Below are 60948 nucleotides of genomic sequence, written 5' to 3' on the forward strand. Positions count from 1 at the left end.
CCCTCGTGTCTTGCTTGGAAATAACCAATGAAAATTTGAGGCTTAGGATCAGATGCTGAGATTTGGCAACCCTATTTGTCATACCAGATTAATATTTTGTTTGATTCTTTTTAATGAAACCAAATACTTTCTGAGTGTAACAGTGTTACTCTGTTGGAGCAAAACAGTAGTGTCTACTTGCAAGCTTTAATAAGTTTTATTTGCCATAAAGCTTTGTAAACTGCAGCCCATTTCAACAGATTCATGAAGTGTTGTCTCAGCTGACAGATGATTACACACATTGTTGGATGGGAGCAGGTCATTAAGTGAGGTGAGAGGAAACTGAAATATTAAAAGTACAAACATCAACTGGTAATTAATCACGAATAGCTGGGTGATGGCATGGAATTCTTACCACAAATAAACTGATTAGTTCATATATTGTGAGGAAACAGGGAACAGGAAAAGGAAAGTTAAATTCTATTCTATTCTAGTAGTTACAAAAAAAAATTCTGCATTTCTGAAGGAAAACTCACCCTGCTTTTTCCTCCTGCAACTGCTTTGTTTTTTTCTTACCTTCCTTTTCATTTCCTCCTGTGAATCAGATGGCAGTCAGTCTCAATTACTTTTTGTGATTGTACCTTTTTGCTATCAATAAAAATAATTATGGCGAAAAGATCCAGTGATTGAGAAGGGTCATGCATGATATCATCATTATCATTATTTGAAAATTAGAATGCAAATTAGTAATGTAAACTGTGAACATACAGACATGCACATGTATATAAGCATAGATAAGCAGGTAAATATATGCATAGTGTAGAAAAATATTTGGCTAGTACATTGGCACAGAAACAGTAAAATGCCATCAATAAGCTTCTTTTTTGTGTGTCAGGAGCGACTTGAGAAACTGCAAGTTGCTTCTGGTGTGAGATAATTGACTGTCTGCAAAGACGTTGCCTAGGGGATGCCTGGATGTTTGATGTTTTACCATCCTTGTGGGAAGCTTCTCTCATGTCCCCGCATGGGGAGCTGGAGCTGACAGAGGGAGCTCAACCCACCCTCCCCAGATTTGAACCGCTGACCTATCAGTTAGCAGTTCTGCTAGCACAAGGGTTTAACCCACTGTGCCACCGGGGGCTCCATCAATAAGCTGGCATGGGGAGAATCCTATCGTTACAAATGTAACAGTGATTAAAGTCATATTTAAATATATGCCATTAGCCAATAAAAATTGTTTGCCTTCATATCTCCATTAATGGACTGGGATTTGTGAATATATACCCGTTCAGCTTTTTTTCTTTTCCATCTCCATTAAAAGTGTTCTGTTAATGAACTGTACCTTGGAGGTCTGGGATGGAATGACCAACAACGTTGAAATATTCTTCCACCGTTTTCTTGGTATTTCCATTTCTAATATCAGAATAAAAGTGATGATTTGTGGCGGGGGATGACAATTGCTTCTCCTGTAGTTCTGGATACTTCTAATCCTTCCAAGATGGGATCTTGGGAAATTGCTGTGCAAAAAAACCTTCACTGTGCTCACAGGTGACTTCACATACAGAAGCAAGCTCCAAAATGTGTTAATGCTTTGCCTAATTGTATATATATTTTTTTTAAAAAATATTTTGTTACTTTCAACGGCTCTCTTGTGTTTTTCTTTCTGTTCAGGTTTCATATTCCAGAAATGGGTCTATCAATATACTAAAATTTCTCCCAGACTTTGTTAGGGGTGTGAATAAATAACAATAACTGTAGGTAAATATGTTATTGGATGCACCAACTATTGCTAGGTATTTAACTTTTAGTTCCTTAGTCCTGTAATAGTAACTTTGTTCAGCTATATCTGCATATCTGAATTTGTTTCAGGTGTGTTCCATTCCATATTATATTGTTGTATTCTGTATTTCAACACACTGTACAGAGCTTAGAGAACTTTAGCTAATGGTGGTTTTAAAGTGCAACAAATATATAAATAACATAGGACACACTCTCTCTCTCATGCATAGGTAAAGGTAAAGGTTTCCCTTGATATTAAGTCTAGTTGGGTCCCACTCTGAGGGGTGGTGCTTGTCTCCTTTTCTAAGCTGAAGAGCTGGCATTGCCCGTAGGTCATGTGGCTGACATGACTTTGAAATGGAGCGCCATTAGCTTTCTGCCGAAGTAGTACCTATTGATCTATTCATATTTGCATGTTTTCAAACTGCCGGAGCTGGGGCTAATAACAGGAGCTCACTCCATCTCAAGGATTTGAACTGCTGACCTTCCAGTCAGCAAGTTCTGCAGATTAGTAGTTTAACCCACTGCACCATCACAACCCTTTGCATGCATACACAAAGATAAAAAAATAAGAATATTTCAGAAAATATTCTTGTTTAGAAATAAGACATTTTAAAATATATATATTTGTGTGTGAGATTTTTCCCCTTAAATTTTAAGGCTTAGATATTTGTCCCTTGCAAGGAATTGATGTTGACCATGATCAGAAGCTGAAATGTTTAAAAGAATATACATCAAGCACTAATTTTCTTACTAACAGTACTTCAACAGCATGACCGACCAGCATGATTTCCATTGTACAAACAGAGCCTGCAGTTCTCAAACCACTAATGAGCTATATAGCTTTTTGTGCTGACACAGCAATTTAAGGACTGAGCAATTTTACAGAAATTAAAGCGAAGGGAGTTTCTGCAGTTTGACAAAGAACGCTCTGAGCAAAGCTCACACCGATGCCCCCAAACCATGAATTCCCCCAGAGACAAGACTATATCCAGCCCTTTAGAATTATGATAGTCTAAAGGGCTGGATATAGTCTTGGAATATGGAAATAAGTGTATCTTTATCTCTCTCTTTCTCCCTCTTTACTTCACGGATGTGAACACATATAAGGAATTAGAGTATATCTACAATTAAGCAACATGGTGAGCACCACAAAATGTGACAGAAGCAGAGGTGACAGAAGGAGGGAAGTGATGTGACAATAAGCTTGAGAGCAATAGAGGAAAAATAAGTACAGTAGACTCTCGCTTATCCAACCAATGTTCTGTATTATCCAACGCAGTTTGCCTCCCGCCTGGATCCACAGCTGTTTCAATACATTCCAATATTTTGGTGCTAAATTCGTAAATACAGTAATTACTATATAACATTACCATGTATTGAATTGCTTTTTCTGTTGATTTGTTGTAAAACATTATGTTTTGGTGTTTAATTTGTAAAATCATAACATAATTTGATGTTTCATAGGCTTTTCCTTAATCCCTGCTTATTATCCAACATTTTTGCTTATCCAATGTTCTGCCGGCCCGTTTATGGTGGATAAGTGAAACTCTACTGTACAACTCTGCTTCATGCATGAGACCTTGGGGTTTCATGTTGAAATCTATGTTGAATCTTTCAGGGGTAATTTTAGAGATGGGAGAGGAAGGCTGCACATTACATAGGAGGAGAGATTATAAAATCACACAATCTTCTCCTCATAGCTAAACGCAATAAATACCATCCACCATTCCTCATAGGACATGGAATACTTTCTCCAGTTCTAGACACCAAAGTTTAAGAAATAGGTTGGGAAGCTGCAGTGTATCTAGAGGAGGGTGACAAAGAGAGCAAAGAGTTTCAAAAGCCATGCTTATGAGAATTTATTTAGGAGCAGTGGTTCTCAACCTGTGGGTTCCCAGGTGTTTTGGCCTACAACTCCCAGAAATCCCAGCCAGTTTACCAGCTGTCAGAATTTCTGGAGGTTGAAGGCCAAAATATGAGAAGACCCACAAGTTGAGAACCACTGCTCTATTGTCACTATCCTGTGGGATAGTGGCTATTCACATCATGATGGGTGACATTAAACAACTGCTGGCATAATGCAATTGTATAGTATGACTTGAAGGCATACAGCTACTCCTGTTAGTACAGGCATACCCAAGTTATGAACAAGATAGGTTATGTAGGTTATGTTCTTAAATTGAATTTAGTTGTAAGTTGGAACAGGTACATTTTTAAGTGTAACTCCAGCCAAATATATACATGCGTTCTGACAGTGGGCACAGCACCAGCATTGCTAATACAGAACAACATTACTAATAGGCAAAGGTAAAGGTTTCCCCTAACGTTAAGTCTAGTCATGTCTGACTCAGGGGGGGGGGGGGGGAATGCTCATCTCAATTTTTAAGCTGAAGAGCCAGCGTTGTCTGCAGACACTTCCATGACTGCATGGAATACCATTACCTTCCCACCAGAGCGGTGCCTATTGGTCTACTTACATTTGCATGTTTTTGAACTGCTAGGTTGGCAGAAGCTGGGCCTAACAGTGGGAGCTCACCCCGCTCCTCGGATTTGAAACACCAACCTTTCGGTCAGCAAGTTGTTGTTGTTATTATTATTATTATTATTATTATTATTATTATTATTATCTTTATTTGTACCCCGCTAACATCTCCCGAAGGACTCGATGTGGCTTACAAAGGCCAAGGCCTCAATAAAACAATAGCATAACAAATACACAACTTAAAGCAAATCAAAACGTTAAAGCAATAACAGAAACAACAAAAACAATACACCATAACACAATAAAACTAGGGCCGGGCCAAATGTAATGGGTACAGATTAAAAAGTGCTGGGTGTGACAGGTGGTATGTCGGATTTTAGGGTAAGTGCACTCTGATAAAGTGCTTCTGGGACTTCTGGGATATTGCTGGAGTTTTCCTATTCTGGAAAGGCACATCGGAACAGCCAGGTCTTCAAGCTCTTCCTAAAGACTGCCAACGTAGGGGCTTGTCTGATGTCTTTGGGGAGGGTGTTCCAAAGTCGGGGGGCTACCACAGAAAAGGCCCTGTCCCGCGTCCCCACCAAACGCGCCTGCGACGCAGGTGGAATAGTGAGGAAGGCCTCTCCGGATGAGCAAAGAAAATGCGTGGGTTCATAAATGGAGATGCCGTCACGCAGGTAGGCTGGTCCCAAACCGTTTAGGGCTTTGTAGATAAGCACCTGCACCTTGAATTGGGATTGGAAAATAAACGGCAGCCAATGGAGCTCCTTGAACAGGAGGGTTGACCTCTCTCTGTAGGGAGCACCAGTTAACATCCTGGCCGCTGCCCGATGGACCAGTTGAAATTTCCGAGCCGTTTTCAAGGGCAGCCCCACGTAGAGCGCATTACAGTAGTCCAATCTAGAGGTGACCAAGGCATGGACCACCCTGGCCAGATCAGCCTTTGCGAGGTACGGTCGCAGTTGGCGCACAAGTCTCAATTGTGCAAAAGCCCTCCTGGACACCGCCGACGCCTGAGCCTCAAGCGTAAGCCATGAATCCAAGAGGACTCCCAAACTGCGGACCTGTGGCTTCAGGGGGAGTGTAACCCCGTCCAACACAGGTTGCCACCCTATACCCCGATCCAGTTTTCGATCGACCAGGAGGACCTCTGTCTTGTCGGGATTGATCTTCAGCTTGTTCAACCTCATCCAGATAGCTACAGTGGCCAGGCACTCGTCCAGCATTCGAGGGGCCTCCTTGGAGTTAGGTGGAAATGAGTAGTAGAGTTGTGTGTCATCTGCATAGAGATGGCACTTAACTCCAAAACTTCGGATGACCTCTCCCAGCGGTTTCATGTAGATGTTAAAAAGCATGGGAGACAAAATAGAGCCTTGCGGAACCCCACAGGTCAAAGGCCAGGGGTCCGAGCAGGCATCTCCCAGCTTCACCATCTGGGATCGACCCTCCAGGAGGACCGTGCCCCCGAGACCCATCCCAGAGAGTCGACCCAGAAGGATACCATGATCGATGGTATCAAAAGCCGCTGAGATGTCCAAGAGAACCAACAGGGTCACACTCCCCCTGTCCAGCTCTCTACGGAGGTCATCCACCAAGGCGACCAAGGCCGTCTCAGTGCCGTGGCCAGGCCTGAAACCAGAGTGTGACTGATCTAGGTAGTTGTCATCTAGAAAGCCCTGGAGCTGGGAAGCGACCACCCGCTCCAGCACCTTGCCCAAAAAAGGGAGGTTGGAGATTGGTCTGAAGTTGTTCAGCACCGTGGAGTCAAGGGAGACCTTTTTAAGGAGTGGACGAACCACAGCCTGTTTCAGTCGGGATGGAAAAAAACCCTGTTCCAATGATGCATTAATGATCAACAAGTTCAGCAGCTCAGTGGTTTAACTAATAGTTGTGAGCTGCTTTGAATCTCCATATGGAGAGATAAAGTGGGAAATAAATAAGTAAATAAATAAATAAATAAATTGCAATGTCAATGGGAGGTAGCAGTGGTTAAAGCCTGTGAGCCTAATATCTATGACTGTGTGCATGCATGGTGGGAAAACAAAGAATGATTGCAAAATAAGCCATATAACCTGTTTGTAACCCCTGCGGATATATTAAGGTATACCTGTATAATGGGGGGCCAGACACAGACATTGCCACAGCTGTGTGGACAGGCCAATGAAGCCAACATATGATCACAGTTGGAGGGCACATTATGCCCTCTTAATCCAGCTTGGCTCCATATGGTGGCCCAATGTGGCTCTTCTTCTTAATTGCAATTTGGATTAAAAAAGGACCCCTGCTGCTCTAAAAGAGAAAAAATAGAACAAGAATAATCCCTGCTGGAAGGGATAGAGCTCTGCAGAGAAGTCAGGCTCTGTCTCCCTTTTTTACTTTTGTGCCCCATGTTTAAAATTGTAAGCTTAAAAACAGAATTTCTCTCCCCTTCACTCCAAATTTGTTAGCCTTTGGCTAAATAACGCAATAGAAAAACTACATAGTTTTAAAAAATAGGATGCAGGGACAAATAGAGGAAAAGGGCAAAGTGATCTTGACTATAATAATGCATATGCGAGTGTAGAGCGAGTGGTTACAACTAAAGGCATCTCTTTGGAATGGTGTGTTGTGTGCCTTCATGTCATTTTCGATCTATGGTAAGCCTAAGACAATCCTAAGATAGGGTGTCTTGGTGATTGCTTCAAAAGAGGTTTGCCATTTCCTTCCTGTGAGGTTGGGATGAGAGTGACTTGCCCAAGGTCACCCACTGGGGTTTCATGGCTGAGTGAGGATTTGAACCCCCATTTCCAGAGCAGTAGCCCAATGCTCAAACCATCACATTGGATAAGGGGGGGGGGGGGGAAGAGAGATGAGTGCTCTTTAAATAGCTGAAAGGCTGTCATGCAGATGATTGAGCAGATTTGTTCTCTGTCATCCCAGAAGGGCAGGAATCAAAATAGTGGATGAAAATAAAGAGAAGGATAAACTTCCTAATAGTGAGAGCTATTCAGCAACAGATTGTAGTTTTTTCTTTGCAGTGGTTATTTAGGTAGATACTAAGACTTCAACCTGTGTAGCAGGTTGTACTAAATCAGCATCCAAGGTTTGTACTACTCCAATTCCTACTCGCACCAGACCCTCTATGGACCATATGTAATTTCTGACAAAGCCAGAAGTGAACATAAGGTCTCATTTCTCTCAGGACCGTTGCCAGAAAAAAAATTCGGGAGGGTTGAAATTGGGGGGGGAGGGGGGGGGTTAAAAGTTTCACCGGGGGGGGGGGGGGTGTTGAAACCTGCCTCCTAGCTCATGCTCAAGCAAAGAGCACAGCAGGGGGCAGAGCAGCCTTCAATAGCCTGCCGCTCCGCCCCTGTCAACCACATCCACCAAGTCTGGCCTCCTTGATGAGAACATTCAACACTCCCCCCCCCCCCCGAACTTGGTTGCTTCACTACATCGGCTATTGCTACAAGTAATGACAGTGTGAATAAATTGTCAATATTTGCTTGAGATACTGCTTGCAGTTCTAGAGGGATTTTTTTGCTTCTCATAGACTTAGCATGGGGATTTGGTTAACCAATTAAAATTCATGAGTAAACCAGTTTTTTTTAATCTGAAAAATTTCGGGGTGGTGGTGGTTTGAACCCCTAACCCCCCCCCCCCCCCGCTACAGACCTGATTTCTCTTCCTCCACTTCTCCCCTTTATCCTGCTTACTTCATTTGCAACAAACTGAACTCAAAATTCAAAAATAGTTTGCTCTCAATCAGTTCAGCTGGAGGAAGCGAGAGGACAGGTGAAATCTTGCCCCTTCCCAGTAGGCTCAGGCAAAAGCAAACGGCTACATCGTACATCATCTTCTAGTTTGTCCTTTTTAATAACTCATGCCACCTGAGTCCCCTTGGGGAGATAGGGTGGGATATAAATAATTTTTGTGTGTGTGTGTCTGGAGCGACATGAGAAACTGCAAGTCACTTCTGGTGTGAGAGAATTGGTTGTCTGCAAGGACGTTGCCCAGGGGACAGCCAGATATTTGATGTTGTGCCATCCTTGTGGAAGGCTTCTCTCATGTCCTTGCATGGGGAGGTGGAGCTGACAGAGGGAGCTCATCCACACTCTCCCCAGATTCGACCTCTGATAGGACCTCTGACCTATCAGTCTTCAGTCCTGCCAACACAAGGGTTTAACCCATTGCGCCGCTAGGGGCTCCATTATTATTATTATTATTATTATTATTATTATTATTATTAGAAACATAACAAGATTAGTACACAGCAAACAAGGTTACTATGCTGGCTGTTGTATTGGATCACACATCAGACATTTCCCAAGTGTCTAGGTCTGTATGATGTATCGGCAAACAATGCGTGCAGATCCCAGTAAGGTGGCCTATTGCAGCTGACAGCGCTGATTGTGTTTAAGTGCAGGCCAAGGTCTTTAGGCACTGCACCTAGTGTGCCAATCACCACTGGGACCTCCTTTACTGGCTTGTGCCAGAGTCTTTGCAGTTCAATCTTTAAATCCTCATATCGTGACAGCTTTTCCAGTTGTTGCTTGAACATTCCAGTTTACACGAGAAGGGGTACACACTTTGCTTTAACTGGAAAATGCCCCTCTTGAGATTTCTGAAGTTCCGATTCTCTGTTTTTCTCTCATAATGTTTTCTTTTGAAGGGTAGGGATCTTCGGCGCTTTAGGAATAATCTTTGTTGGACACCTGCAGCTTGTGTCCTAGACTATTCACACACTTGGACCCTCCAGTATCCTCCAACTTCGTAATTTTATTACAAAGATTTGGCAGCTCTTCATGGGGAAATGGGAAATCATGGCAGGTTTCTTGACAAGCCTGCAGTCGTAGGAAAAACAGGCCACTACTCTTTCATAAGCACTTGAGTGCAACTAGAACCATTCTCCAGGGGAAATTATAGAGACCAGAGACTACTCTGGGACTGATAGTGAACAATACGCAAGATGCTGCTCCAGGTGGAAAATTTCAGCTCACCTGTCAGAAGTAGTGCCTGCTGGTAGGTGAAAACTGACAACACTGAATAGATGGACCTGTGATCTAGGGCTGAGTCAGCACCCTGTATTCCTGTGTAATTTGTTCCAGAATGTCTCAATGCCATAGCCTACTAGAAAGTTAAATTTTAATAAAGCATAGTTTTCCATATAAAATTATTCCTGAAGGTCCTGCCAGCTCAGCTTTAGAACCTTTCCAGTAGAAAGTGGCCTTGAGGCACAAGTGATTAACAGTCCAAAAAGTCAAGCAAATTGTTAGGCATAGCTAAAACAGCCAATCTCTATCACTATTTTCTGCCAACACAACATATAACTTGTCTAGCAACAGCTTCCTTGACTAATATTTCAATGCTGAAGTATTCAGCTGGGAACAATGAGGCTTAAAAATGAAGGAATCAGATTCACCTCTGAGCTAAAGTGGTGTCAAACTGCATTCATAATATCATGTAGATGCACCCTCTCTGTAGTATTTGGACCCACAGAGATCACCCCTGATGTCAGCAAAATCTCTATATGGCAGGCACAATTCCACAGCACTGAGCCACAATAAGCTGTCAAACCACATTAATTCTGCAATGCAGATGCACCCATAAAAGCTGGTGAATATAAAATCCAGGATATAATTCTTTAGTGGGCCAGCATGGCTATATTTTTGAGATGGCTTAAGGAGGTATAGCATGAAGGCTTGAATTAGCAAATATTTTTTCTTTGAAAGTCTCAACTATGCAAGAGCTCTGAAGAGCAATGACTTGTGGAGAGGAACCATTTTTTGAAATGCTCCCTCTGGAGCACTGTTGCAGACCGAATACATTGCCTGCATAGATTTGCTAAGCCTCTTGACATTGAAACACACAATTCTTTCTTCACTTTTCTATTTACTTTAGTGAAACGCAAACATTGTCATGACTAAGGTTATGCCGGGTATTCCACACAGTGAGACATTCTAAAAGTTTGCAATCGTTTTGGGGGGCCATGGCCTGCTGTGGCATATTTTTGGCATACATTTTAAGCAATCTCTTGGCTTTTTCCTTTATATAATTAATGAAGAGCTATCATAATGGAAATGGACAATTTCTGTATATGTTTTTAATGTAGTGTCTCCTCTACAGGCATACCTCAGGTAACAAAGTTTGTGACAAAGAGGCTCTTTTATAAATTCTTTTTATACCCACTTTTTTCTTCATCTGTCTAGTTGGATTGTTTTTAGCAGCATCAGCACTGAAAACACACACATTCATTATCAGGTTTCTGCAATAGGTCTGCAGTAAACAATTCAGTGAAGTTTAAAGTGGCAAAACCAGGATTTGCTTTAGTTGGTCGTACAGTCAGTCATGTTAGTCTGCTTCAGTATCAAAATAAGAAAAGAAAGGAGGTGGAAAAGAGTCTTATGGCACCTCTAAGACTAATTCATTTATTTTAGCACATGTTTTGTGGGATGTTGTTATTGTTGAGCCATGTATTCCCCTTCTCAAATTGATCTGGACCTTCAGAGAGACTCCAAACAAGACATATGATTTTTCCTTTATTTTTCAAACCTTTTTCAATCTTTCAAAGTTCTGCAATATTGAAGCCACTGGTGGCTCCAGAAGGACCTGCAGCAACTGTATCCCAAACTATTTGATGTCTAAACCTTTTAATAAAGCTATAAAATTATATTTCTTGTGTAACTTGTATTGTGTACTGTATCAATCCTCAAATGTATAAACTTCTATCAAATGTAATATGAAGGTATCTCTTCCCCCAGTGCCCCCTACTTACATAAGTTTCTAGGACCAGAGATTGCAAAACAATTAAGGAAGTTCCTCCAGCAATCTCCCAGATCAGATAAAATCAGTTCCTTTGTGACAGATTGTAGGGGTTCAGCCTGTGGTTGTCTCTTTGCCACAGGCTTCAAAGGAGAATGATCATGACTCTTCAGGGGTTCCCATGTCTGACTTTCATGATCAGGTTTCTGTTGATTCCAAGGGGTTTGAGAATACAGATGATGGCCTAGAAAATGCAGTTAGCAGAGTGAAATCAGCCAGAGTGAAACTGAGGATTCTGGGATCGTTGGTTCACAAGGCAAAGATGTTTTGAGACAGCACTCTGAGAAAGAGGTTGAGGCCGAACAGTCAAGGCTAGACAGAGATAGCAAAAGGAATGCACTAATGAGCAAACTGGAGGAGGCAATCTTTGATCGCAAAGGGCAAATCTATCACGATTGCCACCTGGACTTAGGGAGGAGGCGTTCAGCAAGGTTAAGAGAAAAAGGGGGTTTGGGAGAGGTTTCCCAAGGGAAATGGAATGCTTTTGCCATGGCTTTTTGAATAAATATAGGGCCTGTGAATCTATGCTCTTCAGTGAGTCCAACATTTAGCTTCTTGTTCATGCTGAGACTCATGTATTATCTTGCCTTGGATTCATGGTTATGCTGAGATTCTTGTGTTTTATCCTGATGTCAAGCTCCTGTATTTTGATGTATTGTCGAAGGCTTTCATGGCCGGAATCACTCAGTTCTTGTGGGTTTTTTCGGGCTATATGGCCATGTTCTAGAGGCATTTCTCCTGACGTTTCGCCTGCATCTATGGCAAGCATCCTCAGAGGATCTGTTGCAATTAGTACAATGGGTTTATATATCTGTGGAATGGTTGGGGTGGGGCAAGGAGCTCTTCCCTGCTGCAGTTAGGTGTGAATGTTAGCTAATCACCTTCATTAGCATTTGAAGGCCTGCCTGAGTCTGGGAAAATCTGTTGCTGGGAGTTGTTAATCTGTGCCTGGTTTTTTCCTCTCTGATGTTTAGCTGTTAAAATTTTAGAGTTTTTTTAAAACTGGTAGCCAGATTTTGTTCATTTTCATGGTCTCTTCCTTTCTGTTGAAATTGTCCACATGCTTGTGGATTTCAATGGCTTCTCTGTGTAGTCTGACATGGTGGTTGTTGGTGTAGTCCAGCATTTCTGTGTTCTCAAATAATATGCTGTGTCCAGGCTGGTTCATCAGGTGCTCTGCTATGGCTGACTTCTCTGGTTGAAGTAGTCTGCAGTGCCTTTCATGTTCCTTGATGCGTGTCTGGGCGCTGCGTTTGGTGGTCCCTATGTAGACTTGTCCACAGCTGCATGGTATACGGTAGACTCCTGCAGAGGTGAGAGGATCCCTCTTGTCCTTTGCTGAACGTAGCATTTGTTGGATTTTCTTGGTGGGTTTGTAGATTGTTTGTATGTTGTGTTTCCTCATCAGCTTCCCTATGCGGTCAGTGGTTCCCTTGATGTATGGCAGGAACACTTTTCCTCTGGGTGGATCTTCATCTTTACTCTCGTGGTTTGTTCTTGGTCTTGCAGCTCTTCTGATGTCTGAGGTGGAGTATCCATTGGCCTGGAGAGCCCAGTTGAGGTGGTTCAGTTCATCTTGGAGGAGGTGGGGTTCGCAGATTCTTTTTGCACGGTCTGCCAAGGCTTTGATGGTGCTTCTTTTTTGACTTGGGTGATGGTTGGAGTTTTTATGTAGATATCTATCTGTGTGTGTGGGTTTTTCTGTAGACGGTGTGACCCAATTGTTGATCTGGTTTGCGGATGACTAGGACATCTAGAAAAGGCAGTCTTCCTTCATTTTCTTTTTCCATGGTGAACTGGATGTTTGGGTGGATGCTGTTAAGATGGTCCAGGAACCTGTTGAGTTCTTCATCTCCATGGCTCCAAATGGTGAAGGTGTCATCCACATATCTGAACCATATCGTGGGCTTTTTGGTTGCTGTCTCCAGGGCTTGTTCTTCAAAGTGTTCCATGTAGAAGTTAGCTATGACTGGGCTGAGAGGGCTCCCCATAGCTACTCCATCTTTCTGTTCGTAGAATTCATTGTCCCACTGAAAGTAACTGGTGGTGAGGCAATGGTGAAACAGAGCCGTGATGTCTTCTGGGAACCTCTGGTTGATGAGTGCCATGGTGTCTGCTACCGGGACCATGGTAAATAGAGATACCACATCGAAGCTGATCAGTTTGTCGTTTGTATTTAGCTTGAGATTGCTGATTTTTTCTATGAAGTGGGCTGAGTCCTTGATGTAGTGTGTAGTGAGCCCAATATGGCTTTGTAACTGTGCAGCAAGAAATTTTGCTAGGTCGTATGTGGGGGATCCGATGGCACTCACGATGGGTCTGAGTGGGGTGGAGTCCTTATGGATTTTTGGGAGTCCATAAAGCCTGGGTGGATGGGCTTCCGATTTACATAGCTGCTGTCGTATGTCAAAGTTTATTGAGGAGTTTTTAATCAGGGTGTTGGTTTTCCTGGTTATTTTGGCGGTTGGGTCTTGCTTGAGTTTTTTGTCATAGCTAACTTCTACATGGAACACTTTGAAGAACAAGCCCTGGAGACAGCAACCAAAAAGCCCACGATATGGTTCAGATATGTGGATGACACCTTCACCATTTGGAGCCATGGAGATGAAGAACTCAACAGGTTCCTGGACCATCTTAACAGCATCCACCCAAACATCCAGTTCACCATGGAAAAAGAAAATGAAGGAAGACTGCCTTTTCTAGATGTCCTAGTCATCCGCAAACCAGATCAACAATTGGGTCACACCGTCTACAGAAAAACCCACACACACAGATAGATATCTACATAAAAACTCCAACCATCACCCAAGTCAAAAAAGAAGCACCATCAAAGCCTTGGCAGACCGTGCAAAAAGAATCTGCGAACCCCACCTCCTCCAAGATGAACTGAACCACCTCAACTGGGCTCTCCAGGCCAATGGATACTCCACCTCAGACATCAGAAGAGCTGCAAGACCAAGAACAAACCACGAGAGTAAAGATGAAGATCCACCCAGAGGAAAAGTGTTCCTGCCATACATCAAGGGAACCACTGACCGCATAGGGAAGCTGATGAGGAAACACAACATACAAACAATCTACAAACCCACCAAGAAAATCCAACAAATGCTACGTTCAGCAAAGGACAAGAGGGATCCTCTCACCTCTGCAGGAGTCTACCGTATACCATGCAGCTGTGGACAAGTCTACATAGGGACCACCAAACGCAGCGCCCAGACACGCATCAAGGAACATGAAAGGCACTGCAGACTCCTTCAACCAGAGAAGTCAGCCATAGCAGAGCACCTGATGAACCAGCCTGGACACAGCATATTATTTGAGAACACAGAAATGCTGGACTACACCAACAACCACCATGTCAGACTACACAGAGAAGCCATTGAAATCCACAAGCATGTGGACAATTTCAACAGAAAGGAAGAGACCATGAAAATGAACAAAATCTGGCTACCAGTTTTAAAAAACTCTAAAATTTTAACAGCTAAACATCGGAGAGGAAAAAACCAGGCACAGATTAACAACTCCCAGCAACAGATTTTCCCAGACTCAGGCAGGCCTTCAAATGCTAATGAAGGTGATTAGCTAACATTCACACCTAACTGCAGCAGGGAAGAGCTCCTTGCCCCACCCCAACCATTCCACAGATATATAAACCCATTGTACTAATTGCAACAGATCCTCTGAGGATGCTTGCCATAGATGCAGGCGAAACGTCAGGAGAAATGCCTCTAGAACATGGCCATATAGCCCGAAAAAACCCACAAGAACTGAGTCCTGTATTTTGGTTTCAATGGCTCCAGTTTGTTCCTGATTCTTCAAGGGATTTTGTTTCGGCAACATTTTGGACTGAAATACTATTTCCTGTGGGTTTGGCTATTTGGACTTTGGAACTATCGTGTTTTTTCTGTTGTGGATTTTGCTGGAATAGCTCCACATTACTTTATGGATTGCATTATGGACAAGTCTTTATTTCATTTTGAATGCTTTTTACCTTTTTGGCACTTGTTATATTAATCTTCAATAAACTGCTTTACTTATTAATGAACATTGGTGTGTTTGCGGGTTCAAAGGTGTCTATCACAGCCTTGGTGTGCAACACAGATAAACCCTTTATGTCAGGGCTGTGTCCAATCCCTTTATCATCAGGCTCATGGTCTCATAGAAGGAAAGGCTAAACCAAATATGAATACAATAACCTTCTGAAAGGGCAGCAAAGCCTTCGGCCGTACAGAATTATCACCTTTTTTTCTCTGTGCCCTGCACCTGTGTCTTCATGGAACTGGACACTGAAATCAGTAAAGGAATCATCTGCATATCCATGTCATCATCTCCTTCAGCTTCACGCCCTCCATGGAAACGTCTCTGCAACAGATTGGACCTTTAAACCTACCAATAATCAGCTGTTCTTCTTTCCACCAAGGGAATCCCCTCCTTCTGTCTGTGATGTCAGATAAACCTGAATAGCTGTCAGAAGTGTATAAAATGTGTTGTATTTTTCTATGAAGTTTTGTTTGTACATTTTGAACCTTGGCTGGTGGTACTTGTATCCCTTTTGGTCAAACTCTGTAGTTTGCTTTCACCTCGGGGTGCTTTGTTTTCTGTCCAGGCTGATCTGGTTTAGTGAAAGCTCACTGGGTACACAGACCTTCTTATCCATGGTCCTAGTGGATATCACTGCATTGCCCACTGACTGAGGGTGCATCTACACTGCAGAATTAATGCAGTTTGACACCACTTTATCTGCCATGGCTATAGCATCATGGGATATGTAGTTTTACAAAGAGTGTGGGTGAAACTCCCAGGATTTTACATCACTGGGCCACAACATTTAAGATGGTCTCAACCTGCATTAATTCTACAGTGTAGAGCCAACCTATAAGTACTTCTCAAAGTGTCCCTGAGAAAAAAGGAGGCAAATCACTAAAGCAGTCTTTTTAGAGTTTGATGCCATATTCAAGAGCAGAGCTTTTTGGCCAAGAAACCGCAAGGTTATCAACAGATTTCCTAAAACATTTTTTCATAGAAGAGCCCTTGAAGGCTCTCCAGATTTCCTAAAACATTTTCTCACAGTAGAGCCCTCAAGGACTTTGCTGAGAAAATGTTTTCGGAAATCTGTTGGCAGGCTTGCGATTCCTTGGTCACAAAGGGCTGCCTCTGAAATACTGAGAGATTCTGTGAGTGCTACAAGAGACCCGAGAAAGGAAGGGGCCTCTTAGGGGCATGGATACTGCGGGCTTCTCTGGCATTCATAGAAAGGTTACCAATAATTTCTGTCCCTTTAAATAATAGAAGCCAGATGTTGTGGCTGGCAATGTCTAACTAATGACATTTCTGATTGCTGGAAAGCAGAATTCAAGGCCTCCAGCTCCTTGGGCTTATAAATCAATAACATTAGTGTCTTAACTCAAGCAGAAGCCTAAGAATCTGAAGAAGCAAGAAGCTCAGTACAAAAATCCAAAGTATGGAAACTTAGAGATTTGCTTGCTTGGTGGAGAGCCAGAAGGTTATAGAAAAAAGCTGCAACCACATAATGTGAGCATATGTAGCAGAACCTCTGCTAGACCTGAAGCAAATGAATAACAAAAGTTGAAAGAGACCCTAAGGGCCATCCAGTCCAGCCCCATTCTGCCATATACGGTAGCACACAACCAAAGTACTCCCGACAGATGACAATCCAAGCTGTTTGAAAACTTCCAAAGAAGGAGACTCCATCACACTCCAAGGTGGCTCTTACCATCAGGAAGTTTCTCCTAATGTTTGTGTGGAATTTCTATTCCTTTAGTTTGAATCAATTGTTCCATGTCTTAGTTTCTGAAATGCAACAGTCCTCTGTTTCTTTAAGTCAACATTCACATTGGCCCATTTTTTCCTTCATGCTACATTCCAGGTCATTTTCCATTTGAAATCATGGTTCCATTGAGAGGGTAATTTAATTATTTTTATTAGTGTAATAAAAGAAAAACAAACCGAAACTTCTTATTAAATGCAAGAGTTCCAGAAAATCTCTAAAGACCAGGAGTACAAGTCCAGCAAGGTAGAGTAAAGGCAGAACTTGCACAGTAGCAGAATGGGTGTGCATGGCATTAACAATTTATATTTTGAAGGAAGGGAAGAATACACAAGCAGCCATGGTGTATCATACCAAAGGCCCACTTAATCCAACATGAAGCAGAGCACTCTAAATGCAAGATACATAGGCCCCTTCTACATTGCCATATAATCCAGATTATCAAAGCAGATAATCCATATCTGCTTTAAACTGGATTATCTGAGTCTACACTGCCATATAATGCAGTTCAAAACAGATAATCTGAATTTTATATGGCAATGTAGAAGGGGCCATAGATGAGGGAAATGAGCTATTACAGACAGACCCTTTAATCAATTGAGAAAGCACCTTATCTACAAATATAGTAACATACAGTAGAGTCTCGCTTATCCAACATAAACGGGCCAGCAGAATGTTGGATAATAAGGAAGGATTAAGGAAAAGTCAATTTACGTTATGATTTTTCAAATTAAACACCAAAACATCATGTTTTACAACAAATCAACAGAAAAAGCAGTTCAATACATGGTAATGTTATGAAGTAATTATTGTATTTATGAATTTAGAACCAAAACAGACAAGGGTTCTTTCTTTCTCCCACCCTGGACATTATTCCACAGGTAAATACTTCCCTCAACTGTGGATCCAGATGGGAGGCAGACTGCATTGGATAATACAGAACGTTGGATAAGTGAAGATTGGATAAGTGAGATTCTACTGTAATTCTAATTTGCCTCTCACTCGGAACAGTCTAGGGCAGGGGTTACCAAACTAAGACTTGCAGCCCAAATATGGCCCTCCAAGGCCATTTACCCAGCCCCCACCCTAAGTCTGAAATGATTTGAAGGCACACAACAATCCCAATTAACTGGACTACCTCATCAGCCAAGAACAGGTCCATGCTTCCCACTGAAATACTGGTAAATGTTAAACATTATATGGTTCCTTCATGTTTGATATGTGCAGTGTGCATAGGAATTTATGTTTTTTTCAAACTATAGTGTGCCCTTCTCCAATAGTCTGAGGGACCTACCCTCTGCTTAAAAAGTGTGAGGACCCCTGGTCTAGGGTCTTCTCACTAAACAAATTATCTAGGAAAAGGAATCCAAGGTCCTTTGGCTGCCAGCTGGCAAGAGACAAAACTGACACTCATTTCTCCTTAGGATTTCCTAGAGATCAGTTGCTGTCAACTGAATTTCCCAATCACCATTGAACTGGTTTTTGCCCTCCATTACATTTTTACAGGCCAGTATGTAGGTTGAAAACATAGGACCCCATGTTGTGAAAGAGGGCTTTAGTCACCGAGGATGATGGAGTATGGATACCAAGGGCATGAAAGTGTGATTTAATACTTACTGAAGCTAGACCTCGATGTTTACCCCATTTCAAGAGATAAGGGCATATCCTCTACTTTCAGAATAAGGCCACGCATTTGGCCCTACTTTTGGCCTAGCAAAAAGGTTTGCAGGGAAATAAAGTTTATTCTGTCTGCTTGTTTTGCTTTTACTTTCTACAAAACAGAAATAGGCTTGTGCAGTCAAATGCTAATAACCAATACTGAGGGCCAAATCTCACTCTAGAAGCTATTCCAGTGTAGAAAAACTGGCTCCTAGTATGGGCCTGGTGGATTTTGGAAAACCCAGCTTGAAGTTGAGGGTGATGGATTTGTCTTGTACACCTGTTATATTCATTCATAATATAATACATTCTACTTTTGTACCATTGGTTTTGTTCCAGTTAACCCAAAAATCTCTTTCTTTGTGATAGATCTGAGCCAGCCTCAATATGCAACATCCCGATACCTAGTACTCCCTAGTAACAAATGTGCAGACAGCTGGTTCCATCGCACCCGGTGGCGTGATGGGTTAAACCCTTGTACCAAAAGGACTGCTGACCAACAGGTCAGCGGTTTGAATCCGGGGAGAGTTGGTGGAGCTCCCTCTGCCAGCTCCAGCTCCTCATGCAGGGACATGAGAGAAGCCTCCCACAAGGATGGTAGATTGGGCCACTCAGTGTGCCAATCACCACTGGGACCACCTTTACTGGCTTGTGCTACAGTCTTTGCAGTTCGATCTTTAAATCCTCGTATTGTGTAAGCGTCTCCAGTTGCTTCTCAGCAATTCTGCTGTCACCTGGGATTGTAACATTGACGGTCCATGCTCGTTTTCCCCCATGATTGTGAGGTCAGGAGTATTGTGCTCCAAAATTCTGTCAGTCTGAATTCAGAAGTCCAAGGGTAGTTTGACGTGTTCATTTTCTGTAACATTTTTCAGGTTTGTGATTCCCACCAGTTCTTTACCACAGGCAGATGGCATTTGTGGCACAAGTTCTAGTGAATCATCTGAGCAACAGTGTTATGCCTCTGCTTGTAGTAGGTCTGCGAGATCTTCCAGAAGCTTTTTCTTCTTCTTGCAGCAGCTGAGTATGTTACACAGTCAACACTTGGAATCTGTGGTCAATATTATCTGATACACAAGATTAGTAAACAGCAAACAAGATCACTATCCTGTCTGTTGTATTGGATCACACATCGCACACTTCCTGTGTTGTTATTTTATTTTATTTTTTACAGTATTTATATTTTGCCCTTCTCACCCTGCAGGGGACTCAGGGCGGATTACAATGTACATATAGATGGAAAACATTCAATGCCATAGACACACAACATATATAGACAGACACACAGAGGCTATTTAACATTCCAGCTTTTTCATGAGGGCATTCTGGCCACCTGGGGAGCTGTTGCTTCACCGTCCATTTATGACACTGATGAAGTACTTCCTCATTCTTTGCATGCTTGCTGGAGATTTTTATGGCCTTGGAAATTAGCCTCCCCGCATAAGCGGTACCTAAATTTCCTACTAGACCAGTGGTTCTCAACCTGGGGTCCCCAGATGTTTTTGGCCTTCAACTCCCAGAAATCCTAACAGCTGGTAAACTGGCTGGGATTTCTGGGAGTTGTAGGCCAAAAACATCTGAGGACCCCAGGTTAAGAACCACTGTATTAGACAGATGCAACTGTCTTTTGGGCTGCAAAGGTCAACAGCAAGCTACACAAATTGGTAGGAAGCTCACTCCAACCTGGGCTGGCTTTGAACTCATGACCTTTTGGTCAGTAGTGATCTTAATGCAGCGGACTCCCAGCCAGCTGCGCCACAGTCCCGGTGCTTAATAATAATAATAAACTTTATTTATACCCCGCCACCATCTCTCCCAACAGGGCCTCAGGGAGGCCAAGCCCAAACAGAAAAAGTACAATAAGATAAAACCAAAACACAGCAACAACACAGCAAAATACACAAAACATATGAATACAATAAGCAGTATACATAAACATATGAATGCAATGAACAAACACAATGACAATGAGCAAGATAAAATATTTAAACTCAGGGTGAGATAAACAAGGGAGCAGATTATTTGCGAGGGAGAGGGCTTGTTGTTGTTGTTGTTATTATTGTGCTTCAGCCTCAGGCATTGCCTCGCCCATCTCCTTTGGCCTGATGCAACTCTAAATGCATCCCAAGCCAGGCCTCATTCCATGTCCCTGTTTCTTCTTCCCGCGTCCGTTCACTGGCTCCGCCTCCTTTCCTCCCTCGAAGCCAATAGAAAGCAGGAAAGGAATTCAGCGGGTCGCTTTACCGGCCGAGCGCCTCTCACGGCAGCCCGATGCATCCTGGGTAATGTAGTTCTTCCAAGAGGCTGCCGCCGTTTCAACTGCGTTGTGAGAACTACATCCCCCAGAAAGCACTGGGGCAGGCATTCCCATCCGGGGGCGGAGATAGATGCCTTACAGCTGACTTGCGGCCTGTGGCCTCCAGGAGTCCTTCCCACCCACCTGTGCTTCCCTCGCAGGTGAGGAGGAGGGGGAGGGGGAGGAGGGGGAGGCTGCAGCTGCTGCTCCTGGCCCTGGGAGGACGGAGGAATGGAGGAGGCCGAGCTGTTGCGGGTCCTGAAGGAAAGACCCAGCGGCACAGATGAGCCAGAGGAGGAGAATCACCATCCTGCCCCTGAAGAGGGAGAGAGATGCCCATAAGCAGCAGTCTTCTCCCCACCTGGACGTCTTCCTGTTCCTTCTGAAAGTACCACTAAACACTGTTCTGACCTAAAGGTAAAGCTATTTCAATATTATCTGTGGCTGGTTGTCTAGGCTTCTCAGTGACAAAAACGTTGATGATGTATTTTGATTTTTCCCAATAGAGAAGCCAAACATTGGACAGTGTTAAGAGTGGTCTCTCAGTCAAAGTCTTTCTTTTTGCCCAGTTGCAAAGGGTATGAATATATGAAACGTCTTCTTTTAGACAGTACATTCTCTTCTTCTTCTACTTCTTTGTGTTACTCTCAAATGGAGAACTTATGCAAGTAATATTATTGTTGTTGTTGTTGTTGTTGTTACTATCATCACCTAGGAGCCCCTGGTGGCGCAGTGGGTTAAAGCTCTGTGCCAGCAGGACTGAAGACCAACAGGTCACAGGTTCGAATCCGGGGAGAGGCGGATGAGCTCCCTCTATCAGCTCCAGCGCCTCATGCGGGGACATGAGAGAAGCCTCCCACAAGGATGATAAAAACATCAAATCAACCAGGCGTCCCCTGGGCAATGTCCTTGCAGACAGCCAATTCTCTCACAACAGGAGCAACTTGCAGTTTCTCAGGTCGCTCCTGACACGACAAAAAATAATAATAATCATCACCTGAGGAGCCTTCTAATCAAGGTAAAAGAAGAAAGCGCAAAAGCTGGGTTGCAGCTAAACATAAAAAAACCAAGATTATGGCAACAAGAATGATTGACAACTGGGAAATAGAGGGAGAAAACGTGGAGGCAGTGACAGACTTTGTATTTCTAGGTGCAAAGATTACTGCAGACTCAGACTGCAACCAGGAAATCAGGAGACGCTTCTTGGGAGGAGAGCAATGTCCAAAATCGATAAAAGAGTGAAGAGTAGAGACATCACACTGGCAACAAAGATACGCATAGTTAAAGCATAGTCACCTATGGATGTGAGAGCTGGACCATAGGGAAGACTAAGCGAAGGAAGATAGATGCTTTTGAACGGTGGTGCTGGAGGAAAGTTCTGAGACTGCCTTGGATGGTGAGAAGATCCAACCAGTCCATACTTCAGGAAATAAAGCCCGACTGTTCATTGGAGGGAAGGATAGTAGAGGCAAAGATGAAGTACTTTGACCACATCATGAGAAGAAAGGAAAGTTTAGAGAAGACAATGATGCTGGGGAAAATGGAAGGAAAAAGGAAGAGGGGCCGACTGAGGGCAAGATGGATGGATCGGATCCTTGAAGTGACTGGATTGACTTTGAAGGAGCTGGGTGTGATGACGGCTGAAAGGGAGCTCTGGCGTGGGCTGGTCCATGAGGTCACGAAGAGTCGGAAGCGACTGAACGAATGAACAACAACATCATCATCACCATCCCACCTTTCTCCCAGTAATAGGACTTTGTACTTGTAGCTACATCATTGTTAATACCTATCATGTACTATATTGTTATCTCTCAGGAAGAGTTTTTCACATTGTTTGGAATAAAGCAGATGAGTTTCTACACATCTGTATCCCTCTTTAACACAGAACTGAGGTCCCTTCCACACAGTTGAATAAAATCCCACATTTTCTGCTTTGAAGTGCATCCTCTGTGAATCTCTAATACAAAACTTACCAAATGTGCAAATAATAGTAATTATTATTAATGTTAATGTGATTGCTATTATTTTTATTATATCCCAGCTTTCTTCCAGTAATGATTCTCTCTATTTGCACTTATATCACTATTGCTACTTACAATGATATTCCTATTGGGTGAGTAGAGTTGAGGAAGGCCACCTTGTTTTTTTATTTATTATTTATTTATTTCATGCACTTTTACCCCACCCTTCTCCCCCCAAAGGGAAGATTTATGAAAAGATGGCAGATTCATGAAAAGCAATCTTTATTTTCTTTGCTTTGACCCTCAGATGGAAGGTGACAAAGCAGTGCACAGCATGAAAATGGAGTCGGCCCACTTGTTGTCTGATGACCAACTAGTTTCAGTTCATCAACAGATGTTAGAAAGTCAGGCTTCATTTCGAAATAAACTGCAGAATTCACAGGAGGCACAACACAGGCAGGCAATACTTGTCCAAAAGCTCCAGGGAAAGGTAAAGTCCTTTGCATTTTAAGTAGTTCCTGGAAGTAGTTGTTTATAGGTTTTGTATGGTAAGGGTTGGCAGAGTTAGCAACAAGAAAACATGAGGAGTGAAGTATCTGCTTGAACAAGTTACTTTCAAGCGGTTAAGTGTTTTGATGGTCCAAAATATCTTGGACCTGCACAACTTTATTCCTGAACTGGCAGGTAAGCCAGTTTCAACATTTCAACTTGGTTTGGAGTTTTTGAAAAGCTTCCTGAACATTTTCCCTTTTTAAATTTATGTCTGCAGATATCTTTGCTCGATATTAATGTGTAATCAACAACTGTCAAAAACCACAACGTTGGCTATTTGTTTTTCTATAGATTTAGATAGTCCTTATCTCACAAAGGATATTGGTGGAGCAAAATGTGTAAGGCCAGTAAATTCTAGCACAAAGAGAAAACCTAGAAATAAACTCAAAAACTGTTAGAAGCACCACTGAAAGCACTGCCGCTCTCAAAATTGAAGAAATCTTCTCCATTTATTACAGGTGTTGCAATATCGAAATTGGTGCAGAGAATTAGAACAGCGTCTCGAAGCAAGCAGGGTAAGTTAAAAGGGAGGTGAATGAATGCCGTGGTTTTTGAAACTGGGTGCTAGTTCTAATGGTGGTGATGAATCAGATTTGGACCCCCCCCCCATTTTTTAAATCACCCATGTAGGAACTAAAGGCACAACTAACATAATATCTACTTTAGCCCTTAGAAATGTAGAATGAAAAAGGAATACAGTAGAATCTCGCTTATCCAACCTTCACTCATCCAACATTCTGCATTATCTAATGCAGTCTGCCTCCTGCCCGGATCCACAGCTGTTTCAATACATTGTGATATTTTGGTGCTAAATTTGTAAATACAGTAATTACTACGTAATGTTACTGTATATTGGGCTGCTTTTTCTGTCGATTTGTTGTAAAACATGATATTTTGGTGCTTAATTTGTAAAATCATAACGTAATTTGACATTTAATAGGCTTTTCCTTAAACCTCCTTATTATCCAATTTTTGCTGATCCAATGTTCTGCCGGCCTGTTTATGTTGGATAAGCAAGACTCTACTGTATAATGAAAATGTAAACTACTATATCTCATGTTCATGCCATCTCTGCAACGTGCTCTACATGGGGTTGTCTTTGAAGACTATTCGGAAGTTTCAAATAGTCCAGTAGGTGGCTTCCAGGTTGCTAACAGGAGCAGTGGTCAGGGAGCACACAACTCCTTTGTTGCACCAGCTCCACTGGCTGTCAGTCTGCTACCAAGCACAATTCAAAGTGCTGACTTTAGGCTATACATCCCTAAATGGTTCTGGCCCAGTTTACCTGTCCAAACATATCTCCCTTTATGACCCACCTGGGAGATTAAGATCATCAGGGGAGGCCCTGCTCTCGGTCCCACCACCCTTGCAAGTGCGATTGGTGGGGATGAGAGGCAGGGCCTTTTCGATGGTGTGCCCTCATCTGTGGAACCCCTTCACCAATGAAATCAGAGCATCCTCCTCTCTCCAGGGGAAAAAAAAACAACTTAAAACATGGTTGTGGGACCAAGCATTCGAGCTGTAATCGTACCAATGCAACAATTAGAGTAATTTTAATGTGACTGACAAATGGACCGACCTTGGGCTATGATTTGAACGTGCGTGATTTTAACTGATGTTTTAATTATGTGGTTTTAATTACAATTGTTATTTTTGAAATTGTATGTTTTCGGCATTAAATTGCTGTCTGTTGTGAGGCCGCCCTGAGTCCCTTTTGGTGAGAAGGGCGGGATACAAATGCGGGAAATAATAAATAATAATAAATAATAATCTCTTCACTGCTGATGACATGAACAAATGATGATGTTGAGGTAACAGAGCAGGTATTGTGCAAGTGTTTTGATTCAGTCTTCCACTTTTCTCATCAAGGCATCTTATTCACTTCGGCGGGATAACAAAAAGGACCATAGTTTAGAAAAAGCACTGATCCAGTTGGAAGAAGAGCAACAGAGGTGAGTTGGGATGGGGTGGGAAATCTTAGAAGGAATTTGGGGAAACAGAAGGAATGCTGGCGGTAGGTCTTGGGACAATGATTATTCCCCTAACTTGTTGTTTCTCTCTTGTATCTCAGATGTCAGAACTTGGCTGGGGTGAACATCTTGCTCCGGGAACACTTGGACAAGGCCAACGAAGTGAATGTTGCCCTTAGAGAAGATGTCAGCAAACTGACAGCTGACTGGACAAAGGCCAGGGATGAGTTGGAGTACAAAGAGAGTGAATGGCACAAAGAACGGAAGGTAGGAAAATATTTGAAAAAAGATTCATGATAGGGTGAGGGAAATGAATTTGTTTAATCACCCTTGTGGTCTAGGCAGGTGCAAATCCTCATTTTAATGCTTTGGTAAGCTTTGGGCCCCTTGGTGGTGCAACGGGTTAAACTACTGAGCTACTGAACTTGCTGACTGAAAGGTTGGCGGTTCGAATCTGAGGTGCAGAATGAGCTTCCACTGATAGCCCCAGCTTCTGCCAACCTAGCAGTTCAAAAATATGCAAATGTGGGTAGATCAATAGGTACTGCTTTGGCGGAAAGGTAACAGTGCTCCATTCAGTCATCTTGGCCACATGACCTTGGAGATGTCTACGAACAACGCCGGCTCTTGAGCTTAGAAATGGAGATAAGCACCACCTCCTAGAGTCGGACACAACTAGACTTAATGTCAGAGGAAACCTTTTTAAGCACTGTTTAGCAGCATTTAAATAACAATTAAAGATACATATCAGTGTGGTCCATACTTTTATCAGTCAATCCATTTCAAAGAGCTCTAATTCCTTGTATATAGATATAAATTTCCCCAGCCAGCATTAAGTACGGACAAAACAAACTTCTATGATTAATGTTCCTGACACGAATAAAAATGTCTATCAAATCTGTGGAAGGTGAAGTGGGTGGTGAGTGTGTGGAATAGAATGGAGTAAATGGGGGAGGGGGCAGGTGGTGCACTGGTCTCTGGGGTGGATTGAGGGGCTGTTGTCACCATCTCATGCTTGCTCATCTGTGCTCCCTCCTCATACTTCCCCAGTCCCATCTCTCCATCCAAAGAATCATGTGAGTGAGGGAAGGCATTCATGCCCCTTCCCTCCTTGCGGTGCCCATCACCTTCCTGCTTGCCTGAGCAAGTAATGAATGCATCTGTCCCCACTCCTTGTCACTCCCCTATCCCATCCCTGTATTCTGAGCTCCCTTATACTCTGGACCGTTATGGTCTAAATCTGTCACTTGCTCTTGTGTAGTTCTTTGAGAGCTATATGCGGGCCGAACACGATCGTATTCTTGGAATATGGCGTCAAGTGGTGACATTACGCCGTTATTTTCTGGAAATGAAGACAGCAACTGACAGGTGAGGAATAACAGATTCTCTTTGAGTTGGATTAGAAATCACATCCTGATAAAGTGATGTGTCAGTCTCATCTGAATAATGACAAAATGCGGACAAAGAAGCTCATAGAGAGGGAATAACTCTTTTGTTATCTCTCTTGTCCTATTAATATTTTGGTGTTTAGTTCTGCTATATACTTCTAGCTAATTCCTGATGCCTGTTTCAGTAAAAATAATAATAATAATAATAAGGTGGTTTGAGTCCAGTCTTCGGGATCTTCTTGAGCTGTGCCAAGGATGCCCCCAAGTCCTGCAGTGCCCCCCTCAGTATTTAAAAGCAATTAGAAAGGTTACTAAAACATTCACACACATGAGAGCAACCAAGAGAGGAAAAGAAGAGGCTGTTGGGGATCTGTGGGGAGAGGACCTTGAATATAGAAGTGAAGTATGGGTTGCTTACCTGTAACCGTGTTTCTCCGAGTGGTCACCTGTGAATTCACACATATGGTACTAAATCCTGTGCTTGCTCAGTCAGCTTTGGAACCTTCTAGAAATCTTTCAGACCTTTGAAGGCAAAATAGGATCTTGTGTACTCAAGATATGAAGGAGGCATTGGGACATTGGGGGTCCCCTTTTTCAGGCAGGGGGAGAGGTTTTGGGAGCATGGAGGATGAGAAAGAAAAAAAGATTGAGATTCCCTTTGTCTAGGAAAACAGAGAGTAGGGGAGAAAACAAAGTTAATGGGATTGACAGAGACACTTTAGTTCCATAAAGGTACATGGCAAGTTGGGGAGATTCCTGAGTGAAAATGGGTTTGCGGTTGCAGAGAATGGCGAAGGACCTAAGCAAAAGGATGATGCCAACCAAAAATAAAAATGAAAAATGAAAATAAAAGTGGAAGGCCAAATCAATAATAATAATAATCAGAATAATCAGAATAAAACAAAAAATAAAATTGGAATGCCAAATCAATAATAATAATAACAATAAATTATCTCTTCCTAGTGTGTTTCATTCTCTGAATTAAATGGTATCTGTGAGTAGTGGTACTAGGAGAGCCAGCGCGTTCTATGACTCTGAGATCAGGGTTCAGATCAATGCCACTTTCTCAGTGTCATAAGAAGGCAAAGCCGAATCCCTTCAGAACAAATCCTGTGATAAGTTTGCTTTAAGGTCACCATAGATTGGAAATGACTTCAGTGTATACCACAACAGTGAAAATTATGGTTGCCAAGGGTATGGTTTTCTTTGTGACTGATGCACTGGGTATACATACACTCAATCAGAGCTTTCCAAACTGTGTGTCGTGACACGTTAATGTGTCAGCTGCAGTGTGTAGGTGTTTTGTGTTAATGTAAGAAGAAGCCTCTGAGTTTATGTGAAATAAGCAAGAAATCATATATTTAAATACATAAATCAAAGGTTTTCATGAGATATGTTGTGTTCCCATGCATTTCGTTTTTACAGTTACTGTATGTGTTTGTATCTCTTGGTTTAATCTCTGGTTTGCTAGTAAAACTTAACTTTTTGTCACAAAATGATACATGCCTAAAAAGTGTGTCACAAACATGAAATATTTGGAAAGCTCTGTTCTAAATGAATAAACCTAAAAAATTGTTCTAATGTATAGATTAAATTTTTTCAGTCCAGCATAGTATTCTTTGTTTCTGCTTCAGGGATCTGTCTGAACTAAAGGTAGAGCAGATGAGACTTTCTGGCTCTATACTCATCAGTTGTTTCCAACTAAGTTCTGAGACACGACTTTTGGAGATGAGCAATATAGAAAGTTCTGTCCTGAAGGGTCAGGTGCAACAGCAACAACAACAGCCTTATTTGAAGTCCGAGAAGACAGAAATGGAGAAAGAAATATACCAGCAAGCACAAGCAATCGTGAACTTACGTGTCAAGGGAGATTTGGCAAGGGAAGATCTCCAAAGCAGGTGAAGTGCCTTTTCCAAAAGGCCAAAATGGGGCACTCCTTGTTTACTGTGTATATTTTGAAAGATTCAGGTTGTAATTTCTGTGAAGTCTAAATTGTCTGTTTTAATTTTAGTTATAATTACCATTATTTTCATTTTTGTTATTTATATGTTAGTTCTAATTAAAAATAAATGTTCATATATTGAGATTTTAGTAGCAAGAATTTTTTAAACTGGCTGCTCAGTTAAAGTGCATTTAGTCAATATTATTTTTTAAAAATCTTCAATTAGTTGATGACTTTTATCATAAGAAGACAACAATAGTAACATTTTTTAAAAATATCAATACGTTAGTGAAGACAAGGAGAAAAGCTTGGACATGCTAGAGGAATAATTTAAATAACATTATTTTCTTCTTCTTTTGAACAAAGGGTACAGTGCTGGGTGACAGGACAGTAATGATGATAGCCATAAGATAATTACAAAGGAGATTCCTTTCTGAGTTTGTGGAAATAAATTCTTATAGTTGTATGCAAGGGACTTGTGCATTAATGAAAGTATTGAATTGAGTTTATAAATATTTTCTTCAAATATTTTCATGTATCTGGTATTGGAATCTGTCAGACATTTCTTGTAACTCATAATTAAACTGTTCCAATATAGTTCTTACTTTAATACAACCCAGTATGATTTAAAATCCAGCTGTCTTTATTTTTTGACAGAGTGATAGAGCTGACTGCTTTACTCGAACAGTCTCAAAAAGAGAATGAAGAGAACGAAAAGTTGATGAAGACTCTCAGAGACACGCTGGAGGTACTGTTGTGTTGGCTGAACATTTGAGAAACGTATTTATTTATTTATCATGTCAGAAGTGAATTGAGAGTACAGAGTACAGTTATAATGTATTTTAAAAACCACACACAAAGTTAAAAACTTGGCATTATACCAAATGTTCTTTGGCCAGAAGCTGGCCACTTGGAGTGCCTCTAGTTGGCTCTGCATCTCATGGTGCCAGAGTCTGTTCAGCTCCTTCCAAGTTGCCCAGTCTCCTATGTGCCCAGGGGGGAGTTTCTCATCTGGTATCAGCCACTGATTGAGTTTCCGGGTTTTAACTTGCCACTTTTGGACTCTTGCTTGCTGAGGTGTTCCTGCGAGTATCTCTGTAGATCTTAGGAAGCTATTTCTTGATTTAAGGTATTGGCTTGCTGGCTGATATCTGAATAGAGGATGGGCCGGAGATGTCAATTTGAGAAACTAATCCACTGGTTATTCTTCTTGTCAACATGAGCCAGAGTAGCTTATTCTATACACTGTTAGTGATAGATGCTAAAAAAATTGGGAAACAAGATGTCTAATGTGTTTTGTATCCTTGGCCATATGGTTGTGTGACCAAAATGTGTTCGTTTTTACTATTTGGATAAATCAGACCTCCACTGTGTCTGCTTCCCTGGTTTCTGCATTTGTTTACTAGATGTTTCCATTGGCATATCCATTTTTGGTCACTGAGGTAGTGACATATATACTAGTATTAAGTTGTCACTTCTACTGCTGCACTTAAAGAAAACTTGAGAAAATGGAAATAAATCAAAGTTTTAGTAAAAAGTCAGGGAAATTGATTAAGAAACATCCTTGAAGTGCCTTCGTCTGTCACAAGAAGAAAACAGTATTCACTTAATGTGTGCTTAGAGTATTGAAAAGCAGAATACAAGTATAGTCTCATGATGTGTATCTGTTTCATAATATGATTACTAGCAGTCCCCAAGTTACAAGCAAGATAGGATCTGTAAGTTTCTTCTTCAGTTGAACCTGTATGTATTTTAAGTGTAACTCCAGTCACACTCACACGCACACATATAAAAGCTTTGGAAAGCATAGGGAAGGGTTAACACACCTTTAGAGTTTGCTTTGCTGTCTGTTCCACTGTTCAGAAGATTTCACCTCACTTTCTGTCCCTGTGAGAATTGGATTTTGAAATCCTTGTCGTAGAAACAAGGATTGGCGATAAAGCTTCAGCTAAGCCACCTTTTCTCCATAACACTTTCAGGAGTGAATTTCTCTTCTGAAGGATAAATTTCTCTCACTTCCTGTTGTCTCAACCTCTGTTCTTAAAACTATGAGTAGTTTGTAAGTCAAATGTTTGTAACACTGGGACTGCCTGTATGATTTTGAAAGTAATATAATTATTGTGATTATTAGCAGCGAAATAGAATAAGATAACATTATTTTATTATCCAGAACTCATTGATTTGCCCCTAGTAATTTACAAGCTGAAGCCAATTCATGCTCACTTGATTTTAAGATGTGCCAATTTTGACAACTGTCAAGAAATATGATTGAGTGGACATAATATCCAGTTGTTGCACCCAAACAGCAGTAAAGTATAGCCCTGGCCAATTGTATTATATTCTTTACAACAAAACTTTAGAAATGAGAACATACACAGAGCTGTGTTAAGTAAATGAAAAAGTTGTTAAAAAAAGCATTTAGAGTCGTTACTATGTATTGTTTAACAGATACCACTCTTCTCTAGTGATACAGAAAGAGATCACAGATACAAAATTAATGCAAAAATGTTATCTTATTTGTTACTGTTTACAGATTATTTGTAGTGAAATCTCCACTGATGTATTTTTTGCTGGAGTTTCAAAGCAGATATGTTTATTCAGTTAACATTATTCAAAAAAACTCAACATGAATCTCCAATTTTGTCAAAAACTTTATCTCAGTAGATTGCATTTTTAAAATTGTTTATTCAAACCTTTATTCAATTATATATTCTATTGATTCTTAAATTTGGAGCTTTTTTGGAACAGTGGTAGGAAAATCAAGAAAAATTGACCAGGAAAATACAAAACAGAAATCTGGTGGCAACTATATATGGATGAATGAGATGTTAACACTTTCCTACTGATCCATGTTCTTTTTTCTAGAAGACTAATAATTTGGAGCTGGAATATGAACTAGAACAATCGCGGAACAAGACTGTAAATGAAGAGATCCTTTCTCTTCGGCATGTGATAAAAGAAATAATGGAAGTAGGTATAACTAGGATACAGTCTAAATTCTTGGGGTTTTTTTTTGTTTTAATGTAATCCTGTTTGCAAATATAGATTATTCTAAATTTCAGGTAGATGCTTGATGCTGCCTGCAGGACACCTTCATCTGTCTGTTTATTTAATTCCAAAATGAAACATAGACATAGCTAACTTTAAGGACAAATTAAGCCCTGGATTCTGGTTTGTTTTTTTTAAAACCCAGTTTAATGTAAAACTAGGTTGATGTTATAATCCTAGATTTTTGCATGTGAGTGCTGTTCAAAAACATGCAAATGTGAGTAGATCAATAGGAACTGCTTCTGTGGGAAGGAAACAGTGCTCCATGTAGTCATACCACCCACATGACCTAGGAGGTGTCTATGGACAATGCCAGGTCTTTGGCATAGAAATGGAGATGAGCACCAACCCCCAGAGTCGGGCACGACTAGATTTAATGTCAGGGGAAACCTTTATCTTTACTGTTTTAAGTACTTTGAGAATTCTTGATCTTTTTCATAGCTTTACAAAAAATCAATGAGTTATTTGGGGGTTTTGTTTCACTTAGTGATTCTGTCACTTAGCTTTGTCATTAGAATATGATGGCCATGGCCCCTTAATGCAGTACTACCTCCATATCTGTGAGACAGGTATTCCTGAACTTACCCTGGAAACAGGAAACTGTTGATAATAGTGAACAACTTCCACCACAAGTTACCATAGTGTCACTCTGGAGGACACAGGCTTTCCAAGGGACTCTGTAGTAACTTCCAGGGGAAGCATACTAGAGAATAGCCTGGAGGACCTAGGAAATTTCATCTGATGCAGGTAGATGAAACTCTAGATTTGGGGATTGTATTATTCTTCCATATTTGTTTTTAAAGCTGGTTGCCTTTAAGGACAAAAGCTAGCATAAATTCCTATGCAGCAATGAAACAACAAATGCCAGCATTAAAAATACTTTCCCACCAAATTGAGAGTGACTGGAAAACAAATGAGCAGCTTGAGGTGATTTTGCAAGTTTTCAGAACTGGAAGAGTAACAAGATCTTGGATTTCAGGCAGTCTTAAATGAGAATGATGCTACTGTTGGAAAACCACAATTGGAGAAGCCTGCTGAGCTTGGCCACTCCTTGCAGTTGGATCCTGGTGGCCTAAATGGTGCCCTCCTCCTCGTTCGTGAGGCACTGTCGAAGAGAAGCAATGAAGTACAGGTGAGAGGGCTTTGGAAGCTTTCTTGCCAATGAGACTTATAACACCACATCTGTATTAATACTTTCCTGTTTGTATTGTCCAGCCTTTAGGACTTCAGCCACTTCCTTCTGTTGCTAATCTGTTTTTCTAGTTCCCTCAGGCTATTTCCCACTCCAGGGATTTTCCTTACAACTTCTAATCGTCCCCTCCTTCCATAAATGTTTCTTTCTGTCCTACATTTGAACCTTCTTTCTGTCTTTTCTTTCAGTCTGTCTAATTCCCCTCTGTGATCTAACACTCTATGCATTCTGTTTGTACCTAATAACCTTTAGTTTCCATATTGTGCGCTCACTTTTTTTAAAATTACTACTTTTTGCCTGAATCCTTTTCAGCATCTGAGGCAGCAACTCTTCGCTAGTCAGAATTCTGTCACTTCTCTGGAGAAGCAACAAGAGCACTCCCTCTTTCAAGGACAAAGAATTGAACAGCTAGAAAAAGAGCGGGATACATTCACTAGCCAGATTCAACATCTGCAGTCCACAATTGAAACTTACAGCAGGTTCGTCTTATGTGTATTTCCCCTTCCTTTAGAGTAGAGACGGACATCTCTCCAGCTGCCTTTGGACTTGCCCCATCAAGGCAAGCAGCCTGCCCAGTGCTGAGTGATTATAGAAGTTGCAGCTAAAAAGTATTTGGAGGCTCACATTTTGTCACACTGGTTTTAGAGACTTTTATTGATCTTAAATAGCAACTAACCATTTTTATCTTGCATTGCATTTTCTTATTTCCATGCAAATCTCCCTAATATTCCTACATTAAAAAAATCAATTGGCATAAGTTGTGAAAAAGAACTTGTTTTCTGTATTCTTTAAACTCTTCTCCTCTTCAGGGGGTCATTTGAAAACATTTCAGTGGGGACATGTTTCCCCTGATTAGAGAGAAGTGGTCATTTGTCATTCTGCTTCATTTTCATTTATTCTCTTCAGCTGTTCTGATGGAAAAGGGAATAGCAGTTCATGTTGTTGCTTTTCCATAATTTTTTTTCGTGTCAGGAGCGACTTGAGAAACTGCAAGTCATTTCTGGTGTGAGAGAATTGGCCATCTGCAAGGATGTTGCCTAGGGACGCCCGAATGTTTGATGTTTTACCATCCTTGTGGGAGGCTTCTCTCATGTCCTGGCATGGGGAGCTGGAGCTGACATTCAACCTGCTATCCCCAGATTCGATCCGCTGACCTCTCAGTCAGCAGTCCTGCCGGCACAAGGGTTTAACGCATTGCCACCGGGGGCTCATTTTCCATAGCTGCTATTTCACATGTTACATTATCTTACATTTATAATATTTGATTAAATGGTTTATAACTACTTCACAGGGACTATGCTACCCTAGAGAAATCCAGGATAGAATTGCAACAGCATTTGGAAGTTTTGGAACAAGAGGTCAGGCATTTACGTCAAAACAACACTGAACTGCAACTTAAAGGAGACATGGTGGATGGGGAGAAAGAAGAACAGCAGCAGGAATTGCAAAGGATGATGAGGGAAAGAGAGTACATGTGAGTTTTGATCTATTCTTCTACATATTTCTTTTCTCCAAATAGCTGAATATGTTGTTGCTGGGTAATTCAAATTCACAGGGGAAATAGAGAGTGTGTGCTATGTTATAAAGGAAACTGAAACTAAAAATGACTTGTCATAGATTATTTAGTGAATTTTATTGAACCAGAATCAAAAGCTGAATAGGAGACTTCCTGTTCAGTCTCACCTCTTTAGGCTACATCAATTTTCTGTTTTATATGTGAATTCAAAGGAGGAAGAGTGGTGATGAATTAGAAATACTCAAATTTCTAATTCAGGCCAACTATGTATCTCTATTTTACGACAGTAGTTTTATGGGAGACAATTCTCATCTGTGCACCCACATCTTGAAAATGTGAGTGACCTTTTCTGTTTCATCTGGCATTGGTATGAAGGAGCTCTCTCTTGACAGTAATTGTAAACTTTGCAAAAATTATGAAGATTTGCACTTCTAGCCTCGAGAAATGAAAACCATGCATCTTTTTAAGCACTAACACCACACTTAGACTCCTTTCTTTAAAAAATAGTGTTTCCCCCCATTTTTAGCCAGGAAGATCGAAATGCCCTTGAAGAAAGGCATTCGTCATTAAGAAATGAGTTGATAGCTTTGAGAGAAGCTCTGGAAAAGTCTCATCTTGATGGAGAACTGATGAAGCAAGAAAAATATGAACTTGCTTCAGCACTGGAACAGGTATAATTGTAATTATTTTTTTTCTCATGATAGATGAACTAACTCTTGTATTTCCAACAGGAAACCTCAGCCCGACTAAGCTATATTTATTAAACACAAAATCAAAAAGTGGTGATACAGCACACACTGCAGTACGGCTCTATCATGTCTAAGCAAAAGTAAGATACAAACGAAAGTAAAATGAAATTTTCAACATGAATAGCATTAGTGAAAATAATACAAATTTGATCACAAAACAGACAGCAGGCATGAAAGCAAGAATAAGAAGTTGGGTTGGATACCATAATATAAATAAGAAATTTAGGATTAGTGACCAAAAGAACTTTCTAGATCATGTCCTGTTTTGCCAAAGTCTTCTTCAGTGAAGGCCAAAGCTTATTGATGAACTGCCAAAAATCCACATAAACCAGTTGTGCTGTTGCACCCAAGCTGCTTTAAATGTCTTTAGTGCTAATGTGTATTAACTTTCTATCAGCTGGTTTGCCTTCCTGTTTGAACAAGGAACCCCAAAGAATCAATGCCCACGTTATTGCATTCAAGAAACGATAACAATTTATTAATTGGTTTTGGGCCTATCTCCACCCAGGCACTAACTTGATTTCCCCACAACAAAGTCCATACTTAAAGTTTGAAGGTAACTGGTGGTTCTTGAAGTCACTCCTAGTGGATGATTCTGTAGACAAAGGACAGATGAAAGTTTCCCTTGCTCACATTAAATTCAGCTTTGGGTGACTGCAAGCGGAGGAGGAGCAAATGTTGGGAAACTTCACTCTTTCCCTACAAAATCCTGTCCCACCCACTCTTTTCCCTGAAGGAGACAAAACTGCATCACTCTAGATTACTTCCTTTAGTCTAGAAGATGAAGATAGACATTATGGGAGTGTAGTAAGTCTAAGTGAGAAATAGTTAGAATAGAAACAGTTAAACAGTTCCCCACACTTTCAATCATTTTTGCACTTATTCACAACTTTCAAAGTCTGCTAAAGAAAAATCAGTAGAAAGTTTGTGCACAACAGTATAAACAGTATGTAATGTCTAGTTCCAGTCTAAATTAAAATGGTGCTATAGACTTGTACTCAGACATTTTCATGTTACTAAATTAATTCAATAACGTACCAACAACTGAGCAATATTTTTCACAGGAACACAAATTATTCTAGGAACAGATTCAAAGATATTTTAAAAAACATACTAGGTGTTGTGCTTATTCTCCAAACCATTTAGCCACCCTGACCACAGAGAAGCATACTCTTTTTAAAAATGCAGTACTTTGGGCAGTCAAACAGTGTCTGATCAAATGTTTGACTTCATAAAACAAGTCCACTTCCAATATTGTTCTATGATGTTGGCATATTTCGATGAACCATAATCAAAGCTGAAGGTTTTGAGAAACCACTACTTAATGTTGTATCCAGAAAGGAAATGAAAGATTCCTATCATGTCGTGGAGGTTGAGGGAGGAGCATATTAGCTTGAGACTCTTCTAGTATACTTTCTGTATTTTTGTTAGATCTAAATGTCATTTTTGTGTGCACCAAAATTGGCTTGCAGGTTGTTTTTTTAATCCAAGCCATTGATCAGAAGCTTGTTGTGTAATTATTCCTGGATGTTTTCTTTTGGGGCGTGTATGTGTGTTTGTTTGTGTGTTGTTCAAGACTGAGCAATCCCTTGCACAGCTAACCAGTGCTCACAATAAGCTGAAGACAGAAACTGCTGATCTTCAAGGTGCCACTGCAAAGATGAGTGCCCTTAATGAAGCTCTAGCTTTGGATAAAGTGGGTTTGCATCAAATCATCCTGAAGGTAAGCAGCATGTTCCGAAGGTAGTATTTCTGTGCTGAGCAGTCAGAATGGGGAGATGAAGTTCAGAGTAAGGCGGTGTTCCTCATTTGTTGTTACCATTTCTGTGAATATAGATGGAGCAAGAAAGCCAGGTGCTTTTGGACAATGTAGATCGCCTGGAGAAGATGAAGTCACTGTCACAGAAGCAGCTCAAACAAACTGAACAAACAAATGAGGAATTATGTACAGAGAAGATCCGACTGGAGAAATTACTACAAAAGTCTGAGGAGTTGCAAGAAGGTTTACAGGATGAGTTAAAAATGCTGAAAGAAGAACAAAAAGAGACTTATGAGAAACTGAGCCAAGTGAGTGTTGTGGCAAACTTGAAAGTTACTCTGATTGGTAACTTGATGGCAACAGCACTCTGCTCCTAAGGCAGGGTTGGGCAAAGTGCACCCCAAAGGTTATATATGTGTGGGTTGTTTTTGTGTTTTCTGTACTGTGTATGGTCATGTTTCAGAAGCATTCTCTCCTTACGTTTTGCTTGCATCTATGGCAGGCATCCTCAGAAGTTGTGAGGTCTGTTGGAAACTAGGGAAATGGAGTTTATATATCTGTGGTATGTCCAAGGTGGGAGAAAGAACTTTTTGTCTGTTTGAGATAGGTGTGAATAAACGTAAGGAGAGAATGCTTCTAGATCATGGCCATACAGCTCGGAAAATACACAACAACCCAGTGATTCTGGCCATGAAAGCCTTTGATAATGCTGTGTATGTACACGTCCCATGTTTTGTGTTTAAAAAATGCTGCACCATTGATTTTTCACTAGAAGAAGGCATAGATCTTTGTTTTAGTATATGGATTGTGTGTATCAGGGAGAGTGTGAAAAACATTTTAAAAAAACCTCAAATGCACATTCACAACCCCACAGCCTTGAACAGTTTATTATACTAAGGATTGTTACCTTTTTGGAAACTGTTCTCTCTTTAGGAGTAGTACTTCATTAGAAGGAAATATCTATAGAAATAAAAGCTATGTTTATTATTATGATTGTTTTAGTGCCCTATATAGGCAAGTAGGGGCTAGAAAATAATGGCAGAAAATTATGTTTGGAGCTGGAAAGGAATCTAGTTCCAGTTCTTTCCATGAAGATGCTGAATAGCTGTTATTCTGTACAGTTCCTGTATTCTAAGATCAGAAGAGGCAAGCAGGGTCTTTTATTGTACAATTGTTCATTTCCTCTCCAATTTAAACTCCATTGAATTTAGAGAGGCCTTTTCACAAGAAAGTGGCTATGATATTGCAATCTCAGCTTGATAATTCATAGGATACTATGCTGTGAGCTGCCCTGAATCCCCTTCATGATGAGAGGGCAGGATATCATCATCATCATTTAATTACTTATTAATCGCCCTCCATCCAAGATGCTCTAGGCGATTTACAAGCTAAATTGTAAAGGATAAAAATACATACATACAGATATTGATAAAATTAACATAGATCAAAAGCTCTAGTAAAAAGCCAGGTCTTAAGTGCTAGGATAAAAGGCCCTAATGCACACGTGGCTCTCATATAGGGCGGCAAGGAATTCCATAAGGCAGGGGCAGAAATAGAAAAAGCTCTGCATCTGGTCCTTTCCAAGTGCAGTTCTCTAGGACCCGGTATATAAAGTAAGTCGCGTTGGGATGGACGTTGCGACCTCCGATGATGGGAGGAGAGATGGTCCCTAAGGTATGATGGACCCTGGCCGTAAAGAATTTTAAAGGTTAGAACTAGCATCTTATATAGACCACGGTAATCAGTTGGAAGCCAATGCAAATGCCACAGCACTGGTGTTATATGGCATCTCATGGGTGTTCTTGTGAGTAGCCTGGCTGCCACATTCTGAACAATACGGAGCTTTCGGGTCATAGACATCGGAAGGCCAACATACAAGGCATTGCAATAGTCCAGCCTAGACGTGACCGTGGCATGGATGACTGTTGCCAGAGCTCATCAGATAGGTAGGGTGCCAATTGCTTCATTTGTCGTAGATGGAAAAAGGCCTGTTTGCTGGCAGCAGCGACCTGAGCTTCCATTGTCAGCTGCGAATCCAAAACGACACCTAAGCTCTTAACGGTAGGTGAAGGAGATAGGGCAGCACCATCGAAGGTGGGTAGCAAATGGGTCAGATCAATCGAGCGGCCATGCCAGAGAATCTCAGTCTTCGCCGGGTTCAACTAAAGTCTACTAGCATGCAGCCAGTTTGACAGAGCCTCCAGACATAAGGTGAAATTGTCTGGTATTGACGTTGCTCCCGGCTCCAAGCACAGAAGTAGTTTAGTGTCGTCCACATATTGGTAGCAGTTTAGGCCGAAACTCCAAGCCAAACTAGCAAGGGGTCTAACGTAGATGTTGAAGAGAAGAGGGGAGAGAATTGCACCTTGGGGTACCCAAGGTGCAGTAAATAAATGTAGTAAATAAATAATAAACAAAAAAGCTGCTATAGCGTATTAATAGTTAGCAATTTGTGTGTTCCTTAAACTGGGGAAGGGCAAATTGCAGGCTGTTTCTATAGACTCCAGGGATAACTGTGTTTGGGAAGCTAATGGTATTCAGATCCATACATATACTTTGTACTAGTGGCCTCTTATATAATCAAGCTGTTCCATAACAAAGTTATTGCATATTAATGATCTATAATAATTTTATGATCTCCTTTAATGTGCTACCTTCCAAAGATGTGGTGAAACTGCTCATTTCCTGTTCTTCAGAAGATATAGAGAGACTATGTCCTTCTGCAGTTTGGTGCAGCATATATTGGTTAATTGTGACTATGTTAATTGGTGTTGGGCACTTTTTTTTTTAACTTTAACTTCTTTAGGTTCATCACCAGCATGAAAAGACTATTTCCAGTTTGGAACAAACACATCAGGAATCAGATCGTCTTGGGGAAATGCTTGCAAAAGTCTCCAAAGAAAAGGAAAAACTAATGTGTGAGAAAGCTACTTTGGAAGTACGGTTAGGTGCTGTTGAGAGGGAGAAGTCGGCCCTTATAGAGCAAGTTACAGAGCTCAGGTAAAAGGCAGGTGGAGGATAAACCTTTCCTATTTCAGTACTTATTGTCATGAGCTTATTGAGAAGAGATTTTCATCAGAACTGTATAATCTTTTGTGTCTTGATTCTATGGCATTGTTATGACCTCATCACATTTGGAGTTTTATGGCCCCTTTTCCCTCTTCTGAACGGGGCCTACCAAGTGCCATCAAACAATGTTGGCTTGACCCCGCCCCCAACACATTTGGGCGGCCCCTAAGCAACGTTCTTGCAGACTGCCAGTTCTTTTACACCAGAAGCGACTTGCAATATATACTCAATTTGCTTCTGACACAAAAAAACCCCCATTTGATGGGGACAAGGACAGGGCGCCGACACGCCTTCTCCCATATCCACCATATGATGGGGGAAGGAAGGAGGGCACGTTGGGGGTACCACGAAGTACCCCTGCCATTTTGTTGGCAACTGCCACCAAAATGGCATGGCCCCAGGGGCCATGTGAAGAGGTCTTTACATTTATATCCTGTCCTTCTCAACCTTGCAGGGGACTCAGGGCATCTCACAGAAAGGCACAATTTGATGCCACTTTTACATACATAAGATAAAACAAAACATATATATTATAATCAATAGTTAAAACACATAATCTTTAAAACAGTTACATTAAAAACCAAGCAGTCCAAAGGCATATTCCAAGAGTCATTCCATAAATTGCACTGTTCTATAATCACTTATTTTTCATGGCTGTAAAACGTTCAAACCATACCCCAAACTGGAATCCCATACATACTTTCTAAAAATCTATGAAAGTCTGAAACTTCTGTTCTGCAAAATGCTGACTTTCCAGTTTCAAGGACGAGTTAAAATTGTCCTGGGATTTTTTTTTAGTTTGTATCTTTGTACAGTACCTGGGTTGTTTTTTAAATGTGGTTTAGTTTTGTTTCCTAATCGTACTTGCAGATTGAAATGGATTTTGTTGGATTAAATCCAGAAACAAGAGATTAAAGATAAACGCCATTTCTGTGCGTGTAACTTCTAGGTCAGTAAAAGATCTTCTGGAATCAAGCCTCTTTCAAGCTCAGCAACAGGTGTCTCAGCTGCAAGTTGCCAAGGGCCAACTAGAAATGAAAGTTCACGCAATCAGCCAGGCCAAAGAAGTGATTCAAGGTGAGAAGGAGTCAAGATTTCAATGGTATTAAAGTTGCCTCCATATTGAACAAGGCAAACAACTGGTAAAATGAGATTTGAAGTCGTACTGCATGTGGTTTTTCTTACAGGAGAGGTGCAATGCCTCCGTATTGAACTGGAAGCAGAGAAGTCAAGAAATGAGAAAGAAAATGAAGAAAGGGTTCAGCTGCTCTCACAGGCAGAGCAAAAGCACCAAGAAACCCTCAGCCATTGCCAAATTGTACATAAGGAGGAAATGAATGCAGTCTTCCAAGAGTTGGTATGCAAACATATGATCCCTTTTCTCTTTGTGAAAACTTGTGATGAAATCTGTGGGTTGGAGGGAAATTTAACAGAATATTGGACTAATAATAGAAGGCTTTAAAAGCAACTGTTGCATACAATCAATTGTTTCTTGTACAACTGTTATGTCATATTGATGATATCCCAAATGCTTGAGACCAGAAGTGTTTTGGATTTTAGATTCCTTTGGATTTTGGAATACCTGTATTTGCAAACAAGATGTTTTGGAGATGAGAACCTAAATGCAAAATTCATATACCTATGTTATATACACATATATAACTTATACATATAGCCTGAAGATAATTTTAAACAATTATTTTAATAATTTTGTGCATGAAACAAAAGTGTGTGGGCATTGAACCACAAAAATGCAGAGGTGTCACTATATCAGTCATTGGAGAAGTTTGGATTTTGGAGTATTTCAGATTTTGAAATTCCAGATACTCAACCTGTAGTAGCAATCTTTCAAATGTTTCACTTTTTTCATTCCATCTTGGCCAGTGTAATCTAGAAACACTTTTCTTGCCATGTAATCAAGTGCAGGCTTTTAGAAGCCAAATTAAGCATCATTTTAAGAACTGAATTATAGCTTGGATTTGCTTGATATGTTGCCAGGAAGGTGAACGAGAACACCACCGAATAGAATTAGAGGAGGCATTGAAGCGCTCCGCCAAGGAGAAAGAAGAAACTGAAAGCGCCTGTGAGCAGAAGCTCCTGGAGCTACAGGAGAATATCACTGCTATTCAGACACAAATGGAAGATGAGCTCTTTAAGGCCCAAAATGCTAAGCAAGAGGTAAAGTGGGATTGCAGCCTTGCTTATTTCCTTTTGTTACTAATTCGTTAAAAGTAGCTCTATCCTGCCTATCTCTCAGCATGGGATTCAAGGTGGATTACAATAATTTTAAAAGGAATAAAGTAAAACAGGCTAATTTAGCTAACAAGTTGTTCTTTTAAAAAAGTATATATTTAAAATGACTGAAAACATTTAAAATATAATTTCCAGTAAAAAATTAAAACTACAGGCTGCCACTCCATATAAACACTAAAGTCAAGGTTTCCCCTTGACATTAAGTCCAGTCATGTCCAATTCTTGGGGTTGGTGCTCATCTCCATTTCTAAGCCAAAGAGCTGACATTGTCTGTAGATGCTTCTAAGGTCATGTGACCGGCATGACTGCATGGAGCACCTTTACCTTCCCTCTGGAGAAGTATCTATTGATCTACTCACATTTGCATGTTATCAAACTGCTCCCTGGATTCGAACTTCTGACCTTTCGGTCAGCAAGTTCAGCAGCTCAGCAGTTTAACCCTCTGTGCCACTGGGGGCTCCATACACTACTGCTCCATAATTAAAATTGAAAGGTCTGCCTGAATAAAAGCACCTGTTATACTGATATGTTTTCTGTGTAAGGTATTGTGTTGCTGCTTAAAAGAAACACAAAACTTTCAACCCCATACCAAATATTTGTTTCCTACATATTTCTTTTCTTAAGGAAATGAAACTGTCTTAGTAAAAGGGGCATTCAAAACTTCACTGGTATCAAAAGAGAGTTGTAATGCTTTGCAGGCAGCAATGTTTCAATATTTCCTTATGCAAAGATTCTTATGAATGGATCTTGCCTCTCTCAACTTAGTTATGGAGTTCAGTTTGAGGTTCTCTGAAATTCTGGTAGACCCCAGTGATGGCTCCCAATAAATGAAAATAAATGAAAATGTTTTAGCAGATCTCTTTTTCACATGCATTTGATGAACTCCACGTTTGTTCAGTTGTACTTCGTGCAGTTTATTTCTGAATGTAAGCTTACATTTTTTTATTCTTAATTTTTATTTATACAGTTGCTTTTAGAAAAGGAGAATGAAAGGAAATCCTTACTAGAGGAGCTTCTTCAAACAAAGGAGAAACTCACTAGTACACGTCAGCAACTAGAATACTTCCACCAGGAAACCAAGAAACACGAAGAAGAGACACAGGTAGGAGTTAGAAACAGAAAAGGCTGGAAAATGTTTTGAAGGCTATTGAGAACATTCTAACATTCTAAGAAGATTTGCAATTATATTTTTAACAGAGTAAAGCTGTTTCATCATAGTATGGTTGGTTGGCATGCAAAAATTGTATACATTTTTGCCATGTCCATGAATTTCAGAACAACTGTCTGTATTCAGTCACATCCATGTTGTATCCCTTTTTCCTTATTCTATATTTGCCATCTTCTCATTGTGTGTTATTTTAAGTGGTTTGACATAGATCTTTGTCTCATGAAATTGTTGGCTTACATATTATTTCAATAGCTAATTAACTGCATAATATTTCAATTGTTCAGCTGGTGTAATTTTTTTTCTTTAGCTTTACCAAACTAGAAAAGTTACAAATTAATTATCTTTTGTTGGGGAAATAGGTTACTGTACAGGGTCTGGAGGCTGATCTGAAAGATGCCCAGCGTAGAATGAAAACACTAGAAAAGAAGCACAAAGAAGAAATCAAATCTTTAAAAGAGGAAATCAACATCTTTCTTCAACAACGAGATGCTTTACAAAATCAGGTGATTTTATTGGATACCATTGTTATGTCTGGTAATGAGACAATTTTCCTACTTTTTTCTAGTGTCAAACATACACTTTTTCCTCAAAGCAATAATGTGAGTCTTTTGTGAAACAAACCTATGCCATGGGAGCTTCCCAAATCCTTGTGGAAAACTATGCTTTGTTGTTGTTGTTGTTGTTGTTGTTTTATATCCAGCACTGTTGTATGAAACAGTGCTGGATATAAAATTAAGCATTATTTTAGGGAAAACCAACACTGAGGATCTCTGACATTTCACCAAGCTTCTTCCATTGTATCCAAATGGATTGGTAGTTGTGTTACTATTATTATTTATATCCTGACTTCCCCAGTGCTGTTATCATGCTGTTAACACTTTCATTGCATATTCAGACTCCACAAAAAACCAGCAAGAAAGCAAATGTTAAATATTATGCAATTCGGCAATGTGTTTTAATATTTTTATATTGTTTTTATGCTGTTTTTATTATATTATGTGTATTTATGCTTTTCTTATTGTGGGCACTGTGCTGTGCCGGTTGTTAGCCCCCCAGAGTCCCTCTGCTGAGGTGAGATAGGACGGGATATAAATGTCCTAAATAAATAAAATAATAATAAAAGTAAACTGCAAGTCAGTCCCAGACTGTCTATGACTTGAAAGAGACATGTGGGTAGATACGATCATCTCTCCATTGGTCAGTGAATTCTCTATCTTTTCATTGTCCTCTGCATTTTTCAGGTCCAAGAATTAGAGTCCCAGCTACTGATAGCAAAGGATTCTTGCCAATCCATTAGCCAGGAGGCACAGCATCATTTGAGAGAGGGGCAAGAACAGTCCAAACAGAAGGAGCTGGAAATTGCACATCTCCAGAAAATGCTGGAAGCAGAGAGAAAACAGTGTGAGGAGATTGAACATCAGAGTATTGAACTGCAAAGCCAGAAGGAAGAGATGGATCACAGGAACACAGAACTGCTAGCTATGCTGCAGAATCAGTGGGAGGCAGAAAAACACCTAAATCGAGAGCTTCAAAGAAAGCAGGAAGAGGTGGAGCGGCAGTGTGCAACTCTTCAGGCCCTAGAAAGGGAGCAAAACCTGTGGGTAGAGGCAGACCGACAGAATTCTGAGCAACACAATGCTTTGCAGAGGCAGTTGGAAGAAGCAAAATTTCAAAATAAGCAGCTACAAACACAGAAAAGGGAAACAGATCTTCAGAATGTAAAGTTGCTCCATCAGAAAGAAGAACTGGAATGTCAGAATGCACAGCTGAAAGTTGAACTCCAGAGCCAGCGAGAAGAGGCTGAATGTGAGTGCACAATACTGCAGAGCCATTGGGAAGAGGCACAACAACGGTATTCAGATCTGCAGAACTGGAAGGAGAAAATTGAAGATCAGAATGCAGAACTGCAGGCCCTGCTTTCTCGCCAACGGGAGGAGATGGAATGTCAAAACATGGAACTGCAAAGCAAGCAGAAAGAGATAGAATACCAGAACATTGCGTTGCAGAAGATGAAGGAAGAGAGGAGTCAGTGGGAGGAAGTGGAAGGCCAGAATTCAGAACTTAAGGCAGCATTGCAGACTATGGAGCAGAAACAAGCCAGGTGAGAACAGCTTGTGGGTGTTGTTATTTCTTCCCTGCCTCTCCCTATGGGAAAAAAACAACAACACATAAAATAAGTTTGAATGAACATATAAGAGCAATACATTTCAAACAATCACTACATAATTTAGCAAATTCCACCACTGAACTACGTACTGTGGAAAAAAGGAGGTTCCCGAAGCTGTCTTGGAGTAGCGCATGGCTTGTATGTCCTGAGTCTTCTAAGCGGTCTACAAGGGAAATGGAAGGAGTACTTGAGTGACTGCATATCTACCCAGATACTGACAATACCACACATGCCAAGAATTCAATATCTGGCAACCCAAAAAAGGCTGTTTTCAAAACTCTGACAACAGAATTCCTACCACCATCACCACCATTCCCTGTTATAGTTGGCACCAAGTCTTCCAGACTTAGCACTAAAAACCTACATATTTTTTTCAGGCTTTGGATTGGCTCCATATTGCTCCATATTGCACATGTTGCTTCATGTTTAATGTTGCCTTAATAGACTTCACAACAATCAAGAGTGTAGTTCCATCTCAGTAGGGAAAAAGCAATCAGCATTTTGTGGTTTCATGCATTATTCTTTTATAATCTGACAGAAACCCTACTTTACTCTTTCTCAGCCTGGCTCTATCATTGAAGGAAACAGAGGACAGGGCCGAGAAACTGCAAGAAAGTGATGATGCTCATAAGGATGAAATTGCTAAACTGAATACAGCCTTGCAACTAACAGAACAACTGCTTGCTGAGTACAGAAAAGAGATGCAGGAGCTCAACAATGAGGTACTGTTGACAAATGTTAACATACATTGTAACATCTGTTTATCTACAAAACCTCATATGGCACTGTTGTCATGAAACACAAATAGGTCTTCTTCTTCATTATATCTTTTGCATCTTCTTTTACATCATATGAATAAAACTAGCCCCTTCTTTACTCTGGTTCCTGAGTTCCAGTGAAGAAGAGCAAGCTACTCTATAGGTTAATATGTGTGAGTCTAGAAATTTTAGTCAAAAATATCAATCTTAAAAAAATGTATTCATGGGTCAATGTTGTAGCAAGGTATACAAGTTTATCACAAAAGGAGCTATCCACTTCTCTGAATGGTAAAAGGTGAGAGCTTACTCTGCACTGAGAACCTAAAAGAAGTACCAATTACTCTCTTGCCATAGCACCGCTTCTAGCCATTTGGATGACTGGCCTCCTGAGGCAGAATTGGTGCTTTTTTCTTGTCTTGGAATCACCTTCAGCTTATCCATGGGTCATATTAGAATTCACAATTTCCCCTCCAGAACCTGTCTTCAGCTTATAAATTAGTATATATGGTACTTCATAGTACCATATATACTATGAAGTACCATATATACTATGCTACCACTTCATTGTTATGTTCTTGCTTGCTGTTCCCTTCCAGCTCTATTGGCTCCTCTTTATTTAGGAACATACAAAACACATTTACAGCACAGTGCCATTGGATCCTTTATATCTGTAGTACCCAGCACTCTTAAGGAACACATTAAATACGTTTTTCCTAGTGAGCTGCATTTAGTTTCTCTTCTTTGGCTTGCAGAATGCTTACTCCTAGTTTCTGCATCTTTATTTCTGTCCCCACAAACTATGTTGTATCCCTACAGATACAATCGCTCAAGCAGAAGTCAGCAGAGAAGGAGGCTGCCTTGGTAGCTCACCAGGAGCAGCTTATCCAAGATATAGAGGAATCCCATACTAGTGAGCGACGTCTGAAAGACTCTGTGAAAGTGATGGAGGCTGAAATGTCTACCTTGCGCCAAAGCCTACGTAGCTCAGAGAGTAGGGCTGAGGCTTTGGCATCTGAATGCCAGCGCACTTGCTCTGCCCATTGGGAGACAGAGTCCAAGCTAAGCAAGTTACACTCAGTTCTTCAGTACATGCTCTGTAATGGCCTTGAAGCAAAGGTGGAACATGGAGGGCATGGAGACAACATTTGGAATTCATTGTCCCTTCATACAGGTGAGTTCAAGCAAGTATAGAGTCCTTGTTGTCAGTTTTGAAGTACACTGACCTCTCGTGGATAGTTGTGCATATTGCAGTTGGTTATTACTTTGCAAAGCAGTTGTTTGGGGAGATAGGAGACTTCTGTTGCTTTTAGCTTCTTCCTCTTTTTGATTTTGGGCCAACTAATGCAGGCCTTTGAGCACCTCCTGGGCCCAACCAGAAGCTGGCTGCTATGATAAATCCCATTTCTAAAAATGTTAGGAGCATACATTCTTCTTTGTGTCAACAGACAGATGTGTATTTCTTCCCTTTCTCCCTGCAAAAATGTCTTCTATTCTCTTCTGTTCCGTAAACCTTGTGCAAGTGAACAGAACAGTCCTTCCATATGTGTGCATGATGGATTGTGTAAAGAAAAAGCTGCCTTGCTTTAAAAAAAAACTGCACATGAATGAAGAATCCACTCCTACAAAGCACCTAGTTTCTCCATGGATGTTTGGCAGGAAGTGTCATTCCCACCTCCTCCAGCTGTTCTTTAGCAAGATGACTGTTTCTTTTTTTATGAAGAATTGCTCCATCCATTTCCATGTTGTGAATTTAGATCAAATACCAATAAGCTATAGCATGATATCATTGTGCTCCCCATCCTCATCTTGGACTAGATGTTACAAGGAAAACAGAACAAACCAACAGGAAGCAGTAGCAGCTCTACCTGTCTCTCAACATCTACTTGTTTGGCTTCTAGACTTTATCTATGAATTTTCACATGTTACAGAAGAGCTTTATTTCTTCAGAACAGGATAAACTCATAGGACCAGCTTTGTCTCCGTCCAAGGACTTTTCCACAGAGCTGAGTGTGGAGAGAGTGGTGGAAGCTATTCAGAAACTGCGGAAAGATCTGTGGCAATCTCGTCTAGAACGGGTAAACGTTACCTTGTTTTTATAAGCATGTTAGTTTCCTATCTTGACATCTTAGTTGCTTCAAGACATAGATAATTTAAAAGACCACGAGGGAATGGATTTGAATTTCACTGGGAGGGAATAAATTTGCTTCATTTTATAAAGGTCACTATTCCTTTATCCTTTTTGCAGTGCTTCCAATTGCCATGTAAAACAAATATTGAACCCTTGCTTTTCTTTCAGGATGAAGTGAGAAATAATATGGAGAAACTAAAGCAACAGCTCATTGAAAAAGAAGGAGAAAGAGATCGCATCAGTGCCAAAGCTCAAGAGCTTCAGAAATGGTTTAATGAAAGCCAGGAAGGTACAGCATCTTTCTTTTAAAAAAATAATGCCTCCTGTGGGTCTCCCAGAAAGAGAGCTTTTTGTTCATGAGGTGGGAACTGAAGAAAGAAATTGCAGTAATGATTATAATAGGGTATCTACAGAATTTACTATGTCTGACTTTGTAGGGTGTGAAACAAAGGAATGTTCCTGAAAATGTTGGAACAAGTGGGCCCAGGTTTAGGATACCGTTTTATTAAAATTATAAATCTGTGATTATCTCTTCAAAAGAACTGTTTCAAAATGTATTTATAACTGAAGAAATGAACTACAGCTAATTTTGGAGCCATTTTAAAAAGTGTAATAGATGTCATGTTTCTTTTTTCACTGAATAAACAATACAGTGCTAATAATAATAATAATAATAATAATAATAATAATAATAATAATAATGGAGGAAAATTCTAAGAGTGCCTTGGACTGTGAGAAGATCAAACCATACTCTAGGAAATAACGCCCGACTGCTCACTGGAGGGAAGGATATTAGAGGCAAAGATGAAGTATTATGGCCACATAACAAGAAGACAGGAAAGCTTGGAGAAGATAATGATGCTGGGAAAAAAGGAAGAGAGGCCAACCAAGGGCAAAATGGATGGATGTTACCCTTGAAGTGACTGGCTTGACCTTGAAGGAGCTGGGGGCAGCCACAGCCAACAGGGAGGAGCTCTGATGTGGGCTGGTCCATGAGGTCACGAAGAGTTGGAAACAACTGAATGAATAAACAATAAAAATAATTTTATTTCTTACCCGCCTCTCCTCACAGCTCGAGGGCGGCTATGGCATTGCTAAAACTCATAATCAAAACACATAATCATTTAAAAACTCTCCATAGAATACACATATTAAAACATATTTCCATAAAATAAATATTAAAATATGCTGAGAACTGAGATTTGGGTTCTAAATATTTGGTGTAATAAATCAATCGCCTGCTCATGTTAATTTCCATTTTTCTGCCTGTTGATTTCTGATTTTGTCTAGCATCTTAACTGTTATTTTAAAATTCTGACATCACATCAGACCAGAGGTTTTAACTGTTAATTAACTTGGCTGAATTGTTCCATTCTATAAGGCAACTAAAAGATGTGCCATACAGCAATACCAGCTGAAAGAATTTTTTTGTCTATTTAGAACTCAGACCAATAAGAGATCCAATAAAAGTGTAGCCAATAACATGCTTGAGAGGGAAGTTGTATGCCACATTTTTTAGTTTCTCTACAGGATGGAGTAATTCAGTTATGTTCATTATAATTAAAGCCTATAATCTGAAGTTTAAAGTCAGTTTAAGTTCAGCTGCTAAACAAAATCAGAAACTGAAGTTTGAAACACATTTGCAAACTATTCTTTGGTGTGATGTGTGAGATTAGAAAGCTATTACCACTATCACTGTCTGCCAAAAACTACAATATGTAAAGAAAGAAATGTTTTGCTAATGCAAAACAGCAACAGTTTCAAGTAATTTCCTTTCTGATTTTTGTTTGGAAGCTGAAAACATGGCTTAGATTTCAAACTATAATTAGTTCAAACCATTATTTACAAACTCCTTGAAGGGCATGTTTCTAAAGTTCAAAAACTTGAAAATATAAAGAAAGGCACCTGTCCTGAACCATTATTTGGTGTGATGTCTAGACTGAATCAGAGATAGAAGTATGCAATTTTCAATTATTTTTAAAAATAATTGATTCTGATTCTTTCCAAAAATTACCCCTGTTGTTTTGCACTGATTTTGTTCCTTATGTCAATAGGGAACATACTGAAATCTTCTATTTTATCTCAGCTCTTTTAAGAGTTTCTTTGATTTTTGCTTTCTTTTAGTTCCCTGTGACAGAACTGAAAATCCTCCACATTACTTTTTCATTATAAGAAAAAAAGCAATTGCCTGATTTCTCCCCTCTGTTTCTTATTACCTATTCTTTTTCAGAAAAAAATAAAGCAGAAGGCAAGCGAGGCTCCTTAGAGTCTGCTTTGAAGACAGAAGTCATTGCCTTCAAAGAAGAGAATGTGACTTTGCGTGGGAGGATGATCACTTTGGAGAAAACGCTTGAGAGTACAGAGAAGCAAAGAAAGGATATGATGGTGAGACTAGAAGATTATTTACAGAGGTTCACTAGCATGAATTTGCCTAGCAACTTGAGACTATTTGCCTTCAAATAGCAACTTGACACAGGGAACATTACTATCCTATTTAGTATACTGGATGCCAAATTAGAACTTGAGAATTTGTGCTTCCTAGTAAAAGCAAAAGTTTCCCCTTGATATTAAGTCTAGTCGTGTCTGACTCCGGGGGGTGGTGCTGATCTCCATTTCTAAACCAAAGAGTCGGCATTGTCCGTAGACGCTTCCAAGGTCATGTGGTTGGCAAGACTGCATGGAGTGCTGTAACCTTTCCGCCAAAGCAGTACCTATTGATCTACACACATTTGCATGTTTTCGAACTGCTAGGTTGGTAGAAACTGGGGCTAACAGCAGAAGCTCACCCTGCTGCCCAGATTCGAATTGCTGACCTTTCAGTCAGCAAGTTCAGCAGCTCAATGGTTTAGCCTACTGTACCACCAGGGGCTTTACAATGAAGTAAAGAATGTATTGATGTTGCTTTCATGCTACTGTTATAGTTTGCCTTTTTCCTGAAACTGGGAGTCAAAGTGGCTCAAAATAGAGTTAATTTGAAAACTACAGATAAAAGTTAGTTTACAAAATAAAACACATAATAATACCACAATTATATATATAAAAATCTGCTGTTCCCTGCCATGTCTTTTTCCCTTGGAATTTCTTGTTCAGCCTTTTGCAGAACCACACTCTTTCTTGCTCTAGTGCCTTCTTCCTGTGCTTAATGTGGTATCTGATTTCCACAGCTCATTGTAGTTCTTGCATCTATTCAAATCAAATTGCCTGCACCATGTATTAATATGTCCAGAGTTAAGGATTTTCTTCATTATGAAGAAATAGTGGCTGCCCTCTAAGTTGGATTTCAGAAGTTATGACTAGAGCATTTTATTTATTTATTTATTTATTTACAGTATTTATATTTTGCCCTTCTCACCCCAAAGGGGGCTCAGGTCAGATCACAGAACACATATATGGTAACCATTCAATGTTGATTATACAATGACAAGACAGATAACAGATAGAGGTATATTTAGGTTTTTTCCTCACCATTTGGTATGTTTTGGAGGCTGTGCTTGGTACTGGCTGCAGGGGTTGCTGTCGCTCCATCTCCTTGCCGAAGAACTTTCCTCCGAAAATACCTCCCCGCTTAATGCAGTTCTACTCACATTGCTGTTTTTTGTCTGCTATGTGGGCAGGGGAGCTGGGCTGAAGGTCAGGAATTCACCCTGACCTGGCTTCAAACTGTCAACCTTTCGGTCAGCAAGATTTACTGCAGCTCCAGATTAAAGTGCTGTGGTAAAGCCGGCCCCTTCATTATCTCTGCTTGGAAGTGATACTACTTCAGTAGAAATATTAATTAAGAGTGGTGCTAGTTTATTTTTATGCTTATAGTTGAAATATTAATATATAGACTTCTAATAGTCCAAGGAAAAAGTTAAGATGATTGACTGAGCATGAGTCAATTAGAAAGCATGCCAGAAGAGAAGAACAAGTTCTGCATAGGCCAACTATTGAGTCTACATTTTTACATAATTATTTTTGTATTCCAGGATGAACGAGACTCCTTACAAATGGCTAAGGATAAGATGACATGGGAGCTGGACCTTCTTCGTGAATCTGTCAGAGCCTCTGAGATTCAAACACATGCCATGGAAAAGATGAACCAGTCTCTGGAGCAAGAGCTTCAGACAGCACTCTCAACACTCAAAACTAAACACGAGGAATTAGAAACTCAGCAGAAGAAACTTGAAACTTTGTACAAAGAAGCAGAAATAGGAAAAACTTTGCAAGAAAATTTAGATCGTCTGACTGTTTCTCTAGAAAAGAAAGAAGAAGAAATAAAATCCCAGCTACAGCAGATTCAGGATCTGGAGAGGCACAGAGAAGTGCAAAAATCTGCTATGGAACATCTGGCTGAAAGTCTAGAAAAGAGAACTCAAGAAACTGAATGTCAAAAGAACCAGATTGAAGAAGTGAAAAAGCAGGAGAAAATTCAAAAGGCTGACCTAGAGAGAATAAATCTAGAACTAGAAAAATCACTCCAAATGATGCAATCTCAACAGGAAAAGATCCAAAAACTAGAGGATCTGACACAAACTCAAAGCACTATCTTGCAAAGTCTGACTCTTGATCTAGAAGCAAAAGTAAAGGAAACCCAGATCAAGGAAGAAAAAATCCAAATTTTGGAAAAGAACGAATCTTCTCAAATTGGGAGTTTGCTGAAAGAGCTTGGTGACTTGAAAATGCAGTTGACTGACAAAGACTGGGAACTCGCTTCTCAAAAGCAGCTCCTCCAAGAACGTGAAGAACAGGGGAAGAAGCAGGAGAAGAGTCTTCACATGAGTTTAGAGCACATGAAGGCCATTCTGAGGGACAAAGAAAGGGAGGTAGCATCCCGAGAGGACCGGATAGCAGGTTTCCAGCAACATGAAGCTCAGAGGGAGAAGCATCTCTGTGATCTTAATGAGAAAGTGAAAGAGTTGGCATTCACCTTGGCCCAGAGAGATGAAGAACTTGAGTCACAAAAGCAGCAAATAAGAGAGATGGAAAGAGAAATGGAAACAGAACTAAAGACTCTCCGCGAACTTACAGCAAAGACACAGTTATCCCTGAAGGAAAGAAATATAGAACTGGAGTTCCAAAGGAAACATGAAGAAGAATTGGAAAGGCAGATAAAAATTCTCCTTGGAGATGCGCAAATCAGCACTGCAGTCCTAAATTTGGAAGACAGCAATGCAGAGTTTCAGAAGGATCAAAAAGAGCAGCTCAGGAAACAAACAGCACTTGACATGCTGGAACAACTCAGAGCTTTGCTAATGGCGAAAGAGAGAGAAATAAAATCCTTGAAAGAGCAGCAAGAGGAACACAAGGAAGAAAATGAGAGAACCGTCAGGGAAATGCAAACAAACCTTCAACAAGCTTTGAAAAATAAAGAAGTACAGTTGCAGTCCTTAAAGGAGGAGAACCGCCAACTTTACCAACTAGAGGAAAAAGCAGTTGCACAGACAAAATCTGTCATGGAGAATTTGGAGTCCACCAGAACTTCACTTCATGACAGAGAAAAGGAGATACAGTCCTTAAAAGGACAGATCAGGGAAGTCTCAAGACAGAAAGAAGTAGAGCAGACTAAGGCTGTAAGCTTACTGAATGATCTGAACAAGATTAAGGAATCAAGAACAGAGACAGAAAATGAGATACTCAGACAGGCAGAGCACATTAGGACATACCAAGTTAAACTGGAAGCCACACAGGCAGAATTGCAAGCATGCCAGACTAGGGTAAATGAACTGCAGTCGGTAATTAAGCAAAAAGAAGAAGAGAATGAGAAAGATTTCCAAAAACTCCAACACAAATATGAGCTAGTAAAAAAGAATGATACGCATCTTGGGGGAAATGAGGAATATCTGGAGGAAAAGCAGAGGGGAAAAGGAGAAGAGATAAAAGCTCAAAGCAAACAAGAGAAAATAAAAGACGAAATCAAGATTCTTCAGGAGAACATACAGCAACTTCAACATCTTCTGAAGAAAAAAGATGATGAGGTTGAATGCCAGAAAAGGGAAGTGGAGAAGCTGAAAGAGAGAGTCAAAAGTAAAGAGAAGGAATTGCTAAGCTGTAGTGAGCATCTTAAAGAAATAGTTTCTTCTCTGAATTTGCAAGACAATGAAGATGACAACTTACAGAGCCATATCCAGAAACTTCATATGTGGAAAGAGTTGGAGATAGCCAGGAGCATGGCTCTTCAAGAGAAAGACCAGAGGTTGACCCGGCAAAAGGAGAAAATTCAACAATTTGAGGACGAAAAAAGAGCAAAGAAACAGGAATTGGACCATGTCACAGCTATCCTGAAAAAGACAGAGAATGGAGAGATAGAATGGAGAGAGAAAGCCCTGAGACTGGATCTGTCCCTTGCCCAAAGTAAAGAGGCCCTTACAACCCTGAGGGAGGAAATGACTATCATGCAGAACATGCTTTCAGAAAGGGACAGGGACAGGCACAATCTGCAGGTAAAATCTTTGGTGCCTCTTATCTTATAAAGCCTTTAGGTTGATGTGATAGGAAACAACAGTTGCAAAGTGAAAATAGGGCTCAGGGTGCTGTAAACATATATAGATGTCTAGAGAGTAAACATGTAGAGGCACAGTTATTATGTATCCTATAGTTGTGCAATTGATAGTGCAGCTGATACCATGACCTTGAACTTACCCATGGTGTGCTTCAGTGAGCCAAAAGTGATAGGGCTGTGGGTATTATTAGCTATACCCAATTGAATTAACCCAATTAAGAAAGCCACCTGTTATTGCTCTTTATAGTCTGCAGAAAATGAAAGTATACTTGTTTGCACAGCAGTTTTTAAATTAGCATAGTGCCTCAACAGGAGCGGGGCCTATGAGTCACAGTGATTATGTTCACTTCAGACATACATATTTTCTGCTGTAGATCAGTTTAAAATGGAGTGTGACTGAGTATTGTACTAGAAGTGGTCCAGGAACGTCTGTAGCCAGTCTTTGGCTTTACAAAATTATTAACTGCCCTTCTGAAAACTGGAAAGGGGATATAATAGGAATTTAGGATCTGATGATAGAGGAGATGAAGAAAAAATGCCTTAATGGACTGAGTTTTCTATGGCCAGAGACAAATCCACATTTGTGTACACTTCATATCTATATAAAGCTCTCTAGAAACATGATAACAAGGACCTCTCATTCTGCAATGTATGTCTGCCAGCACTCAAGTCTTTAGCGATTTTTCAGGTCATGGCATCTTACTGCCCCAAGATGTACTATGATCTTAGTTTAATTTAATATTTAATCATGTATCTTTTTTTTACTGTGTTGTGTATTGCCTAGTAGGAAAAGCAGTATGCCTTTTTTTTTAATAAAGTAGGTACTTAAGTGAGTGCATAATACTGTTTGTTGTTCTGCAGGAGCAATTGGATACAGCTTTCAGAACTCTGGAGGAAGAAAGAATTGCTACAAAAACTCTAGTTGGAGATGTGGATCAGTTAATCAGTGAAAAGCACTTGCCAGAGATACTGGGTAAAGAAGGAGAAGAGGTATAATTAAAAAAAGAGTTGAGAACGATCTTAGAATAGGCAATAGCTCTGGTGTTTATGGGACAAGAAGAGAGTCTTTGAATGTGCTTTTTAAATTACATATCTGCCTTAGGAATCAAACTGCCTTTGTTTTAAAACCAGGATAGTTTCTTTAGAGAAAGAAAGGATAGTTTATTACTTGTAGTTCAAAGCCATTTTCTTTGGCCATAGAAAGCTATGGTTTCCCAGCAGAACAATGTTCTCACTTCCTTGTAAACTAGGAAGATTGGGGATCTTTAGTCTCTATTATCAGGCCTTCCATCTCAAACAGGTGACTGGTATTAAATATAATGTTGTCTCTTTACTGTGGATCAATACAGAAAGAGACAGGATATCAATCCACTCACTAAGCTCACCACTTTTTCTCTAAAATGGAGATGCAACCATAAAATCCACAATGCCATGCTAAAAGCAACCAATCAAAATTAGAATTGTTGCCTCCCACTCCCCCATTCATTTTTTTGCATACCACCCACTCTTTTCTATGGAGGAAGCTAGTAATAGCTACAGACATTGAAAACATCTAGACCTGAAAAGTGAAAAAGCAATATAATTGGAATCTAATTGAAACCATTCTAGACCACCAGGATTACTATCAGTGACATACAGATGCATTGCTTTCACCAAGATTCTGCAAAGAAAGGAAAAAGATGTATGTCAGAGTGACACCACAGCCTACAACAAACTAAATCAAGATGTCTTTTCTACCAAACCCATCATATCTATATATCTAGTGTTTTGTGTTAATTACTCTATTTCTTTCAGGTTTTAATTTGTGTTAAATCAGTTGCATCTTTCTACCGTAACATCAGTTCTGTCAAAATACCCTCTCAGTAAAAGTACAAGGGGGAAAGAAATTCAAAGTGACTATTATATTTTGGATGGTTATCTATACTATGTGCTTCCTCACTTTTGTTGATGTTCTGCATCATTTTCTTTGTTAATGCAGGCTATGAGAAAAGGGGGGAAATTGTCATGGGTGGATGAAAGGAGGTTCTTGTGCAGGCGTTTACAACTACTGCAACAAGCTGTTGCTCGACTAGAGAATGATTATCGTGTTTTAGAGCAGCACAATACCCAGCTCAGAGAGGCACTAGAACAGGTGAGTTTCCATGGCAAAGAGAAATAAATAAATAAACAGTATATGTGTGTGTGTGTGTGTGTGTGTATGTGTATGTATATATATATATAGGGGGCATATTCCCCCATTCCTTGGTGGGGTGCAACCATGATTATTATCATTGGTTGCACATCTTCATGGATTAACAGTATCTGTTTTATAATTATACCAATCCATATATGTCTTACTGATTTAATGGGCTGATCCTTTCTCATGAAGGAGTAATTTTCAAAATACTAGTGTTCTATGCAATCATGTCTCCATACTTAAATTTTGTGTGCTTTCAGTTTGCCTCTTGACATATGGCCACACCATGAATTTCAAAGGGTTAATGATAACTTTGTTCTTAAACCCCACCACCACCTCCTCGAAGGGACTCGAGGTGGCTTACATATGTGGCAAAATGCCCACAAATACAAAACAATCCATCAAAGCCAAAACACAATTAAAATAAAACATAGATATCACAATCCAGATAAAAATTCAGTAAGACGTAAAAGTATAAAACAGCAATGTTAAAACTCAATCAAAAGAATATTCGACAAAATCAATTGCCAGTAGTACAATGGGCATGACCAGGCTATAAAAGGGCCAGGCACGGGGTAGTGCAAATAGCATATCATAGGGCTGGGTATTGGATGAAGTGCAGAGAACAAAATATTATTAGGGAACCTAGGGATTGGGCATTTATTGGCATTAGGCATTCTCAAATGCAAGCTGAAACATCCAGGTTTTCAAATCCCTACGAAAGGACAATGTGGGGGCTTCCCTTAGGCAAAGAATACTCTGAGGCAGTTTTGCCAATTCATTTTTCAGAAAGGTAGGCTGCAGAACCTGATATTCATTGTTGATCTCTCATCCATGTACTGCTTAGCTTCCAAATTCAGAGATGAACTGGTGCCCCTGACCTCTTTTTGTCCTGAGCTATTCATTATCTGAACTGCCATTAACTCTTCTCATCTTCTGTTAATTTCAGGTAGAACGTGAACGGAGGAGGCTGAAAAGGAGCCGTGGAGATTTGTCTCTGAGCTTTGGACTCTCCCAGATTAATGCTGGCTCACTGAAGACTCCGTCCATTGAAAAGGTCTGAACATTTGCATTTTCCAAAATCAGAAATTCTACTTAAAACTATTTTCCGCGTGTGTGTATGCATGTATATATTTCAAGCGATTAGCATTCTGATATTTGTTGTATGCCCTCAATTCATTTCTGACTTATGGTGATACATATAGGGAATTTGGCAGAATTTGCTTAAAGGGGGGGTTTGTCTTTGCCTTCTTCTGATGTTGCAGGAATGTGACTTGCCCAAGGTCACACAGTGGGTTTCCGTGGCTGAGAAGAGATTTTAACTTCGGTATCCCAGAATCGTAGTTGACCACTCAAACCACTACACCACAGTGGATCTATACTGATAGTACTCCAATATACTCTCAGTTACATCTTGTATAGATTATTGCAATGCACTCTACATAGGGTTGCCTTTGAAGACTGTTTGGACTGTTGGAGCAACTCACAGGGAGCATACAACCCCCCTGTTGAGCCAGTTCCACTGGCTGCCGGTTTGCTACCGAGCACAACTCAAAATGCTGGCTTTAGCCTATAAATCCCGAAAGGGTTCCGGTCGAGCTTACCTATCTGAACGTATCTCCCTTTATAAGCCAGCTAGAGCCTTAAGATGGTCTGAAGAGGTCCTGCTCTCGGTCCCACACACCCCACAGGCACGATTGGTGGTGACAAGAGACAGGGCCTTCTCTAGCGAGATCAGGTCAACCCTCCTGACATTTAGGAAACTGCTTAAAACGTGGCTTTTTAAGCAAGCATTTGGAGAGTGAGATGAAGCAGCCATTATAACTTCAGGATTGGTGCAGTGCCTAATGTTTTATGTTTTATATTGCCTGTGTTTGATGTTTCATAGTCTAATGGTTTTAATCTGTTGTTATATGCTATTTTAGGTATGTGTTGTATTTTGTGAGACATTTAATTTTGCCATTTACTTTGTTGTGAACTGCTTTGAGTCCCCCTTGGGGTAGAGAAAAGGGGTAAATAAATAAATAAATAAATAAATAAATAAATGTATTTTACTGGTGATTTGAATCTGTGGTTAATCTCTGCTCACCAAACTGGTAGTATTGTATTTCAGTGCTGAACACAAATATGTTACTAAAGGTTATTTTTGAATAAATAGGAAGAGTCATATTGTACAAATGCTCTTCTTTTCATATCTCATATGCTTTTCTAAAATAAACTAGGGCTTTCTCACTCTCTCTAGGAAGAAACTCAGGTCCTTCATAAAGAACTGGAAAAGTTACAGAAACAAGTGAGTGGTTCACATCTGGCACAGAGTGAAGATCTTAGCATGATCTCCTCCCTTTTCAGCCTCTGAAAAATTGTATCTCCATGATGCCTGAGACTTTACAGAAGGTCACTGAGGTGTTTTTACAATACATATATTGCCCTGGGAAAATTTGTGCTTCCTTAACCTTACAAATTCTTGGTGGCACTTCTCTCCCTCCCCCCCCCCCCCCCCCGGTTATGTTTCATTGATTTTAGTATTAGTATTTAGTATTACACTAAGTATGCAAAATATTTACCTACAGCATTAACCAATTATAGAAATGAGAAATAACCTCAGAAGACAAAGTGTGTATAAGTCTGAAGATGTTCCTAGTGGCAAATCATAGATGATGTTGCTAACTGAAGTAATCTTTTTCTCTTTTAGGTGTTTGTTCTACAAAAGCAGCTGTCCCTACAAAAGAAACAGAAGCAAGATTATATTTATTCCTGTGCTAGAACAAATCAGGAACTTTCAGGTTTGCATCAAGAACTCTCAGATTCATTAGCTGCCGTGGCAAAGGAGCCTGAGGCTACTGTCCTTGCATTGGAAACCCGGAAGCTTGATGAATCTCTGAACCACAGTTTGTCACAGGCTGCAGGGAGCTGGGATGGCTTCTTAGCTGGGAAACGTCTCATAAGCTCAACGCCCAAAAGACCACAGCAGAAGGACTCAAAATAACAGGGAGCAAGTAGTATCAAGCATGAGCCAGACATTCAACCAAATCCCATTAAGTCCTCAAATCTTGAGAGCTTCTTCATTTTGCATAAATGTTAACCCAGGTCTGAGAATTTAACTGGAAGTTTCCCTTCACTTCACTTGTTGGACACTTTCCTGCCATCTTTTTATCCTTGAAGATAAAGTCCACACTATTTAGAGTGAGCAAAGATCATGTGAACACAGATTATGAAAGAACTGGTGGTTCATAATATGCATAGTAAATATATTGTTGCAGAATATGAAAAACAGGACAGTAAAAAAGAGCTATGTATGACTACTGAATGTCTGATGGGAAAGTTAAAAATTACAGACTAAATGCTGATATTAGCTGAACACATTGGAAATATTAGAAATCTGATATTTCAAGACATAAGAGGAAGGAGTCCAAGCCAAAGAGTATTACTTTTAGATGAATTGATTTTATAACAAAATTTTAGTTTCATAATTAATGCCTTAACCTGTTCTAAGCTTCACAGTAATGTAATGTCAAAAAGGTTATGTTTTATAATATTTTTGTACTACAGATTTTCTTAATATTTATAATAAATATATTCATGTTAACTTTTCTCCTCTTTTCTTTTCTGCTTAAACATTTTTTGTATTACTATTCTTTCTCTTGATCTTCTACCCATCTTTATTCACTTGCATTTCACCACCTGAAATCAGAATCAGGCCATTGTTGTGTTTATCTGTTTGTTCTACTCTTGCTAGCAAGTGTGGAAATCATCTGGCCTCCTAAAACTTCTGGACTATTTATACATACCTTTTATATAATGTTTTCTGTGAAAATGAGGTTTGGATTTCTTTTCTTGTATACTTATGTACTACAGTTGATTCTTGTGTTATTTCTCTATAGCCA

The 60948-nt window shown here is 40.3% G+C and overlaps 1 protein-coding gene and 1 long non-coding RNA gene across 4 annotated transcripts; one reads left to right on the forward strand and one right to left on the reverse strand.

Annotated features, from left to right (window-relative positions):
• Nucleotides 1-20861: 20861 nt before the first annotated feature.
• On the forward strand, nt 20862-60650 carry CEP250 (centrosomal protein 250). 3 transcript variants are annotated; one of them, XM_060772423.2, is made up of 33 exons: nt 20862-21204; nt 23056-23238; nt 23759-23815; nt 25170-25252; nt 25372-25537; nt 26532-26638; nt 28293-28556; nt 29258-29348; nt 31466-31570; nt 32628-32780; nt 33153-33319; nt 34132-34314; nt 34883-35027; nt 36682-36828; nt 36942-37172; nt 39671-39864; nt 40883-41010; nt 41121-41290; nt 41932-42111; nt 43154-43288; nt 43714-43857; nt 44596-45455; nt 46084-46243; nt 47096-47450; nt 48227-48354; nt 48576-48696; nt 50638-50792; nt 52376-54829; nt 55750-55878; nt 56867-57019; nt 58014-58121; nt 59307-59354; nt 59757-60650. In XM_060772423.2, exons 2-33 carry the CDS (start codon nt 23056-23058, stop codon nt 60048-60050), a joined length of 7998 nt encoding a protein of 2665 aa, XP_060628406.2. In that variant the 5' UTR covers nt 20862-21204; the 3' UTR covers nt 60051-60650. The 3 variants fall into 3 exon arrangements, with proteins under 3 accessions (XP_060628406.2, XP_060628408.2, XP_060628407.2); XM_060772425.2 differs by having other exon boundaries at nt 36703-36828; XM_060772424.2 differs by having other exon boundaries at nt 31469-31570.
• LOC132773276 (uncharacterized) lies at nt 45412-51992 on the reverse strand. Its single transcript, XR_009631306.2, has 3 exons — nt 51873-51992; nt 45611-45684; nt 45412-45499 (listed from the first exon to the last, which is right to left on the reverse strand). It is a non-coding gene; the product is annotated as an uncharacterized lncRNA (long non-coding RNA).
• Nucleotides 60651-60948: the final 298 nt, after the last annotated feature.

The sequence above is a fragment of the Anolis sagrei genome, chromosome 4 (genome assembly GCF_037176765.1).
Source record: "Anolis sagrei isolate rAnoSag1 chromosome 4, rAnoSag1.mat, whole genome shotgun sequence".
Classification (NCBI taxonomy): domain Eukaryota; kingdom Metazoa; phylum Chordata; class Lepidosauria; order Squamata; family Dactyloidae; genus Anolis; species Anolis sagrei.

Coding starts and splice junctions, on each gene's coding strand:
- CEP250 (XM_060772423.2), top strand. CDS start 23,056: ATGGAAGGTGACAAAGCAGTGCACAGCATGAAAATGGAGTCGGCCCAC. Junction 50,793..52,375: donor AGCAAAGAAAGGATATGATG/GTGAGACTAGAA, acceptor TTTGTATTCCAG/GATGAACGAGACTCCTTACA. Junction 59,355..59,756: donor TGGAAAAGTTACAGAAACAA/GTGAGTGGTTCA, acceptor TTTCTCTTTTAG/GTGTTTGTTCTACAAAAGCA.